This window comes from Pinus tabuliformis, chromosome 4_1 (genome assembly GCF_031772625.1).
Source record: "Pinus tabuliformis cultivar Carrire ecotype Pingquan chromosome 4_1, CPIR1, whole genome shotgun sequence".
Taxonomy (NCBI): domain Eukaryota; kingdom Viridiplantae; phylum Streptophyta; class Pinopsida; order Pinales; family Pinaceae; genus Pinus; species Pinus tabuliformis.
In genome coordinates this window covers 238,842,798-238,914,886 of record NC_142303.1, presented here as the reverse complement: position 1 = coordinate 238,914,886, position 72,089 = coordinate 238,842,798, and the positions used below count along the sequence as shown (strand labels likewise).

The window sequence follows — 72,089 nt, the reverse complement described above, 5'->3', positions numbered from 1 at the left end:
TTGCCTTGTTCAGGAGTAACTTTCCACATGACTTTTAGAAGAGACTTTTTTTGAATGATTTACTGACAATGTTGATGGAGCAGTATACTTTGCAAAAAAATCAAACTCAAGCCATCGGGGCTTGGCACAATCAAGCTCAAATTTCTTGGTCTTCCAAACTTTCTTTTGCATGATGTTTTATATCTCCCACAGCTGAGGAGATGCTTGTTGTCCTTGGTCCACATCCACTAGCAAGGACACTCCATTCATATGTTTGATGGAAATATTGAGGTGAGAAAAGCATTAGATCACTCACTTGTCATGATGGGGATAGAAGAAGAAAGGTTTCTCAAGCTACAAGGTACCTCAGCTCGTGCACAAAAATTCTCATACAATTCTCATTATGATGAAGCTACATTTCCATTAAGTTTATTATGGCATGCTAGATTTGGACACTTGAACTATGGAAACCTCTGCTTGTTGAAGAAAAATGGTGTTACTGGTTTGCCTATAATTCCTAGGAAACCTAAGCAATGTGATGCTTTCATTCTAGGAAAGCATAGCAAACATTGTTTTCATGAGTCACATTCCAGAGCACATAGGAAACTTGAACTCATTGATTCATATTTATGGGGTCCAATGCTTATTCCTTTTGCAAATGGAAACAAATATATGATGAAATTTATTGATGACTACACCAGAATGTGTTGGGTTTATTTATTTAAAAACAAATCCAATGCTTTATAAACATTCAAAAACTTTTATACATGGATTGAAAATGATGAACAATCTCATATTGGCTCTATTTGCACTGATAATGGAAAATAATACACATCAAATGAATTTGAAAACTATCTTCACCAACATGGGATCAAACAGTAAACAATTGTGCCTTATAATCCCTAACAGAATGGAGTAGCTGATAGAATGAATAAGACAATCTTAAATATGGTGCGCTCCATGATGTTTTTCAAGAATGTAAAATTGATTTTTTGGGTTGATGCAATTCTATGTGTTGTATATGTAAAAAATAGATGTCCATATAATTCTGTTAGAAACAAAACTCCTTATGAAATGTGGTATGGGCACATTCCTTCGGTAAAGCATTTGAGGGTCTTTGGTTCCACCTGTTATGCCTTGGTACCAAAGGTACATAGAAACAAACTTGGTGCAAGGAGTTGTAAGTGTATCTTCTTGAGGTATTCAAAGACCTCCAAAGCATACCATCTCTATGATGAATTCAATAAAAAGTTTGTTGTATCTACAGATGTAATCTTTCTTGAATCATCCAAATATGAGAATGTTGTTGAGCGACAACTTGATCACTTGGATAGATTTGCAAATTCAAAATCATTTCAAGAATTTTAATAATCGGATTCCACATATTGAAGGGGGGATTCCTATACTGGATCAACCCGTGGAATCTTCTTCTAAAGCACTCTCTCCCCTGCATGAAAATCTAGCCACTGATGATAATTTGAGTGATGTGATTGACAAAATTAGGAGGCTTAATCTTGATTCAATCCCAACTCAATCAACTGAGCAGCATGGACCATCTCAGAAAGGTCCCCCAAAGTGGTTGACAAAGACACTTGAAAGTGTTCATCCTGATGAAGTTGGAAAGACAGGAACAAGGAATTCAACAAGGAAAAATGGAGGTGATGTAGATGACTCTGATTCACCTGTTGGTATGGATGTTTCTTATGATTTTGAATTGAATTTGTCTACAGATTTTGAACCAAATTCCTTCAAAGAAGCCACTTGGCTGGAACAAAACCAATTGGCTGGAAGTGGGTCTACAAGAACAAGTATAAAGCTGATGGCTCACTTGGCAAGCAAAAAGCTAGGCTTGTGGAAAAAGGCTTTTCACAGAAGGAAGGGGTCGATTATGAGGAGACTTTTTCCCCCACAAAAAATGGGCTACAATCTGGACACTCTGCCCTAGCAGCTCAGAACGGTTGGGTCCTTCAAATGGGTGTAAAAACTGCTTTCTTCAATGGAAATCTAAAAGAAAATGTTTTCATGTCCCAGCTTGAAGGATTTGTTGTGAAAGGAGATGAACATAAAGTATGTAAACTTGTGAAATCCTTGTATGGCCTCAAGCAAGCACCGTGAGCCTCGTATGAAAAATTAACTGAGAATATTCTGAAACTCAATTTCAAACATTATGATCTTAATGATGCAACTTTGTTTGTCAAGAAAGTTGGAAAACTGGTTGTATATCTTATGGTATATGTAGATGATATTTTGATGACATGGAACAATGAGAACTACATTGCATCCATAAAGAAGGAATTCAAGAAAGGTTTTGAAATGACTAATTTGGGCTATGTTCATTACCATCCTGTTATTGAAGTAACTCAATGTCTGAAGTCTATATTCCTTTCTCAAAAGAAGTACATTGGATGTTTGTTGAATAGGTTTGGCATGACTGAATGCAATCCTCTAACTACTCCAATGGAACAAAACTTAAAGCTCACATCCATTGAAGGAAAAGAATTTGAGGATGCAACAAGGTATAGAAAGCTTGTAGGAAGTCTTAACTACCTGACTACTACCACACCAGACATTTCATTTTATGTTGGAATTCTCTCCAGGTTTATGCAAAATCCTTGTGAGGGACATTGGTCCTGCTGGAAAAAGAGTTCTAAAGTACTTGAAGGGAACTCAAGAATTTGGACTCAAGTATACACAAGTGGGCAACTACAACTTTATTGGATACTCTGAGTCAGACTTTGATGGAGAAAAAGAAAATGGGTTATCCACTTCTGGTTATGCTATCAGTCTTGGATCAGGAGCTGTCTCTTGGAGATCAAAGAAACAATCAGTTCCAGCAAATTCCACAATAGAGGAAGAATATGTGGAAGAAGCTGAGGCAACAAAAGAAATTGTGTGGCTCAGGAAAATTCTGGAAGATTTGCAGGAAAAACAAGTACATTCGACTCCACTAATGATTGACAACACCTCTGCAATAAAGTTGGCCAAGAACCTATTATGGTAAAACATAATCCCCCACGCCCCAGTTTTTTTGTATATTTTACGTACTCAAATAATGGGGACCCTTTTTATAAATTTTTGGCTAAGAATCTTTTTTGATTTTCATTTAAGATTGTCTTACAATTTTACCACTTTTTTTTATTTTCATCATATTTATGTTTTGATTATTTCATTGAATCCGACTTTTAGCAAGATATCCAATGATACTTGTTTCACTCCATTTGGTCAATCGATCTGTAAATGACACTCTTTTGAGTTTGGTCATTTGTGTCGCCTCGGTTAGAAAATGCATAAAATGTACTAATATTTTAATTCTCGTAGTTAAAATAGTCGTTCATTGTAAATATTAATGTTTAGTTGAATTTTAATTGATTTTTAATTTTTCTCTAACGATCTTGCCAAATAACCCAGCCAAATCATAGAACGCTTAAAAACATGTTTTTAAGGATTTTAGTAATTCGTTCTAATTTCCTATTTTAAAACGAAATACGAAACTTAAAATTTCATAATGGCAAAGTGGTTGTAGTTCATTTTTTACAAAATATAGTTGTAGTTTAAAAAGAAAAATCTCACTCTAAATAAACCCCACTTAACTTCATTTGATAACTTAACCAAACCTCATTAAACTAGATCCCAAATAAAATAAAATAAAATAAATAATAAAAAATTATAACACGATCGCGTCCATCGCAAATCGCACTTCGCAAAATTCACAAATGAATTAAGTTTTCAAAACTCGACGGAGACCCTTCATGCGATGTGATGTTAGGTTTTTATGTGATGCAATGTTCAATGCCAAACATAACCAAAGTCCTTTCCCCTCACATGTGTTTTGGGATTTAATTCACATTATTCATTCAGATGAGTAAATGGGTAATGTAATATGGGTACTTTGACTTTTAAAATATATGATATTAAAACATTGTAATATAATTAATATATATTAATTTTAAATTAATATATATATATATATATATATATATATATATATATATATATATCTTTTAATTTAATTTAATTAAAATTATTCGTATATTTTAGTTAATTAGATTAATACTAATTATTAATTAGTTTGTAAATAATTAATTTAGTTTATAGTTAAATTAGAATTAATTATTAGATAATTAAAATCTAATTTAGGAATAGAATTTAATAAACAAAATCTGATTTTTTGGCCCACACAACAAAATTTCCAGAATTCTGGCAGTTTTCACTCATCAACTTTGGAGACTCATAGATTAAGTTTTACTTGGCCAAATGAGGCCCAGGATGGCTCATTAGAAAGATAAAATCATGGAGAACATTTCTGAGGAGGTTTCACTAATAGATTTGATCATTTATTGGGTCTAAAAGTAGGAAAAATATCAAGCTCTGAATTTTTAAACAAAATCAATTTTCTAAGTTTAATTCTCTGCATTTTCATTTGCCCAAACCTCTTCTGAATGGATATCCATTCGTCAATAATATTCTTGGCCAATTAAATCATTACGAGAATCAATAGAAAGCTAAAATTTCATTTTCAATTATTTATTTAATTGAAATTAATTAGATTTGTTTCAATTCCATATTTGGCATTTTAATTGTGTTTTGATTTGTTTTTCAGGAAAACAGTTGAGAGAGATGAGGAAAACAAGATCTCAATCAATGGGAATACTGCAACAATTGAAGAATGGAATTTGGAGCAAACAAAATTGATTGAACAAATTTCTTCTTCAACAAACTTTCCTACTTTGTATATATATTATAAATAACAGATTGCAAAATGTAATAGGGGCTTCTCTCCTTTGCAATTATGGAACTCTAAAAGTACTTCTATAATAGGGATTTAGAGTTGTAGGTGGGAGGAGTAAAAATCTCAGATCTGGAGATTATTGAGGTTTTTTTTTTACATTCTGAGTTATGTATAATGAATAGAGTTTGCACTATTGTAGCTCTGGTTTTGAAAGCAGAAGTTCAGGCATTGTAAAGGAATGTTGGAGACTGGAGCTAGAGAATGGATTCAATAAAATTGGTATTTTGAATACTATTATTTTAAATACTCGTTTCATTTTATGATGACAGGGATGTGTCAATTTACTTTCATATTTGTGTACTTTTGTCAGTATGGGTAATTTGTCTCAATTTTATGTTATTATGTATCTCTACTCTTGTGGATGAAAGTCTGATTTTTGAGTAACTATTTACTCAAAAATCTGTCTTATAAAACTTATTTATTGAACAGTGATATGTTGTGAACTTCTTCTGCATATTATTATTTAATCATTCAAGTTACTAATTAAATGATCAATATCATTTTGTGAACTTCTTCTTGAGTGTTGTTAATTGATTATTTCAGGTAAGAGGTCTCAATAGGATTTGTTTGGTATTCATAATGTCAATTAATTGAATTACTCCATTAACTTGATATTGATTATAAGCCAGACATATTTAAATCCCAATTATTCAAAACTATCTTACTCTTAATTGGGTTAGATCTATATCTGCTTAATTGAGATAGGATTAGGATAGTTCCTTTTTCTTGCATCTTAGAATAAGTTTGCATTTAGATTAACTTCTACATTCTTTTAAGTCCTCTTCCCAAAGAGGCAAACTTTAGTAGTGGATTAGCTGAGCCCCAAATCAGCTTAAGGATCACTTTCTTCCTTGATCAACAAGAGGGTTGATCTGATGTATTTTCTCCATTGATGAATGAAAGTCATATTTTAAAGCCATTGGAGATTGAGAGAAGGTAACTGGACCTAGTTGAACCAGCCAAAACCACCATTCCAAATGGAAAAGGAGCTACTTTAAGGTCCGGACCAGGTGGTCATCCCCCATGTTGTGGCAGCGATTTTCGAGGCTTCAACATTTTGGCGCTAGAAGGAGTGCTTGAAACTTGTTGTCTATTGGAGTATTTGGAATTTTAACATTTTATTTAATCACGATGGCTCCTCTTAAAATTCCAGTTTGGAGTTGTATTCATAGACGTGCATCTTCCAATACTCCACCCAAAGTGGTAAGACTCTTGTCTCAGGTAAAGTTTATGTTAGGTAAACTTGACTCGGAATAGAGTCAAAGTTGACCAGGTTAAACAGTGATGGTTATGGGGCACATGGTATTGTGCACCCATGATATTCTACCCATGGTATTATATGTAATGGAGCTTATAAAAGGCTGGAAGGACTTCATTGTAATGTAAGGCCTGGACGTGAGTGGTGAAGGCTCACTTGGCCGGATTGACGAGGGTTTTGGCCAAGGATAATGAAATTTCATTATAGTTGGGTTTTTCCCTTTGGGGTTTTCCCGGATAAACATTTGTGTTTTTGTGTTTATGTTTGTTGCTGGTTATTTTCTTATATTTATTCTTCTCAGTAATTATTTATGTTATGTAGTAAATTTCTGAACAACTGGTATCGGAGCTAGATATTGGCTTCAAAGGGATTCTTTGATGCCAGGGGTTTATAGTGCGTGATGAGATCAATGCAGCGTTTTTACAGATTTGGGTCTAAAAATAATGGTGGAACAATCATACGCGGAAGAACCTTGAGGAGAATTTGCAGAAGATAGTGCCGTAACTGCTAAGGATCGCAGTGCATTTGCGATATTTACCAGTTTGGAACATGCTGACGAATTGTTCAGGATTCATGCGGCTTCATTTTTTGTTTTTCTACCACGTGAGGCCATTGGTGCTGGAATCTACGAGGTTCTCGTCAGGCTCGCAGTTGGAGCGGTTTGATAGAAGTTTTTGAGCAAATCAAATTGAGAGAGGATGGATCATAATCGCAACAACAAAAAATAAAAAATAAAAAAAATTAATGAAGTCAAAATTATTGCATGTAAATGGGCATACCACCGTAAGACCTGGTAAGGCATGTGTACCCCCAGGTGATCACCGGTAAAGTCTGGGTTAGACCTAGGTGATAGGGGGGATGTCGGGTTAACAATACCCCGGGTAAAAACTTGAGGGGGGTAAGAGCTAGAGTGAGCGGGATTATGTCACTTAGCAGGTTTGGCTAGAGTTAGTCAAGGAACTCCAAGTCAAGTTTAAGGGGGAATTGTTAGGTAAACTTGACTCGGGATAGAGTCAAAGTTGACCAGGTTAAACAGTGATGGTTTTGGGGCACATGGTATTGTGCACCCATGGTATTATATGTAATGGAGCTTATAAAAGGCTGGAAGGACTTCATTGTAATGTAAGGCCTGGACGTGAGTGGTGAAGGCTCACTTGGACGGATTGACCAGGGTTTTGGCCAAGGATAATGAAATTTCATTATAGTTGGGTTTTTCCCTTTGGGGTTTTCCCGGATAAACATTTGTGTTTTTGTGTTTATGTTTGTTGCTGGTTATTTTCTTATATTTATTCTTCTCAGTAATTATTTATGTTATGTAGTAAATTTCTGAACAGTTTAATGGTAAGAGAAATTCTTCTGCTTTTAATCATGTCTCTAAATTTATTTAAAAAGTTTCAAATTATGATTTTCAGGGAATTGATGAAGGCATTTTATGCAGAATTTTTACTCTCACATTCGCGGCAAAAGCTAGAAACTAGTGTAGAACTCTTCCAGTTACCTCAATTCACAACTGGGATCAATTTGTTACAATTTTCATTTGTAAATTTGACGGCTATGATTATGAACAGGTATGTGATGAAATTGAATATCTATTAAGGTTTGAAAATGAGTCCGTTATAGATTTTAATATTCGATTTCGTTTGAATTGTTTAAAATTTAAAGTCAAAGATAAACCTCTAGAAGAAGAATCATTAAATTGGTTTGAACATATTTGTTCTCTTCCTCCCACTCATAATCCACATGAAATTAGTTCAAGCTTTGTTCCATCCCCTTCCAAAATAAATGAGAATTCCAATATGGATGTGCAAATAGATTATGATGAAGTGGTCTCACAAAGCTTGGAAAATATTTCTATCCAAATGAAAGAAGACAACAACAACAACTTTGGAGAAAGAGCTACCTTGAAATCTAAAAATTACTCTGCATTGAATTCATAGAATTAGATCGCAAATCGACAAGTACAAGTAGCAATCAATGTAACCAATAACACACAAACTGCTATACAAATTTCTAAATTTTTTTGTGATGAAAAAATGCCAAAATCAGAGCAGCAAAGAAACCTTCTTCAAGAAAGCATGAGTACAGAAAGGAATGATTTAGAATCTAAAATTTATAATGAACTGAATGCACAAGAGTTCTCAAACAGAGAAACTTTTAAGTTCATTAATTATGATTCTCATTTTTCCTTTATCCTGATATTTTTACTGATGGTAATTTTTCCCCTCTTGGTATTAATGATATTTCAGAAAATACAGAGGCTGATTTAAATGAACTGCCAATTAGTTCTTATCAAGATAGAGAAATAATAATTGATCATTCTTTTGGCATTAATAAACATGTACTTTATATTCCTTCTTGTTTTGATACATTGGATGAGATCGGAGGGAATTCTAATAAATATCGTGAAGTCATTTATCATAATCACTCTAGCAATGAAGATGTTGATTTGTATTCTTCTCAAGTCAATCCTCATGAGAAAATTCAAAACACATATGAAGATGAGTAATGCTTTAATTCAGAAATTATTCCAACTAATCCTCATTCTCAAGCAGCAAATTATCTTCATGATTTCGACATCCAAGAAATCATTCCAATTTATGATTCATATCATGATCAAGCTCTCATTCCTGTTCATGGTCATAATTCTCTTTCTAATTCACAAGTTGGAATTGGCAATCATTCAAATCTCATTATTCTGAACAATCCTTGTAAAAAAGAAATTATTTCAAAACAATCCCAATTGTGTTGTAACATTAGTTGTAGCATTAGTGATTTTATTTTATTTTTGTTTCCTCACTTATTTTGTTTAAAATTAGATTTAACTTTTGATTTTATTTTTGATATTTTACGCTGGCATATTGAACATTGCACTATCAAGCACTCAATTGATGCATTGCCCTATTGGGAAATTGAAGTTTCATATTATAATCATAAAAATCAAAAGCTATCAATATTTCAATTTGAATCGATGCTAATTTTTTATCAAAAACTTCTATCTTCTCAAAAGTAGTATCAACAAAAGAGTGTATTTTTACAATCTGACCAGCAATATAATTAAATTAATAATCTTCCATTGTATCTAACAGATTTCCATCCATTTTTCATTAACTCATTTGAAAAGTATTTGGAAAGTTTTCCTTCATAGAAGATTGCTAATAGTTTGACACTTACACATAACACTAACAAATTTTTTCAGGTCTGTGAATCTAAAAGCTCATATTCACAATTTGGCTTGTTATCTTCTCTTTTTAATCTCTTCCAATCATTAATGGAAATCCATTTAGATTTCTATGATCCAATTGAAATCCAGTTGGAAAGGGCATTTCAAAAGAAGGAGATTTTAAATAAGTTGATAATAATAACTGTACATTCTGCTTTCATATTTAGTTTTCTTACTTTAATTAGATTTGTATTTCTATTACTAATGTTTGAACTTTACATATATGCAAGAATTAAAATGAGAGAGTGGTTACATTGGAAATATGACTATACCTAGCCATTTTCATGTATATAGTTAGGATAGGAGTAGAATTAATGTAGTTAGTTTGCTTATATAGTTAATTTATTTTAACAATTCTGCATATAAAAATAAAGCAAGCAATCAACTCTTCTCATATCATATACATGTTGAGAGAAATATTTTCCTCTCATTGGAAACTTTTTTTATTTTTGCTTCCCATCTTTAAATCAAAAAATTTCTTGCAGCAATACCTCTAGCCATGACTACATCTCTGCCTATTTTGAATAACGTCTCGATTAAATTTAATTAAGAATTCACTTGGCATGCATCACCTCAAAGCCACTTTTCGCTGTTTTGACATTTCCTTCTAAGATTTTCTTCTTAGATTGTTATGTTGAAAATTTAGATAATGCAAAAGTTTCCTGATATCATTGTTCTGTAAAATATATCACTGTCTAAGCTCGCAAGCTTAATTCCAATTTGATTATTATTAATCAGTCTTAATTTTTGTTGTAAACACATGGAGTTCATGTTATCTTCCTTAGAATTTGTTAAAATGACCTTAAGGGTGTCCATTTTGCTGTGTGCACACATTTGAATCTGTGTTGATATTCTGTCATAATTAGTGGCTTTATTCTATTCTGATCTTTAGTTTATTATTTTATGCTGTAATATGCACCACATTTATTTACTAAAGACATTATTGAATAGCCACCTTAACAATACAGACTTCGGCTAAGTTAATTTGGAATGAGAAAAGGTAATAATTAATGTTGCAATTCAAAGGGGAGCATATTTTCATTTACATTTTTGGTGAATTCTATGAATTTCAGATTTCATGAACATGAATATCAAATTTTCTTTAAGCTGACTGCACACTCTAGTTTAGAATAAATAATGAGATGATTTTGAACAAAATCTGAACTATGAGAAATCCATGGAAGAAATTGAAGATTCATGAGATAAAATTTATAGACAATTTTCTTCCAAGTACGCATTCATCAGTTCATTTTCATCTATTGTTGGTTTTTCCTTTTTTCCTTAGTTTATTTCTTATTCTTGTTCTGTTTCATTTGCAGGTTTTCATTCATTTTTGAAACTTGAAGTAAGTAGCAAACCCATTTCAAATCCACAAAAGGTTCAGGGAAATTTTGTTTGTTGTTCATTAGAATTTGAGCATTCTTTAATTTTTCTTTCATTCATTAGAAAACCCAATAGGCCTTTAAAAAATTATTGCAAAATTCATATCGGAATATTTAAACTTGACTTTCATATCACTAATACTACGATGAATATACATTTGTGATATTCCCTTCCCACTCATCTTCATCAATTCTTTCCTTTCAATATTACATCATCCATATCACAACTATTTGTATCGCAATATTCCATCGGATGTGACTCTTAGCATTTACTGATAAAAAAATTGTTGATACGAGAGCTTTGATGTTCTTTTACATGCCTCTCTCACAAAATTCCACAATTATCATATCATATATCGCATTTTGCATTTCGCATATTCGATAGTTGACTTTGCCAATATTGCTTGTTCACACAATTCGAGACCCAATATAAAATTTAAATCAAGATCATTAAAAATATTGTGTCCATTCAATAACAATAATGGTAGGGGCATAGGTTTAAAAGTCCCGATGTTCCAGATCCGATATGATATTAAATTCACATAATAAATTTATCGAGTCCGTTCTTCATCGCATATAGGCGTATCAACAATGTTACATTATGTACTTAAATTTGTCGATCGCCGATTTCTTTTGAGATCCAAATCTAGTCCCACCAATTTGCCACATCATCCATTGCATCCCCACAGTCACAGGATAATATCAACATTTCTGACATGACTATTTCCCAATGTACCAATATGCTGATATCATAATTGCTTCATTGTAATTTTTATTATATATACTCATATCACAACTCTGAATCTACGATGTGCGATGTGGCTATTCCCCGATCCCCGATATAAAGATTCTTCGATATTGCCATTGCCTCATCGCATCGCATATTTTCACATAGCATATGTCCATATCACAAATTTTCCACTGCAACAAATATATTGCATTGCAAAACTCAAATGAAACCTTATCTTAAGATTTTCTAATGCAATAGACTCTAATACATGCCCCTTTGCCATTAACATTCAATCGTTATATCCCATATTGGCAAACGTAAAAATTGTAGATTGAAATTTAAGTATGGCAAAGAAACTTGCGATGCGGAACATCCATTGAGGCATTGTGTTATATAAAATATTCTTAGGCAATCTTGGGTAATCACTATGGTATTAAAGCAATTGATAGGAAATTTGCAACAAGGTTAGATCATTTCAATTTCTCTTACATTTTAGTTTTAGACATAGCACTCCATATTTAATATGAAATTTTAGACCTTCTCTTCTATACATATAAATTTCATTATCTTATATTTGGTCTTAATTTTGGACAATTTATGGAAATGGAGTTGATATGAAACTTATAATATTATGAGAACATTCATCGTTGCACTTCATTAAGAAGCATAATTTCATTTCTGATGGATTTGTTTTACTTTCGATTCCCTGAACACAAAACATTATCTCCTTATAGTTTACTGTTTGCTTTGGTTTAAATAAAATAAATAATGATTTTGGGTTATAATATTACGGTTAGTTCAACTTCTTCATGCTTTTGATTTTAATTAAAAGAAGAAGTTAGCTAGCATTACAAAGGATGATACCTCACAGGTAAGATTAAATGCAATTCTCCAATGGTAAGTTTCATATACCCACTTTTATTTATTTTCATTTTTGTTTTTAAATTCTGCAATATAAAAATCTGTCTTGTAGCTCTTCATAAAAGCTTTCAATCCTCCACCATATCAGATTTTGAAGTCCTATACTCTTTTCCTGGTTTGCTTTCAAGAAGCAGCGATAATCTTCATCGAAGTAACTACACTAAGAAGCTTTTGAACATTTAGTTTGTTTCTTTAAGCATTCCTTTTATTAAAAAATGATTAAGATGATGCTTTCAATCAAGAAGATTGACACCAGACAATTTTCTTTTCATTGTGGTTGAATTTTATCATCATTGCTATCTCAAGCCTAAAACGCTTATAACCCTGCAAGGTAAAATTTATCTGAATCTATAAATAAGAAGGAATGGTTACATGATTATTTTCTTTTACTTCATTTTGTTGAGACATTGGTATAAACATTCTTGTTAGAGATTATCTTAAAAAAATAAAATAAAATAAAAATAAAAATAAAAATAAGAATAAAAATACTTGGATTTTCCTTTCTGCTCTTACCATTTTTATTTTTATTTTTGTTTGTTTATTTCTTTTATCAATTCAGATTAGGAATTCTTTTCCTTTTTATTTTTTAGTTTTGATTTTGGTAACTCTGCCATAATTTATACAAAAGGCCTTTTTGTTACCTAACAATGGTCGGCATATGCATAAAAATAATGTTAATAGTCTACTATTGGCTTTTTCTTAAATATGTTAATAAAGTTTGCTTTTCTTATTATAAAGGTAGACATACTTAGGGAAGAGATTACAGGACAAGAGAAGTTGGCAAAGTATCATAAAATCTGAGAAATTTCTTTTTTCATCAAAATTGTAATTATTTTGAAATTTCAATATTTTATTAAGATCTTTCAAAATTCTATTATCAATCAAGAAAAGTTATTTTTAACCAAGTAAAGACATTTTACAGTGAAGCACCCTTAACTCTGAAATTGTCATTCTTAACTCTTAAGGAGTCAATAATTGTTCATGTCCAAAAAAGTCTTGTTTTTCTAGAGTGTAATCCAAAAATATATTTAAACTTAAAAGATAAGAGGTCTCATCATGAGCCTACTTACCATGATCATAGGGGGAAAATAAGTTGACATTACCAACACTGCTAAACAAACTAGGGTGATGACTTAAGATTGCAAACAATTATAAGACACGGAGTCTTATCACGAGCCAACTTGTTCAGTCCAATTATAACCTGTGAATGGCATTGTCAACTATCTGGCTACCAAACCAAGAGAATGGATTTTAAGAACTCAAAAAAAAAACAAATACAAAGAAAATAAACATATATAGATGGATTTATCTCTAGGTCAATAATTCTTAAATAGATGGGATTCTGAATCATTGATGATTAAAAGGTAACCCTGTCAAGACTATAGATGTTTGCTAGCAGCAATGGCTCTACCTGTGACAAATGAGTATATTTTAAAAGCTAAGCTGTAAAGTGACCCCTGCTTTATCTCTACAACTAATTGAAGACTGATATAGAGTTATGAGGTATTTTTATTTATGAGGGATTTAAAAAAAAAATTACAGTTAGATGATTCCTGTTTTTATTCAAACTAATGAACCTAGTCAAACATTTCAAAAATAATTCTCTCTTCTTTAATTATTTTTACTTTAATGTTAGGAAAATTTCATTCATATAAAACAAAGATAACTGTTTCTTCTCCTATGTGTCACCATTGTTGTTGTAAAACACAACCCTCACTGCCTCCCCCCTCCGTCCCCAATTTTTTTGTATATTTTACGTACTCAAATAATGGGGACCTTTTTTATAATTTTTTGGCTAAGAATCTTTTTTTATTTTCATTTAAGATTGTCTTACAATTTTATAATTTTTTTTTAATTGGATTTATGTTTTGATTATTTCATTGAATCTGGCTTTTAGCAAGATTTCCAACGATACTTGTTTCGCTTCATTTGGTCAACCGGTTTGTAAATGACACTCTTTTGAGTTTGATCATTTGTGTCGCTTAGGTTAGAAAATGTATAAAATGTACCAATATTTTAATTCTCGTAGTTAAAATAGTCGTTTATTGTAAATATTAATGTTTAGTTGAATTTTAATTAATTTTTATTTTTTCTCTAATGATCTTGCTAAATAACCCAGCCAAATCATAGAACACTTAAAAACGTGTTTTTCGAGATTTTAGTAATTCATTCTAATTTCCTATTTTAAAACGAAATACGAAACTTAAAATTTCATAATGGCAAAGTGGTTGTAGTTCATTTTTTACAAAAAATAGTTGTTGATTCAAAAGCAAAATCTCACCCTAAATAAGCCCCATTTAACTTCATTTGATAACTTAACCAAACCTCATTAAACTTGGATTCCAAATAAAATAAAATAAAATAAATAATAAAAAATTTATAACACGATCGCATCCATCACAAATCGCACTTCGCAAAATTCACAAACGAATTAAGTTTTCAAAACTCGACGGAGGCCCTTCATGCGATGCGATGTTCAATGCCAAACATAACCAAAGTCCTTTCCCCTCACATGTGTTTTGGGATTTAACTCACATTATTCATTCAGATGAGTAAATGGGTAATGTAATATGGGTACTTTGACTTTTAAAATATATGATATTAAAACAATGTAATATAATTAATATATAATAATTTTAAATTAATTAATATATATACAATTTTTAATTTAATTAAATTAAAACTATTCGTATATTTTAGTTAATTAGATTAATACTAGTTATTAATTAGTTTGTAAATAGTTAGTTTAGTTTATAGTTATATTAGAATTAATTATTAGATAATTAAAATCTAATTTAGGATTAGAATTTAATTAACAAATTTTGATTTTTTGGCCCAGGCAACAGATTTTCCAGAATTCTGGTATTTTTCACTCATCAACATTGGAGACTCATAGATTAAGTTTTACTTGGCCAAATGAGGCCTAGGATGGCTCATTGGAAAGATAAAATCATGGAGAACATTTCTGAGGAGGTTTCACTAACATCTTTTACCATTTATTAGGTCTAAAAATAGGCAAAAGATCAAGCTCCAAATTTTTAAACAAAATCAAATTTCTGAGTTTTATTCTCTGCATTTTCATTTGCCCAAACCTCTTTTCAATACAGATCCATTCGTCAATAATATCATTGGCCAATTAAATCATTACAGGAATCAATAGAAAGCTAAAATTTTGTTTTCAATTATTTATTTAATTGAAATTAATTAGATTTGTTTCAATTCCAGATTTGGCATTTTAATTGTGTTTTGATTTGTTTTTCAGGAAAACAGTTGAGAGAGATGAGGAAAACAAGTTCTCGATCAATGGGAATACTCCAGCAATTGAAGAATGGAATTTGGAGAAAATAAAATTGATTGAACAAATTTCTTCTTCAACAAACTTTCCTACTTTTTAAATATTATAAATAGCACATTGCAAAATGTAATAGGGGCTTCTCTCCTCTGCAATTTTGGAATTCTAAAAGCACTTCTATAATAGGGATTTAGAATTGTAGGTAGGAGGAGTAAAAATCTCAGATCTGGAGATTATTAAGGTTTTTTTTTACATTCTGAGTTATGTATAATGAATAGAGTTTGCCCTATTGTAGCTCTGGTTTTGAAAGCAGAAGCTCAGGCACTGTAAAGGAATGTTGGAGACTGGAGCTAGAGAATGGATTCAATAAAATTGGTATTTTGAATACTATTATTTTAAATACTCGTTTCATTTTATGATGACAAGGATGTGTCAATTTACATTCATATTTGTGCACTTTTGTCGGTAAAGGTAATTTGTCTCAATTTTATGTTATTATGTATCTCTACTCTTATGGATTAAATTCTGATTTCTGAGTAACTATTTACTTAGAAATCTATCTTATAAAACTGATTTGTTGAACAGTAATATGTTATGAACTTCTTCCGCATATTATTATTTAATCATTCAAGTTACTGATTAAATGATCAATATCATTTGGTGAACTTATTCTTGAGTGTTGTTGATTGATTATTTCAGTTAAGAGATCTCAATAGGATGTGTTTGGTATTCATAATGTCAGTTAATTGAACTACTTCGTTAACTTGATATTCATTATAAGCTAGACATATTTAAATCCCAATTATTCAAAATTATCTTGCTCTTGATTGGGTTAGATCTATATCTGCCTAATTGAGATAGGATTGAGATAGTTACTTTTGCTTGCATCTTATAATAAATTTGAATTTAGATTAACTTCCACATTCTTTCAAGTCCTCTTCCCGAAGAGGCAAACTTTAGTAGTGGATTGGCTGAGCCCCAAATCATCTTAAGGATTAGTTTCTTCCCTTATCATCAAGAGGGTTGATCTGATGTCTCTTCTCCATTGATGAATGAAAGTCATATTTTAAAGCCATTGGAGACTGAGAGAAGGTAACTTGACCTAGTTGAACCAGTCAAAACCACCATTCCAAATGGAAAAGGAGCTGCTTTAAGTTCCGGACCAGGTGGTCATGCCCCATGTTGTGGCAGTTATTTTCGAGGCTTCAACAGAACCCAAATTTCCATGATCGAATGAAGCACATGTAGAGTCCAAAAATTGTCTTACTTTGACATCCCTTTTTGCCTATGTCTCCTCTCTTTTCCTATACTGATCACCTAAATAATGCAATAGACACAAGGTTTTGTTAAAGGTAAGTAATAACATGTCTTCTTTTTCATTTTTGTCTATACACCCTATTTTTTTGTTAAAGAATGCATTTGGCTACAGAATTGGTTTGTTTCTACAACTACCTCCATTGTTTACAAGGTTCAGAAGCTTCAGCTTAGCGATGAAGGATACAGATGGATAAGGAATGGTCCCTTAGTGGATTCCTTCCTATTCCCTCAAACCAGTTTATCAATATGATCGTAGGATATCACGATCAAACCCTAAAGTCAACTACAGGATTGTCACTGGAACAGAATCCGAGTTTCATCAAAACCTTATCGATTTGCTTTCAGAATAGCAAATCAAAGGTTTAGCGATATAGTTTAATTGAAATAAATATATTTAGGCTTAAAATGCTCATGCTGTTATGCCAAAGACTTATTATAAAAAGTATGGCCGCATTGTGATTTGGTGCACGCTGGATTATGTAATTTTTGAAACAGTTTGTTAAAATTCATTTTGCAAGTAATAGACTGTGTTTGATGTTTGTATGTGCTACGTTGATTGGAGATTATGGACTGATTCATGGAGGGCCCCTATGACTAGTGACATGTCTTTAACCAATTGCAATTAGATTTCTTTCATTACTTGAATACTCTATTTTTGTGTGCAGAAATGTAGTATGATGAGTTCGCCAGTGAATCGTTGTATGCATGAGCACTTCCCTTTGCTTTATACCTAGTTTAATCTGCTATTTGAATTGCTTTTTATCTAGTACAATATTGTTATTTCATTTGCTTTTTATCTAGTGTAGTCCAACTGTGTTTACTTCATAGCGTAGTTGTTGTTCAGAATATCTTATTTGAATGAAATTGAATAAGTAAAAGAGTGAGAGTCTTCTCCTTAGAAATTGAATTTAGACAATATTCCTTTATAGTTTGATAGAATAGATTTCTCTTGCACTTGGTAAATTAGAGTTATAGCATAAAAATTCAAGACAAAAATCCAAAATAGTCTAACACAAGTAAAATCTAGAATAACTCTCATATCATCCATAAACTGATTCAATCGAGAATAACTCCTAAGAAATTAGTTAATAGCTTTAGGGATTGAGACATTAATATAATTAACGACACTATTTCCATCCTAATCTTAAGTTTAGACCCTAACAGGAACATAACGACATAAGAAATAGCTTCTAGCACATATAGTGCACCTATACTTCGTCAGTATACCTACCTTGGTTGACATTTATGATTGACAATTTAAAGACATTAAATTGGTCAAACATTTTGGTGCCATTGCCGACGAAGTACAAATTGAAGTTAAGAGAAAAAAAACAAAACATGATATGCGTAGGGATAGAGACTCTAGAGGTAGATTTGTAGGGTGAGGAAGAAGTTTAATTTCCACAAATCCACTCACTTAACCTTGATTTCAAGAATGCACATCGCCTACTCAAACCCGAATTCCATTTAGAGGTCAAAAAAGGCTTCCTAAAATCTCAAGATAGGAAATCCAGTCTAGAACTTTACCACTTCCTCTACTGAAGCTGTAATTGAAGAAAATCCTGCATCACCAACTATAGGAGTAATTTTTCTATCCTCCACTGACAAGCAAATTTTGGGAGAACAATTAGAAGTTCCCAGTGAAGAAGAGGAATAGGAAACTTATTTTGAACCACTGATAGAGGAATTAGAAAGATTAGAAGAACACTATATTAGTTCTGAAGAATATGTCATGGTTGAAGAAGGGGAAGGAGAGGTACGCAATGTACATGTTGAGGAAAATAGGATTGGAGGAGGTAGGAGTAGAGGTAGAGGTGGAGATAGGAACAGAGGAGGGGGTAGAGGCAGAGGAAACCAAGATTCTTCTGTATTTCCTATTCTTGATGAAGATACAACCCTCACAATGAAAAATATATCACCCTCAAATCTTCCTAATTTCCACAAAAAAAGAAATGAAGACCCAGAGATATTTCTCTTCGAATTTGAAGTATTATGCAGATCATATGACTATCTGCACAATGCTCAAAAGTTAAAATTGTTCCCTGCTAGATTAAAAGACTCAACATTAAAATGGTTCGTGAGTCTAGGAGTGCATTCTATAACAACATGGGGACAAATGAAAGAGGCTTTCTTAGGCAAATATAGAGATTATTGTATGCCTAGTAACCTTCAAGATGAATTCTTCAAAATGACACAAAAAGGAGATGAAAATCTCAAAGATTTAGTGGAAAGGTTTGTTTACAATGTTAAAAGAGAAAAAATGGATAATTTGGATGAGGAAACCTTAAAAGCCCTCTTACTCAGAGCTATTAAATATGAGTTCATCGATCTCCTTAACCTCACTGGGAAGGGAGATATTTCCCAACTACCATTTGCAGATATTTGTGATTTATGTGTACTTATCTCAAGGGGTAAAACATGAGTTGGAAGGATTCCTAGAGACCCCCTCTTGTCAAGAATTAATAAATCTGCAGTTGGGACAGTCAGCAGGGCAGAATTAGGAAATTGTCTTGATACCTTCAAAACAGATATTTTATGGAGCCTAAGTGAGTAGACAGACACACTTAAAATACAAAACAAGCAAAATTTTGAAAATGCTACATTATCCATCTTCTGTCCTAAATGTCAAAAGAAACATGCTTTAAGAGAGTGTCCCTTAGATTCAAAAGCCATAGAAACTTTTTCCATATGTGCATATAATCATGATACAAAGGAATGCCCATCCTTACCAGGTTTCAAGGTTATTTTTAATGTTGAAGGAATATTAGAACGAGTAGACCCTCTCTACTTTATAGCTAAAAGACCATGGAAAAATCCACAACCAAATCAATCACAAGGATTCAAACCACAACAATTTGGTCAGTCTTCACAAAATAATTGGAATCTAGCCTAGCAACCTTGGGCTCAGCCACAGTCACTGCCTTAGAATCAAGGATGGCAAAATCCTTATGTAGCCTATGCTCAATATCAACAATACTTGCCATCCTACCTTCCACCACAATTTATACCACCATCTAATAAAATTTCACAAGCTAACCAATTACCACAGATTCAAGCTCAGAATCAAAGCCCACAACTCTCCCTACCATTTCCACAAAAACCAAATCAATCACCCACTTAACCACTTCCGAACCCTAATAATAATCTACCACAACAACCCGTGTACAACATGGAGGGGAAAATCCTCAAACTTCTGTAATAAGTCCACTAGATCTAAATAATGTCCAATTAAGATCTAGAAAAGTGTTACCAAGAAAACCCCCTATTGTCATTCAACAAACAGGATCTGATCTTCGAAAACAAAAAAAAAGAATCGGAAGAAGGGGAGACCTCTCTCCCTCAGAAGGAGAATAAACAAATAGAAGATGTTCCGATAAACACTCCCATCATAGAACAACCCTTCGTATCAATTAGACCACCTTTCCTCGAATGGTTGGAAATTGATGAAGGAGCAAAAAAACAAATTATCTTGCCTGATTACAATATGAAGGATGAATTGAGAAATGTTTGTATTAAGATTCCTTTATTACAAGCCATAAAAGAAATACCATTTTTTGTGAAAACAATTAAGGAACTAAGTACACAAAGATCAGGGAGAAAAATAAAAGACCTAAAAAGAATTCAGTAAGTTGGAAAAATTGCATACATTATGATGGGAAAGATGAAAATTCAGAAATAATTAGATCCAGGAAGCCCCATTGTAAAAATTCACATAAATGGAACTGAAATACCAAATGCACTGATTGATCTTGGAGCAGACATAAACATAATGAGTAAACAAGTTATGGACACACTTAGGCTTCCTAACCTTCAATACACACCAACCTTATTGCAATTAGTAGATAGGTCTATGATTAAACCTGATGGTGTGTTGGAAGATGTTTATGTATCCTTAGATTCTTGGGAATATCCTGTTTATTTCATGGTCTTAACACCCAAGAATAATTTAGGAGGACATCCATTAATTCTAGGAAGACCTTAGTTAGTTACAGTTGATGCTTTCATTGATTTTAGATCAGATGACATGTTTATCTCAGATGGAAATTCTACAAATAAATGTACATTATATCCTACTGCAAGAACAACAATAGATACAGAAACTAAAGAATGGATAGAAGATGAAGAAAATATACAACCGATTTTTAGTACTGAACAAGTAAGAGAGGAAGACCAAATTATAAATCTATAAGAAAATAATGAATCTTCCTCACATTATGATCGTAGTCGTAATGAGTATCTCTCATCTAAACAGGTATCGTTTCTCTCAATGGAAAAATTTGGGAATTCCTCGATAGAAATCTTTCCAGGAAAAACCTTGAATGTTAATGAAAACCTGGATGAAGTTCGACATAGTAAATTGATAGAAATTTTACAGAAACATTCTTCTTCTTTTGCATGGGAATACACTGACATGAGAGGAATTGATCCTAAAACTTGCATACATCATATGTACATTGAACAGAATGCAAGACCAGTTAGAAAGCCTCAATGGAGAATGAACCCAAATTTAAAAGAAATTGTTAAGGAGGAGTTGCAGAAATTGTTAAATGTAAATTTCATCTATCTGATATTCGATAGTCAGTGGATTTCACCCCTAGTAATTATTCCTAAGAAAAATGAAAAATGGAGAGTATGCATCGATTACAAGGAACTAAATAAAGCAACATTAAAAGACTACTTTCCACTACCTTTTATAGATCAGGTCTTATACACATTAGTAGGAAAAAATTATTTTTCCTTCTTGGACAGGTTCAGTGGATATAACAAGATTCAGGTACCTCCTGAAGACCAAGATAAAACCACATTCACTTGTCCATGGGGAACTTATTCTTATCGAGTACTTCACTTCAGATTATGCAATGCTCCAGCAACATTCCAAAGAGCAGTCCTTAGAATTTTCTCTGATCTTATTCAAGATTGTGTGGAAGTGTACATGGATGATTTCACAGTTTATGGAGATTCTTTCAATGAAGCACTTGAGAATTTGGAAAAATTATTAATAAGATGTAAAGAAACAAATCTCTCGTTAAGCCATGAAAAATGTTTCATGATGTTTAACGAAGGAATTGGTTTAGGTCATCATATTTCAGGAGATGGAATCAAGGTACACTCATCTAAATTTGAATTCATTTCTAAGTTATCTGTGCCAAGCTATCAAGAATATGTACGATTTTTTCTCGGTTTTAATGGATATTACAGAATATTCATAGAAAACTTCACAAAAATTGCATCCCCACTTTTTAAATTGCTCACCAAGGATTGTGAATTCAATTGGGATTATGAATGTCAATCTGCCTTTGAAACTTTGAAAAAGAGAATTTCTGAAGGACCTATCTTAAAAGGACCTAATTGGAAATTTCCTTTCCATATCTTAACAGATGCTTCAGATTCAACCTTAGGAGCTGTGTTGGGACAGAAATATCTTACTCCTTATGCATTCTATTATACTAGTAAAAATTTAACTTCTGTAGAGTTAAATTATACTATAATTGAAAAGGAGTTTTTAGTTGTAGTTCATTCCATTAACAAATTTAAACATTACATAATTGGCTATGAAACCTTTTTTCACACAGACCATTCTGCCATTAGATACCTAATGAATAAACCATTCACTAATGGAAGAATAACTAGATGGTTATTACTATTACAATAATTCAACATAACCATTCTAGATAGACCAGGAAAGCAAAATACAATTGCCGAATTTTTATCTAGAATACAAAATGAAAATAATGATCAACCCGTAGAGGATAAATTTCTTGATTAATATCTTTTTGCAGTATCTACTAAATCACATTGGTGTGTAGATATTGCTAACTATTTAGCTACATGAAAAATTCCATTTCATCTATCTCCTAGAGAAAAGAGAAGAAGAGTCTACAATAAAACATATTATTCATGGATAAATGAAGAGTTATACAAGACATGACCCGATCTCATCATCAGAAGATGTGTTCGAGAGGACGAAAATACTAGAAATACTTAAAGCTTGCCACGATGAGCCATGTGGGGGACATTTTTTCTGATAGAAGGACTGCTTACAAAGTCTTGCTTTTAGGATATTATTGGCCTTCCATTTTCAGGAACACCAAAGAATATGTTAAAATATCTGACAATTGTCAAAGAATGGGGAAACCCACTATTTCAAATGAAATTCCACTACAACCATAGGTACTCACCGAACCATTTGAGAAGTGGGAACTAGATTTTGTTGGACCAATCAGCCCACCTTCAAAGTAAAACAAGTATATTCTGGTATGCATTGATTATGTCACTAAATGGGTAGAAGCTAAAGCACTTCCTTTTGCTACTGAAAATGTTGTAGTTTCATTTCTTTTTGAGGATATTTTTACTCATTTTGGTGTTCCAAGAGAAATTGTAACAGATCAAGGAACACAGTTCACATCCAGATTAGTGCAAAAGCTTATGGATCAATACAAAATCAAACATTGGAAGTCCACTCCATACCATCCATAAGCTAATGGACAAGTTGAGTCCACAAATAAGGTGATTGAAGCAATCCTTACAAAGATTGTACATCTACACAGAAAGGACTGGGTGGAAAAGCTTCTAGAATCTTTACGGGCCTATAGAACTACATGGAGAAATACTACAGGACATACTCCCTATGAACTTGTTTATGGGAAGCAAGTCTTACTTCCGATAGAGTTCCAGATCCAAAACTATAAGACAATGGTCCAGCTAGATCTTGACTTGTCAGAAGCACAGAAGCAAAGGATGAGACAACTAAATGAACTTAATGAAATATGACAAGAAGCCTTCCGGAGAAATAGCCTAGTTCAACAACAGGGATTTAGATGGCATGATAAGTACATTAAAGAAAGGAAATTTCATCCAGGAGATTGGGCATTACTCTTTGATTCAAATTTAAAGAATTTTCAAGGGAAATTGCAAACCCACTGGTTTGGACCTTATGAAGTTGAAAGTGTTTTTGAAAATGGTGCAGTTAGAATCAGGACTATTGATGAAGAGAAAATTCCTCTATTAGTAAATGGACATTGACTTAGATTGTACCAGAAGCCATTAACAAAAGAGGAATTTCCAAAAATGTTCCAAGATAATTTAGTACTGAAAATGATCAAGAAGAATTCTTCTTGTTTTCCACCTTAGAAATTTTTACTCAGTTTACTCTTGAAAAAAAAAAAGAGTAAATTATATGTATATATATACATATAATAATAATAATAATAATAATAAGAGGAAACAAAAGAATAAAAAAAGGTATAAACATGAAAAGCAACATGCTGTTGGCAGGTTTATACAGAAAATTTAGAGTGAAAAGCAATTTTTGTTCGCACTTCAAATTTTCCTTTCAAAAAAGAAAATAATAAAGTACCTTTACAGAAACGTTTTTTTCTTAGCTGCAGAATCATCAACTTTCCACAGCTCGAACAAGTTTTTGTAGCTACAACAATTTTTTACAACCTAATAATTTTCTAGCCTACAAGGACACTTGGTGATTTGAATTGAAAGACAATTGACAGAGAAAAGTACCCATAGGAGATCTCAGAACAACAAACAAGGTTAGCAAAGTGGATCACAGGTATGTGCTACTTTAATTTAGCAATAGGGATTGATATATTGCATATGTGACTTAGAATACATAGTACTGCCAAAAATTGAAATGGAATCATTACAATTTAAGGGTGATGGTCACCTAACAAAACATCATAATCCACCATTTAAAAGTCATGTCATGCCCTCATTCCAAATCCGCCCAAGTAATTATCGAATCATCATTTTAAATGCGCCCAACAGTCCAATTCATTCCTATAACCCTTATTATAATCCACCTGTTCTTACACTCCTTCGAAATTTCATAGCCACTCCGTCCTTCCGCCACTTAGCAAAACCCTACCAACACCATTCTCTTCTCAAGGTAACTAGTCTTTGAGGCAAAGCATCCTCCATAATGGGGATCCTTGTTCGAACCAAGCCAGTAGGGAAGAAATTCTTGGAGGGATACCCTCAAACCAAGGATCTATTGCAAAAGAAACAATGGTTGCAGTTCATTGAAAAATTCAACAGTTTTCACAGGGAAGTGACAAAGACATTTTCACACTCATTTGATGGAACTGAAGCTGAAATAGGAGACACTAAGATCACCATAATGGAGTCCATGATCACAGAAGCTACTGAATTACCAAGGAGTGAGGAAAAATGGTTCAAGAACAGGGGAATTAAAGGAGAAGATTGGAAGGTCTTCCTGAAAAATCCAAATATGGACACCACTGTCTTCAAGAAAGGTATTCCCAGCACAACCCTTAAGAGTAAATGGAGAAATTTATTGCTTATACTTCAAAAATTTGTCACCTGTGAGGGTCGGTTTGGTTATATGTATTTTTACCATGTTAGGATGATGATGCATTTTCTTGAAGATCACCAGATGAATCTTCCTTGTTTTCTCTTACATAGTCTCCAGAAAATGTCCACAAATGTTCAAAAGAGAATTCAGTTTATAGAAAATACCATGTATCATCATGGCCTGATAATGATATTGGTTGAGTTCCATCTTCGGAGTATAGGGGATAACTGGGAAAGTTTCTTAGTGAGGAACCATTTTGAAGAAAGATCCCCAAAACAAGCCAGCAATAGTAGGACCCCTAGAGGAAGGAAGAGAATGATAGAAGTAGTAAAAGATCAGGAAACCCATACTCACCCAGAATTATCAGAAGAAGAGCTGCCCAGAGTGCATATCTTGCAGAGAATGAAAAAGGGAAATCTTAGAAGAAGAAAGTTAGCAAAAGAGCAAAGGAAATACCACAAACTAGGACCCTTTCGCAAGAAGAAAAATCAGAGACTAAAAGAAGGAAAGTACACTTGGAGGACTAAGGAGGAGTACAAGGTTGAGAATAGTCCAATAGACAATCTCAAAAGCTAAAGACTACATTGATCTCGAGGAAAACGAGCCAACTGAAAACCCTAAAAGTTCTCCAAAAGGGTCACCAAAATAATCACCGAGAGTATCACCACCACCTTGCAGCACACGTCTAGGAAGCCCAATGCATAGTCCGGGTATTGACCCTATTCAACAGGAGATATATGACTATATAGATCCATTGGAAAGAAAAGAGGTAGCAACTAAAGAAATAATTCAAAGTCCTGGAGAAGGGAGTAATCAATTAAATGAACCATAGGAACACTCGGCCTCAAATATTTTAAGGCAAGAGGTTATTGAGTTAGAAACATTGAACATGTATCTCAAGAATTAGAATCAAGCATTAAAGGCACAAAGTGAGATCTAGATTGCAAAAAGTGACAATCTCATCCTTCATTTGAGTTTGTGGTATAAAAAGAAAAAAGATTTGAAGAAGGAAAACAAGACAATGTAAAGAGAGATTATCAACTTAAACTAAAAAATTCTCATGAGAAAACCTAGGATGCCAGTAGCTACTAGAAAGAAGAAGAAAGTGAAACTGGAAGGTGATGATCAGAAGGAAAAAATTACTAACAATGATGAAGTGTATGAGGACATGAAAAACCTCCAGCCTGGGGGAGTGTAGAGTCCAAAGATTGTCTTACCTTGACATCCCTTTTTGCCTATCTCTCCTCTCTTTTCCTATACTTATCACCTAAATAATGCAATAGACACAAGGTTTTGTTAAAGGTAAGAAATAACATGTCTTCTTATTCATGTTTTTCTATATACCCTATTGTTTGGTTAAAGAATGCATTTGGCTACAGAATTGGTTTGTTTCTGCAACTAGTTTAGATTTCTGCAGCTACCTCCATTGTTTACAAGGTTCAGAAGCTCTAGCTCAGTGACAAAGGATACAGATGGATAAGAAATGGTCCCCTCATGGATTCCTTCCTATTCCCTTGAACCAATTTATCAAGATGATCGCAGGATATCACGCTCAAACACCAAAGTCAACTACAAGATTGTCGCCGGAACGGAATCCGAGTTTCATTGAAACCTTATTGATTTGCTTTCGGAATAGAAAATTGAAGTTTTAGCGATATAGTTTAATTGAAACAAAGATATTTAGGCTTAAAATTATCATGCCGTTATGCCAAATACTTATTATAAAAACTATGGCCGCATTGTGATTTGGTGCACACCGGATGATTTAATTTTTGAGACAGTTTGTTAAACTTCTTTTTGCAAGTATTAGACTTTGTTTTATGTTTGTATGCACTATGTTGATTGGAAATTATGGACAGATTTGTGGAAGGCCCCTACGACTAGTGACAAGTCTTTAACCAATTTCAATTAGATTTCTATATTACTTGAATACTCTATTTTTGTGTGAAGAAATGCAGTATGATGAGTTTGTCAGTGAATTTTTGTATGCATGAGCACTTCCCTTTGCTTTATACCTAGTTTAATCTTCTATTTGAATTGCTTTTTATCTGGTACAATATGGTTATTTCATTTGATTTTTATCTAGTGTAGTCTAACTATGTTTACTTCATATCGTAGTTGTTGTTGAGAATATCTTTTTTAAATGAAATTGAATAAGTAAAAGAGTGAGAGCCTTCTCCTTAGCAATTGAATTCAGACAGAGTTCCTTTACATTTTGATAGAATAAATTTCTCTTGCACTTGGTAAATTAGAGTTGCAGCAAAAGAATTCAAGACAAAAATCCAAAACAGTCTAACACAAGTAAAATCTAGAATCACTCTCATATCATCCATAAAATGATTCAATCGAGAATAACCCCTATGAAATTAGCTAATAACTTTAGGGATTGAGACATTAATATAATTAACGACACTATCTCCATACTAATCTTAAGTTTAGACCCTAACAAGAACATAACAACATAAGAAATAACTTCTAGCACATATAGTGCACGTGTACTTCGTCGGTATACCTACCCTGGTTGACAATTTATGATTGAAAATTTAAAGACATTAAATTGGTCAAACAACACATCCATACAAAATATCATCTGATTCGACATCATGTTGAGACCAAAACAATCCATCTTCGCCATTGCTCCACTAATGAGCAGATTACAGACATCTTCACTAAAGCGCTTGGAAGAGAAAAGCTTGAAACAATCAAAAGGATGCTTGGACTCACCAACATCCCTTCAGATTAAGGGGGGGAATGTTGACACCTAATCATATGGATTGAGTGAACATTTGTAAATGGTGTAAATAATAAATAAGTGAAAATGAAAAGTCATCGGGAGATGAAAATCAAGAGTCACTCCGTCATGTATATAACTATGAACAACCCAAATGAATAAAGAGATTCTCATTTAAGGAGTTACCTACTAGCCTGACACTAGCCATTCCTGATGAGATTCATTGAACCAATTTTATATAAGGAAGGATAAGGAAAAAATGGATTCTTCCTCATATTTCCTTGACAAAGCATCAACCATTGTATTTATTTACGTTTTTATCCATGATCCCATAATCATATTGAAACATCCTCATGGCCTGCTTATGCTACTCTAAGGACAATAAACTCTATTCTAGAAAAAAATCAAGCTACAATGGTTGGTTTTGATTTGGAAGTTCCTTCCTATGAGATATGGGTGACAAGTTTAATTGCATGAATGATGGCATCATATATTTCTCATAGGTAGATTCTATAAAATTACAATCACTCAACTACTTACTAGTGAATGCAAATGGATGTCATTTGTGCATCAACATCATGCTAAGACCTTTTACCAAGGCATCACATTCCAAGACAAAAGTCTTGGTGAAGTTACACACTACTTAAACTAGAGAAGTGTATATGTTATACTCTAAAGTTGACAATGCCTACATAGTGGCTTCACTACATTCAAAGGAATAAATTTATAGTGGGGTTATTAAGGAGGTAACACATTTTCCATAACTTATGACATACTTATTAAGTAATAACTAATAATTATTGAGAAACCATAAAGCTCCTTAAGATATTGAAGCATGATATTAAGCTCTAAACAAATCCCCTTCAATCAAGCTACCTTGGAATTTTCACTACAACTAATTTTTTGGAAAGCTTCAAATATATTTTTTTGGTGGGAAATGAAGATAAATATCTAGGTACATGTGGTAAAATTTCAGGTCATGATCCATTATACTTTTTGAGATATAGTTTGTAAAAGTTGAGTTTTGTGACTAGTTTTGAAATCAATGTCAATAGTCATCTTGAAATTTTTGTTGTAAATATTTTTTGGAGAATTTTCAAACTGTCATATTTCATTATCTTGAGTAGAAATAGAAAATCACATGTGATAGAAAATTAGGTTTTGTTTCAGTGTAGCTTCTAAAATATAATTTATGGAAGTTCACTCTCTTGACTAGTCCTAAAATTAGTATGAAATGAGTTGTTTGTAAATTTATGTTATAGCATTCTTTTAATGCAAATATATAGACTTTGAAATTTCAAAATTTTAATAAAACATATCTAAGGACATATGGTGGAAATGTATTTTTTTAAGATGCTATAATTTCTTAAATATAAATTGTGGAAATTAGGGTCTTAGTAACTAGTCCAAAAACTAGTCTCAAATAGATGTTCTTGGTAAAACTATTGTGTATCAAGAAATTAGAAAGTGAAACTTGAACTCCATTGGTTAATTTGTATAAAATATGTAGTATAATATTTTACGTCAAAAATACATAACTACATTTGAAATACTGAGCAAGTGGCAATCCATATCGGTTCATTATTTGGAAAGGGCCATGAACCAACAATCCTTGAGAACTTACCATAAATTTCAATTGGAACATAAATGTTTGTCTAGACCTATGGTATTGTAGAGAGGACATATGTAATTACCTTAGGAAAAAATTATAGACCTAGAAAGGTATAAATTTTAGAGATACATCAAGAGAAATTTTAGCTTCATAAGAATCTCGAAATCATGTTTTTAAACATATGTCATTTACCATCAACATAATTTTTTATTAGAAGATCGATTTTTGCTCCTTAAAAATGTGATAAAGAGTAAAAAGAGAATTATTATTATTATGCTTATTTCACATGGTAAAGGGTGCTAAAAAAACTTATACTCTTGATAAGCATTTACAAATCTCAACCATGACTCAAGAAGAAAGAAACTATATTTTTTCATTAGCTATCCAAATCGAAGAGGCAATTTAATGAATTAATTGTTAGGTCAATAAAAATTAACGATTTGAATGATAATAAGGAACAAATGGATAAAAATATTGATTATATGCACAAAAAATATGAAAGAATTGAAAATTTTAATGTCCCTCACGTTCTTGTGTACTATAAATGACATATTCCATAAAGGAGATATAAGAATGTAACGAAATTATGAATATTTGTAGGACATAAATAGTGAATCTCATAACCATGGTTATTCATCACCTTAGGCCCACATCATTAGAAGTTCCATGCAGGAGCAAGGAACTACTTAAATCCCATGATTAATATGAGGAAACTTGATGGTAAAGATCCTATGGCATGGATATTCTATATGGAACAATTATTTGATCCACATGAGGTGCCAAATTTACAAAACGTACCTATTGTAGCCTTGTATTTGGAACCTAATCAATTTGTTTTGTACCAATGGCTTTTTATATAGAAAAAAAATGTCTCGGCCTCTCATGATCCATTTTTATGGATGAACTAAGAGAACATTATGTGGATATTAAGTACAACACATTATTTAGTACATGATAAATCCTTGAAAAAAATCCAATTACAAGGAACATTCAACAAGTAAAAATATTATTCTTAGGGTTAATGATATTCTAAGGGATAATTGGTTAGATCTCTTTTGGGAACATTAGTGGAGAACATGCATCATTAGGTGGATCTCTTGAAGCCTACATTCCTACAAAATACTTTTAGTATGGAAAGGAAACAAAAAATTAAAAATATGTCTAGTATAAGGCCTGGGTGATTCACTCAATGAACCTCTAACACATCAAATGCACTCATGGAATACTAAAACATACCTTTAATTTGATTACATATTGTAAAATACCTCTAAAATACAAACTGTTTAACCCCCTACCAATACGAACCCAATACAACTTCCCGATTTAAAAAACCCCTACTTTCTCTTGACTGTGCTACATGAAGGAATTTGGAAGGCTAGATTTGCATTCACTAGTTTTGTGACCAAATTTGTTGCATATGAAACACTCGATCTCATTCATTAGTGGAGAAAAAAAAATAATGTACGATACCATACCTTTTGTTGCCATGATGGAGGTGTGAAATTTTGGGATCTTGCTTGCTTCACTTGTTGATTATATGATTTGACTTCAGCTTCATTATTTTTCTCATTCTTTCTAGCTGCAACAATTTTTGTTTGAATTTCTTTTCCTTTCAAATCATAATCATAGCTGGTACTTGGCCGATCTTTGACATTTTGTAGAGGGGGTTTAAACCCCTAAACAATTTTGTCCTCTGATGACCTTTCCATGTTGAGGATATTTTGTAAGGTTTCATATCCCTTGATGAATTTATGATTTAGGCATGCTTTAGTTTTTTTTTCTTGATAGATTGGCCCTTAATGCAACAATTTCTTCCTCAAGTTTGTGACAATTCCCTTTAGATTATTCTAGCTGATTGGTGAGAATATTCTCCTTCCTTTTTACTTCTTCCAATTCTCTCTTTAAACATATGATGTCTTCTTCATGGGTGCATGCAATGGGAGCTCCTCCAATATATTACCTCAAATATTCATCTTCTTTCTCCAACTCAGCTAGATTATTTTGTTTAACCATAATTTTTTGCGGCAAATTTTCCTTGAATTTCTTAAGCTCATCCAACTAGGTCTTCAAAGAATTATCAACCACAGAAGGTTTATTCTATTTTATCTTGCGTATTTCTTATTTTAGCAGCTTGTTTTTGTTTCTAGATTTTCTTATCTCATCAAGTGCATTAATGATATCACCTTCATAATCAATCTCTCCATCCTCAAAATCTGATTCATCTTTGGACTCAAAGGCCATAAGAACACATTCAATGTGCTCTTCTTCTTTTGATGAATATTTCTCACTAATTTCATTTGAAGTAGCACTTTATTCTTTGGAGTAGTAACCACTTCTCTTTTGAGCTTCAGCTTTTCAAAATTTCTGAGTTTTATCTTTGCTCTTAATATCCTTCTTCTTTTCCTCCTTTTTGATTTTCGTGTGTGGACATTTTGCAGAAAAATGCACAACTCCTCCACATTCAGAACTCTTGAGAGAAATCATGCCTTTATATTTTCTGGAACCTCTCTTTAAATTATTGGAAAACTTAGAAAATTATTCATTAGATTCACTACTAGAGTACTCTTCTTCTTCCTTGAATTTCTTTGAAAGTTTCTTGATATTTTTGGTAATACCCTTAACCTTCTTAGAGGCCTTGAATATAGCTTCACTAGATTCAAATTCCTCTTCTACAATACACATCACATAAGCAGTAAGAATTACAAGCAATTGCTCCATAGTGAGAGTACTCAAATCAAATATTTCCTCAATACAAGAGACCTTGGGGTTAAATCTTTCTAGTTAATACCTCAATATTTTTTAATAATGACTTTGTCTTCAAATTTTGTGTCAATGCTCTTGATTAGATTGTTCACTGTTTCAACTCTTCAAAAATACTTTGCAATAATTTCATCTTCTTTCATTTTGAAGCTCTTAAACCTCATCCTATAGGTTTGGAGCTTCACTTTATTCACTTTCTTATCACCTTCATAGCTATTTTCAAGTTTGTACCAAACTCCTCTAGTTGATTTGCAAGGCATGACTTTTATCAGCTCATTGTCACTAAGTGTTGTAGTGATGTCATTTCTGGCTTTGGCATTGTTTTGAAAATTCTTATTTTCATCAGTGTCTAAAGAAAGTACATCAGGAACACCATATCTAGATACCACAATAGAGAAGACATCAAAACCTAAAATCATGTGATGCCCCTACATTATCATCTTCCATAGGTTATAGTTTTCAACATAAAAAATTGGATCCATAAAAATTGAGAGATGTCTTATCCTCTTAACACCATTCTAATTCAAGAGTTCATAAATTGTTTAGATAAGTTGTGGAAAGGGCTAAAATTACAAGACTAAGTATCTCCTGTTGAACTCTAGGTCACAAAAATGGGTCCAATGGATGATATGAGCTAGATGATTTCAAGGTATTACAGGAATATTGTTAGGTCCCTATACTACTAGTGTAACCCCTTATTGTTATTAGTACAACCCACTTATTATATTGATGTACCCATGTAGTGCCCATATCGTTACTAATGTGCCCCATAGAAGCCCACTATTGTTATTATTGTGCCCTTACATTATTATTGTTATGTTGGCTCTGGTTATGTTATGACCCCTTAGACTCCTATATATAGAAAGGAGGTCTTTTCATTTGTATCATCCAATAATTGTTCATTTATGTAATGTAAAGGAGGTTGCCCCCTCGAACAGACTGAATTATAAGGCGTTGATCTATCTTTCCTATCTTTTCTTGAGCTGGTTCCATAACATTTGGTATCAGAGCTTTGGATTCTAGGGTTTCGCTGCTCCAAACAGGTCATCGTGGAATGTTTGCTATAACTTTTTTTCTGTGACGTTTCAGAAGTCACAAAAAAACCCATTTGAGAAGAAATCGCACTGAACCTTGGGTCCAAATTTCAGAGCTTTTCGTGCGATATTTGCAGAGATATGATTTGAGGAAGTTGGTCTTTTTGCAGACTCCTGAATTACATTCAAAACAGGTGACCTGGGGAAAATAGTCATAACTTTCCCTCTGAGCATTGGATTGAAATTTCGTCAGAAGGTACACAAAGAGGACAGACTTTAGTTTCTTGTATGCATTTTTCAGATCCATAGGTTGAAAAATTGACACGTGGCACTTCATACAAGTTCGCTCTTCTGGAAAGGTCTATAATCAGGTCATCTTGGGAGATTGTGCATAACTATTTTTTGGGGAATCCAATTTGGGTTAGACTGGTGGCATTGGAAAAAGGACACAGGGGGCTACTACAGGTAGCAATTTTAGAACTTAAATATCCGCAAGTACAGAGTTACAGTCGTTTCAAGTTTGAGGTCCTAAAATCAAGAAAAATCAAGATGAGGAAGTTTGATGGCAAGGATCCGGTAAATTGGGTACTTCAGATGGAGCAATATTTTGATCTACATGGTGTACCACTGTTACAAAAGGTATGTATTGCATCTTCATATTTAGAACCGGATCAATTTTTATGGTATAAAGGGCTTTGTTCTCATAAAAAACTTGTTACGTGGTCAATTCTCATGGAGGAAATGATAGCACATTATGAGGATACAAAGAGCAACACCTTCTTTAGAGCAAAACCACAACAATTGGAAAGAGTAAGAGGGATTTGTGACATATTTGAAAGTAAAATTATGGCAACAAGGAAGTCTGCCCCTCACAACTATAAAGATGGACGTGTTGTTCCTCCTAACCTTCCACAACCTACAAGGGTTACACCACAACAATTGGAAGAAAAAAGAGAAAAAGGGCTTTGTTACAATTGTGATAGCAAATGCACTAAAGGTCATAAGTGTGCTGAGAAGAAATTATTTTACATAGAGTATGAAGAGGAGGAAGAAAAGGATCAACAAACATCAAAAGAAGAGGATATATGTCAGGACCCAACCCCAGAGAAAGAAGAAATGAATCAGAACATATCTTGTAAACTATTGGCAAGAATGACCACTCCTCAAACTCTCAAGATAGAAGGAAATATCAAGAAGAAAAAGGTGCAAGAAGTGAAAGATCACATCAAGAAAGAAGAAATGAATCCAACCATATCTTGTAATTCACTGGTTGGAATTACCACTCCTCAAGCTAGCGAGACAGAAGGACATATCAGAAGAAAAATGTTCAAGAAGTGAAAGATCACATCGAGCGTCAAGAAATGAATCCGACCATATCTTGTAAAGGATTGGAAGAAATTACCACTCCTCAAAATCTAAAGATAGAAGGACATATCAAGAAGAAAAAGGTTCAAGCCGTGAAAGATCACATCGAGCATCAACAACAAGTTCTCCAACTTTTAAAGGATAGCGCCACTTCGGTGCAAAATCAAATGAAACAACAGGTAGATCAACATCATAGTGAAAAATGTTTTGATGTAGGCGATTGGGCATTTTTACTGCTACATCTAAAGCAAGCTATTTATGAGAAGGAAATGTTGGCAATACTACATGCACTTAAAAATTGGCGACCTTACTGAATGGGAAGACTCTTCAAGGATGAGGATGTGGAAGCGTTGTTTTGTGCTATTTCTATTATCCAACCAGATTGGATAAACGAAGCAAGGGATGAATGGAAGAAGGACAAAGAAGTATGACCACTTATTCAAAACTTTCAAAAGATCCTAATTCAAACAATATTGCCAGATATTGAAAAGGAAGGAAAAATCATATTGGAACCTGGAGCAATCATAGAAACAAGAACCCGACAGCTACGAAATCGATCAATTTCAGAGTATCTCATCAAGTGGAAGAACTTACCCGCTGAAGATTCCACATGGGAGGACAAGAATTCTGTAGAGAAGCATCAAGAACTACTCAAGCGTTGAGGACAACGCTTTTTGAAGGAGAGGGGCATGTTAGGCCCCTATACTACTAGTGTAACCCCTTATTGTTATTAGTACAACCCACTTATTATATTGATGTACCCATGTAGTGCCCATATTGTTACTAATGTGCCCCATAGAAGCCCACTATTGTTACTATTGTGCCCTTACATTATTATTGTTATGTCGGCTCTGGTTATGTTATGACCCCTTAGACTCCTATATATAGAAAGGAGGTCTTTTCATTTGTATCATCCAATAATTGTTCATTTATGTAATGTAAAGGAGGTTTCCCCTCGAAGAGGCTGAATTCTAAGGCGTTGATCTATCTTTTCTATCTTTTCTTGAGCTGGTTTCATAACAAATATCCAAAGAGAGGCTAAATATTTAAGAATATAGGATGCTTTCCATTTTTCCATAAATTCATAGGTGGTAATGATAGAGTCATGCTAGAATTCACAATTTCTTTAATGGAATTGGGGCACAAGTTGGTTATTTAAGGTTACAAGTGACAAAAATATGTATAGTTGGAGCTACATAATTTTAAAAAATAGGGGGAAAGTGGTTTGATAACCAAATAATAAAAGAATACTATTGGAAGCAATTGTTAAAAAACCAAGATCAAGCAATGAGCTATATAAATGGAATTCTAAGGAAATTTTTGAAGAGGAAATGGTGAGTCATCATTTTCATCTTCCAAAAGCATAACTTGTTAAAGAAGGAATCGCTTTATTTTCTTTTACCATATGAGGTTATTGATGCATTTTTAAGCAAACAAGAAGATCCATTTTCTAATTTATTTGTTGAGTAATCTATAGAAAATTTTCAAAGGAATTCAAAGAAACCTTAGGTATTGAAAAGTAATTTAATATCATTTTGGCTTAGTAAAAGTCATAATTGAAGATGATTTACATAGAAAAAGTGGTACATGGGAGGATTTTCTTTTGTAAGAATTCAATTTAAAAAAACTCTTGTTGAAACATAGCGACAAGATGGGAACCTTGGTTTTAATATATTTGATGTTTATAAACCAAAAAACAAAACAATGAAGAGTCAAAAAAGGAAAAGTTAAAAAATTGAACCAAAAAATGAGAACAATGATTTGAAACCTAAGGAGGAGATAAAGGTTTCAAATATTTGAAAAACTATAAGTCCAAAAGGAAAAGGCGAAGGATTTGAAATCAATAGTGGAAGAAGAAAATAAGTGTTTTAAACCCCATCCTATAAACAAAGAAGTGATTAAAATGAAAAATAGGAAATACCCCTTTGATGTCATTCCTTCTATTGACAGAAGAGCCACAAGAAGCATTACGAGAAATAGGGGAAAACAAAGGAATGATGAAAGCTATGTTTAAGATAACTAGGGTAATGATATTGAAGGTTTTTTAGAGTAATTGAGCATAAAAGCATAAAAGAGTGATAAATTTACTAAAATATTGGTGAATAAATTCAGGACAAAGTCTACTTCAAACACTTCATGAGGATTTGTTAAATATATGACAATAGATATAGATGAAAATAGAGTAATATAACCTAAATATTTCACAGTAGTAGACCTTGTAGAAAACTTTACAAATGAAGAACCCATTGGAGATTTTCCAGTTGAAGAACCTATTTAGGAAGAAGACGTTTTATCCACGGCATCAGAGGTACATAAAACAAGTAAAATTAAATGATTGAAAATATAGACTCGGGAGTTAGAATTACCATACATGTACTTAAAGAATTAAAACGCAATGCTCAAAAGTAATGTTGAAATGTTATAAAGAGAGAAGGAACAACCAAAATCATAAATGAAATCGTTATCTAAATAAGCCAATAAATGGTACAATAAAATCCAAAAAATAAAGATAGGAAACAAGAAAATTAAGATTAATATGAATACACAAAAACATAAGAAGAAAGTTGAAACATCTCGCTTGGAAATTATAGTTAATGCTTCAGAACATGTTTTAAGTCTTGATATAATGAATTTTTGAAAGTTTTGTAGAGAAAGACAAAGTATTTTTGGGACAAAATAAGAAATTTTGTTGTGTGAGGAAATTTAACACCTTCCATCTGGTGGAGATGTTGGGTCCTCATTTTCAACACTTTCATCACTCTCTTTTCCACAATTTTGTCTTCTAAACCTATAATATTTAATGTTTCATGACACATTTTCACTCCATTTTGTCATCATGCCTTCCATTTACAAGATAAGATACCAAGAAATAATAACAAGGTGAATTGTCTATTTTCATACATTTTTCATCTTTTAATGTATAATTTAGGTTATAAAATGTACTAGTAAGTCACTACAAGAATATGTGATTCTCTAGTGGTCATCTATTTTATAGCATAGTCTGTGACAGATTCATTATCTTCTATGGTTGCGGGTATCCGAAGGAGAAAAAATAACTTTGAGGAGATCACAAATGATATGGAGATGGACATGTGTTCTTCAGCTAGGCTCTAGAGTAAATAGATAAGTAGAAGATATCAGGTAAAGCCTATGTCAACAAGAATTTTAGGAAATACAATGTACCACATATGCATAGATCTTATTATAGAATCACCTCAAATATTTATCTATGGATTTTAATCAACCAATCATAAATATCATAGTAGAGGTAATGATTTTGTGCAATTATGAAGGAAATTGAAGAAATATTTTTCTCTATTTTTAGAAATACTTTGTTCTATAGTTGTGTTTAGTTTGTAAATTTGTAGGCTTTGGGATGACAATGATATTGATACTTTGTTTCATGAATACTTTAGTACAAACACAATGATTCATGTTTTTCATATGTTTCAATTCTAAAGAAGTGTGCTAAGTTAAGTTGGGTCTATAATGTTTCTTACAATGAAACCTGAATGGGTAGGGACCTCTATGTAATGATACTCATTTCTTAATTGAATTTTACTTAATTATTGATTTATGTTGTAGTTTGTGTTCATGTTGTAGCTTTGATGTATTTGTTGTTGACAAATTGATTCGATGAATCTTTACAAATTTTTTATTTCAATATTGTTTTATGTTTTTACGAGAGCTACAAGAAAGCTGATATATGGTTGCAAATGAAAAAATTACTTTTTTGTTATTGTGACATAAATCATCATTTGTATTATATGATTAAAAGTTGTTGTGGGATGTTAAACTAAGTAATTATGTACATGACAAATTTGATTAACTCTTTTAGCATGTTATACTATTCTTTTAAAAGTAAGCACAAAATGGAAGCAATGTTAGATAAATCACTTTACAGATATAGGAGGATCTAAGTGTGTTAGATAAATTCATGTGGAGGAAGTATTTGTTTTCATATCATGACCACATATAATTATGCAAGAATTCCAACTTAAATAGAAGGTCCTTTTGGAATTGTACATTTTTACAAAAGAGGACATTCGTGGTTCTTCAAAACTTATCATTGTATTAAGAAGGTCTTCTTCTAAAAAGGTATTAAATGTTATGTTCAAAAGTTTGTAGTTGAATATGTCATTTCCCAAAGGAGAGATGATCAATACCCTAGCACTCCCACAACTACAAACCATACCAACCCTACGTTAGCTTTTGGCAGAGAATGATACCTATGTCATGTTTGATCTGAAACCTTCTTCTACACTCCTCTATTTCTATCATCTCATAGAAAAACCATGGTTTAGGATTCTTTGTTGTTTACAACCCTATCCATCGAATTCCACTTTCTGCTGGAACATTGCTGCCTAGCATTCGATTTGTTACAACCCTATGCATCTATTTCCCTCTTTCCTCTCCTTCTCTTCACCATTACTACAACTTCAGTTTTAAGTTGTATCATTTCCATGTGTTGACCACCAGAGGAAGAGGCCACTTCTCTTAGAGATCACCCCAATATACACTGAGCATTTGGATCCATCAGTGGGCTTGAATATACCTTAATGAAGGCTTATTGAACCAAGTCCCTCCTATTACATTTTTAGGTGACAATTGGAATGCTGATATCCCCTCACATATAACCTTACAAGCACTCCTCTATTTAAGATGTCCTAGGCACTCATCTACAATCAATCAAGAGGTTGTCTCTAGGGAGTTTTCTTTGTCTCTTACTGCAAGTGCAATATTTATCTACAACAAGATCGATGAAGCAAACAAGATTTATTTTACTTTGTTAGATTGAAACTACCTCACAGTGTTATTGGTTTACCTATGATATGGGATGAAATTACAATCCTCGGATCTTGTAATCCAAGTGTTAGTTAAAGAATTGATTAAAATGATAACATCACATAGCATATCTAATTTTAAATTATATCTTAGCATGTATGTGTATGGGATATATATAACAGGTTTAGCATACAACCTAGAAGTGTAAGCACATAAATAATTCTACTACTGTGAAATAGATTTTCTTCCCTTCTTCTCACATTCCTTTTTTTATTTGTATATTATCTAAACGTTTTATTATGAACACATACATATTAATTCATATGAATTTCACTTTCATGTGCCACATGCACATGATTTGTGAAAAACACATTAATGAGCATTAACAATATACTTATTAGCATTAGAAGACTACTATACTTTTTTCCAAATTGATTTAGAAGTTTTTTATTTGTATATTGTATAAATGTTTTATTATGAGTAAATACACATAATAATACATGTTAATTCACATGAATATATAGATATCACATTGAACGAATTGGTAAAAGGCGTTGGTAACCTTTGATCTCTCAAAAAGACATTTTGGGAAACCACAATTTTTGGAATACAGGGTAATTTCGTAAAATGTAATTTTCAGTGTCACTTTTGTGGTAGAGAATATTGTTTTCCATAGGTTGATTAAGTAATCTTGTTAAAATGCTTTCACGTCATAATGAGATTCTCATTAGCACAAAGTTCTCATGGGTTCTATCATTTCTTTTTCAATGTTTTACATTGCAGGCTTCGAGAAAATGATAGGCAATATATATTTTTCCTTCTTGTCCCTTTATATCTTTTATTATATAATGCATGTCTTTCAATACATATTCAGTAACCATTGTTTTAGTTATATATTTATTTGTATTCTTTTAATTATACTATTTCGCCCCTATGCATACTTGTACTGTGCTAAAGTTTCAATAGAAGTATAGTTTGGCGGCTATTTATACAGCTACCCTTACTCTGTATTTTCAAGTGTGGTTTTGGCAAATGTGTTAGGCACGAAATCTCTATTGGCGGTGCCGTGTTAAAACGTCAAACTGATGAGTGTACGAGCTCAACTGAAGTAGAATAGGTAGACTGTACCATCCATATTTGTTTGAGGTAAAAGAAGACAACTGGATGAGGTGGAAGATAATTCCCACAGGCTGCAAGTTACCTCCATCCACGTGCGTCTGGGGCGTGGAGGGACCTGTGTGGAGGCCATGGACTTGGTCACAATCTTCTACTTTGAGAGCTAATATTCTCTGGCGTGGAGGGCCCACAATTGCTGTGGAGGCCAGGGATGTGGCGGTGGAAGACGCCCAAGGCGGTGCCAGATACGGGCCGCCTCAGTTGATGTGGCATCGGTAATCGATCCGTGCAGTGATCCGGAGTTAGTGAAAATCGTATAGGTTATTTGTTCCAACATCACCTCCTGCTTATATATATATATATACATGTTTTGTGAGAGAGAGAGTGAGACAACAGTTTGTTGATACATTACATTGCAATCGAAAGAAAAGTAATGCATTCTGCAATGGCTTTTAGATTTACGTTTAAGGCTTTGGTTTTCTTTATCATATGTCTCAGGTTTGTCCAGATTGAATGCGATGAACTGCCTCATCGCGGTTCTCTCAAATCTGCTTGCGACGTGACATTGGATCCGAAATTCTGTGTTTCGACAATGTCGAGCCTGTTTACTGGATCACTGCAAGCAAATTCCATAGATCTCGGCAGGATGGCTATCAGGCTGGGCATTACCGAAGGACAAAAAGTGTTACAAATAATTTCTCGTGTGCCACGATTGGCATTCAAAGGCAAGCAACTGGATGCTATTGAAGATTGCATGCAGTTGTATGATCTAACGTTGGACGACCTGAGCAAATCCTTGTCGAATGTTACTGCTAATTCTTTGAAATGGAGGCAGGCAGTTGACATTCAGACTTGGCTTAGTGCAGCTCTTACTAATCAGGCTACCTGCCTCCAAAGTCTTGAGGAGGCTAGCGGAAGCCTGCAAAATATTTTGACTAAGTGGGTGCTTAATATGTCGCGAGTTGTGAGCAATGCTTTGGCTCTTGTCAAAAACATTTCTGTCGTTGGTAAGGATTCCAAGAGTCCTCCAGCGCACAGCCGACGCCTGTTATCCAATCGAAGGAGTCATGATCAAGTTGATGTAGTCGATGATGATGAATTTCTTTCACATTATGGAGTCAGCAATGATGGATTCCCTTCATGGTTGTCTACTTCAGACCGAAGGAGCCTTCTTCAAACCTCTGAAGAAGATGACGGTGCTTTAGACGAGAATGTCGTCACCGTGGCTCAGGACGGCAGTGGTAATTATACCACAATTACTGACGCACTGAATGCTGCTCCAAACAAAAGTTCAGATAGATATGTGATACATGTTACAGAGGGAGTCTACCAGGAATACATTGAGGTGCCCAAATACAAAACAAATATTATGTTGGTGGGAGATGGCATAAACTCCACTGTGATCACTGGAAATAGGAGCGTTGTGGACGGATGGACAACATTTCGCTCTGCAACAGTCGGTAAGCTGTTTCTCTCGTTATGTTTTCAGTTCTTCCTTTGTCGCGATGAGGACCTCTTGTGAGCTTGAGGTATTGCTAATTTTGAGAAATCTGTTATCTATATATTGCATGAATCCAACAAATCCCTCCTTACATTTCCTTGTTTTCTGTTCTGACTATTTTTTATTAATCACTCTGAGAATTACCTGGCTTATGCTCAATAACATCATGGACATCCTTGCAGATTCCCAGAATAATTCAGAATCTGACTGTCCATAGAGGTCAATTGTGGATTTCAGATTCTGGGATATTTTTAGAATTTGGGATATTCTTAGAATCTGATAGTCTGGAAAGGTCAAACAATTGACCTCTCTCAGATTCCAGAATATTTTCCTGAGGTCATAATTGTTTAACGAGGTCTTTTCCTAAAAATTGTCTAAACACTTAAAGCTAGATAAGTTGGGTATTTATGTGTAGATTGCAGATTCGATGAATATCCCAGAATTTGATAGTCACGCTAGGGGTCAAACAGCTAACCTATCCTCAACTTCAAATTCTAAAATATTCCCATAATCCCTTCAAAGTTAAGGATTTTTGAATTTGGGTATCATGGAATTTAAGAAGGATATGCCACTTTTGTAAACATTCTTAGTGTAGCGTCTTCTTTATTTATTACAACTTCGCTGTCTTCATCAGTTACTATACAGTCCCTTTGGCTGGAGTTTTCTTTTATGGTCGCGCTCATTCGTGAAATATTTGTGAACGCAGCTGTCGTGGGTCAAGGCTTCATCGCTCGGGATATCACTTTCGAGAACACTGCGGGACCAGAGAAGCATCAGGCTGTCGCCCTCCGAGTTGGGTCGGATCTATCAGCATTCTACCGCTGCAGCTTTAAAGGCTACCAAGATACTCTCTACGTACACTCTCTTCGACAGTTCTACAGGGAATGCGACATTTATGGCACAGTTGATTTTATCTTCGGCAACGCTGCAGCTGTGTTTCAAAACTGCAATCTATTGGCTAGAAAACCGATGGATAATCAAAAGAATTGTTTTACGGCTCAAGGAAGAGATGATCCAAATCAAAACACTGGAATCTCTATTCAAAACTGCAACGTCTCTGCTGCGCCTGATCTAGCTCCGGTGAATAGCTCTTTCCAAACATTCTTGGGAAGGCCATGGAAAAATTACTCTCGTACGGTTTATATCGAATCATATATAGATGATGTCGTCGATCCTGCGGGTTGGCTGGAATGGTCGGGGGACTTTGCTTTGACGACGCTCTATTATGGCGAATATATGAATTCGGGACCCGGAGCAGGAACTGCAGAGCGAGTTCAATGGCCTGGATATCACACCATGAATATTTCTGATGCTCAAAATTTCACAGTGGTTAATTTCATTTCTGGTAATGCATGGATAGAAGACGTGCCCTTCGATGCAGCCTTAGATTAACAAGAATGACAATATCCTGTTGTATTCGTCACTAAGAGCTGATTCCTGAGCATTCGAATTATCTCAGTTCATTGTTTCTTAACTTCAAGTGTAGCATTCTTTAGAATTATTTATTGATTTCAATGTAGCATTCGAGTGCGATGCAACCGTAAATAATCCAGAGAACCAATAACAGTTAAAAATAAGTTTCCTCGTAATGTTATGCATTTGTTTGATAAGTATTATTATTGGTAAGCGATGAGTTTCGTACCAATTTATTGAAATAAGCGGTGACTTTCATTTTTTATTTTAATTGACGGTCCAGATAAATACTAGAAAGAATATGTCGATATCGAAGGAAGGTATATCTTTCGTAAGTAGATATCGACGGCTGACGCGTTAAGGCACCCTGAAACAATCGCTTGGCTTTGTTTCCACGGATAACTAATTAGGCTTTATCGTGCGTGCACCAATCACGTTACTACTCTGTTTGGCTAGCCCTTGTGTTTTCATAACACGTTACTATTTTGTTTGGCTAGCCATTGTGTTTTCATAACATGCTTGGGGTTAGTATTATGTGTTTTATTTTGTTTTTCCATGAGGGAAATTCAAGTTAAAAATAATTAATATTATTTTGTATTAATGGAGAAATGGTTACATAGTTGTAACGTATTTCTTTAATTTAGGATTTAATCCTAGAGTTTAGGAGTGTGGTTGCAATTTTCTGATTTCTAGAGTTGTATTTTAATGATGTAATCCTTTCATTCATGGAAATAGAGTGTACGAAAGTGATCTATCTGTTTTGTGAGTGTAGTCTAGGTGCAGGCCACACCTGTGAGCTACATCTCATTCTCTTCAATTCTGTTCACATTTTATCTTGGTATCAGAGCTCAGATTGGGTGAGCCTGATCTTTTATCACCTTTGTGGCTGAAGTGCCTTTGTAGCTAGCTTCCCTGTGTGGTAGAATTCCCTGTGTAGCTTGAAGTGCCTCTGTGGCCGCGTGTACACAAGAGCTCTGTGTTCAATTGAGCAGGTGGACTGCAGAACACTTGGCTCGGACTTGGATTTTTTTTTTTTCCTGAGTAGAAGGGGGTTGGCGCGGGTTTTTGGCTCGGGAGCGCACCAGAATTCTAGATTGGCACGTTTGTTCGATTATTAAACGCACCATCGTGCCAGAACACTGGATTGCCATGGAATTTAAGGGGGAAATCGCGCCAGACATTTTAACTCGCACCGATTTTATCTTGGCGCAGGATTTTCGCTTGGGAGAGCGCCAACTCACCTTCAAGGGGATCTGCGGGAAGCCTCATCTTCGTTTGGCGATTTGCGAGGGGTGCAGATCGGCGAAGTTGCAGATCTATCCAGGTGAGGCAGATCAGATCAATTTTGATCATATCAGTTCTTCGGCTGTATTGAAAACATCGAATTTTCTCATTCGAGCAGGATTACCAGAAACTGTAGATCGGTGGCAGAGGTGACAAATCGATCTGACAGGTATTGTTTTTCGTTGTTGGGTAGATTCATTTTGTAGATCTGATCAGAATGAGTAATACGATGAAATCTTGCCTTCACGACTCTGGTAAACTTGATGGATCTAACTTCACGAATTGAAAGTTTAAGATCCAGACCTTGCTTGAGGGTGCAAATGCTTGGTCCATAGTTATAGGTGATGAGCAGAATCCGAACATAGGGCCACAGGAACAAGATTGGGAAAAACGAGAGAACAAGGCCAAAGTCTTGTTGAAGATGTCCGTGAAGGACAGTGTTATCCCCCACATGAGAGACTGTAAAACGTCCGCGGAGATCTGGACGACCATCAAAAGCCTGTATCAGACCCAGAACACCAGTTGAATTATGGCGCTTAAAAGAAAGCTATTTTCAATAAGGATGGACGAAAGGGAGACTACTACTGCATTTGTTGCGCGAATTAAAGATGTGAAAGACGGATTGAGGGCCATCAGAGAGACAGTTTCTGACTCTGATCTCGTCTCAATCACACTGAGCGAGATGCGTGATGAATTTCAAATGTTTGTTACTGGATTGGCGGCAAGGGAGAAAGCGCCCACATTTGAAGATCTAACAGGGAACTTGCTGCAAGAGGAGCGGCGGCGGCAGAACCTGAACCCCCAGAATGATGATCTTGTGCTGATGCGAAATGACGATCATTCAGAGGAAAGCAGTCACAGCAGCAATCAAAGAAGAAAGGAGGAACATCACATAAGAATTCACATTCACATAAAGGTATGCTTGCAAATCATTCTGAAAAGAAATGTTATTATTGTGGAAAGAAGGGTCATATACAGAGTGAATGTTATAAGAAGCAGGCTGATGATGCAAAGAGGAAGCAGGCAGATGTAAAGCACAGAGGATACTTTGTTGAAGAAGAAGATAAAGACTTCAGTCATGAATTTCGACTGTTCACAGTCGACTGTGCCCTTTCAGCATCTAATGAGGACGATATTTGGTATGTCGATTCCGAATTGTCCTCTCACATGACAGGTAAAAAGGAATTTTTTGATAGTCTTGAAAAAAGTATAAATGGATCAAAAATCTACCTAGGAGATGATAGTGGATACGAGATTAAAGGTTATGGGGTGATCTCAGTCAAGTTACTAAATGGAAAAATTAGTCACCTTAAAAATGTTTTATATGTACCTGGAATTAAGAAAAATCTGATATCTGTATCCATGATGTATGATCAAGATATGCAAGTCGAGTTCTTCAAGACTCATTGTGTGATAAAGGATTGCAGGAATGAAATAGTTGCAACAGGCATGCGAGTTGGAAGCCTATACAGATTGGATGCAAAAAGTATACCAAAGCAAGCCATGGTTGCAGGAGGATTGACAATCGAACAACTTTGGCATCAGAGGTTCGGTCACTTGAATTTGCAGGACCTCATGTTATTGCAGAAGAAAGGTATGGTTGAGGGGCTCCCTATCCTTCCTAATATTCAGCTAAATTGTGATGGTTGTGCCTTAGGAAAAATGCATAGAGAACAGTTTCCTGTGCATGATAGGAGGAAGGAAACAGATATTTTAAAACTAGTGCACACTGATGTATGCAAACCTATGCAGACAAGGTCGCTAGGAGGAGCATATTATTTTATGTTATTTACTGATGACTGCACTAGATATTCATGGGTTTTTTTTTTGAATAAGAAAAGTCAGACTTTCCAGTGCTTTATAGAATTTAAAACCTTGGTGGAAAAACAGTTTGGTAAGAGTATAAAAATTCTCCGATTTGATCAAGGGGGAGAATACAAGCTAAGGGAGTTCATGAAATTCTGCAAATCTCACGGGATTATTCAGCAGTATACAGTGCCACACACACCACAGCAGAATGGAGTTGCAGAGCGCAAAAACAGAACCTTGGTGGAGTGCGCAAGGAGCATGTTACAAGGTAAGGGTCTGTCTAATAGTTTTTGGGCAGAGGCTATTAACACTATTGTATATTTAAAGAACAGAAGTCCTACCAGGTATCTTGGCTTCAAAACCCCTTTCAAAGCTCTATATGGATTTAAACTAGCAGTAAACCATCTAAGAGTATTTGGGTCAAAAGCATTTTCCCATATATCGAAAGCTGATAGGAAGAAATTAGACCTTAAAGCAGTTAGATGCATCTTTGTTGGTTATGGCACAGAATTTAAAGCATATAAAGTATTCAATCCTGAGTCTCGTAAGACATTTTCAAGCAGGGATGTAGTGTCTCATGAACAGGTACAGGAAGGGAAAGATGACGTTGGTGATGATTGGCACATTCCATTGTTGTTGGAGGAAAGCAGCAAGGATGAAAGAGAGCAGGAGCAGAAAGAAGAGAAAAAAGAAGAACAACAAGAAGGTGATAATGAAAGCCCAGTTATAGCAGAAGAAAACAAATTTGAGGTAAGTCCCCTACCAAGGAGATCAGGTAGGAAGACTCAAAAGCCATTAAAATTGAGAGACTATGCTTTGATGTCAAAGGTTTTGAACATTGTAGAGCCCACTAATTACAAAGAAGCTAGTCAATTTAAGGAGTGGAGGGCTAAAATGAATGAAGAGATGGAATCAATTCTTAGAAATGATACTTGGGATTTAGTTGAGTTGCCTAAGAATAAAACACCCATAGGATGTAAATGGCTGTTTAAACCAAAAATGAATGCAGACGGAAGTATAGAGAAATTAAAAGCTAGGCTGGTTGCAAAAGGATATTCACAGTAGGAAGGTATAGCTTTTGATGATACTTTTGCACCTATAGCAAAGTTAAATACAATCAGAATGCTTATTGCTTTAGCTACTAAATGTAATTGGGAATTGCACCAGTTTGATGTTAAATCTGCGTTTTTAAATGGTGATTTAAAAGAGGAAATTTACTTAGTACAGTCAGAAGGATTTGTCAAGCAGGGGCAAGAACATCTTGTTTGCAGATTGAAAAGGGCTTTATATGGTTTAAAGCAAGCACCCAGGTCTTGGTACGAAAAGGTTGATTCTTTCTTTTTAGAGAATGGATTTCATAGAAGTTTAAATGACCCAAATTTGTATACCAAGTACAATAATCAGGGGCAGATTATTTTGATTTCTTTGTATGTGGATGACATGATTATAACAGGAGATGCAGATGTTTTAATCAGAGGAATCAAAAGGCTTATGGCACAAGTTTTTGAAATGAAAGATCTCAAAAATCTTCATTACTATCTAGGATTAGAAGTATGCAGAGAAACTGGGCAAACTTTTCTTACCTAAGGGAAGTAGGCGAGAAATGTGTTGGAAAAGTTTGGTATGGATTAGTGTAGATCAACAACGACACCTTTGCAGCAGAATCTAAAGTTGACCAGTGACAATGGCACTAAAGAGGTTGATGCTACAATGTACAGATAGCTGGTTGGCAGCTTGATATATCTTACAACAACCAGAGCTGACTTGGCATACTCTGTTAGTGTGTTGAACCAATTCATGTCGAAACCTCTTGAAAGTCACTGGGTAGTAGCAAAAAGCATGTTGAGGTATCTTTGTGGTACTGTTAATTATGGTATGTTATACACTAACGCATATGATGTTACTCTAGCAGGGTTTTTGGACTCAGACTGGGCAAGTAACTTGGATGATCGGAGGTCCATCACAGGTTACGCATTCAACATAGGATCAGGAGTCATAGCATGGAGTAGTAAGAAGCAAAGTATTGTAGCCTTGTCATCGTGTGAGGCTGAGTATCAAACATTGTGTGCAGCGACGTGTGAAGCGATCTGGTTGAGAAGGCTTCTTAATGATGCAGGAAAAGAACAAAAGAATTCTACTTCCATCAAAAGCGACAACCAGAGCACCATTAAATTGGCACACAATCCAGTGTTCCATAAAAACACCAAACATATAGACACTCAGCTCCATTTTATTAGAGAGAAAGTACAGTCAAAAGAAATTGTTATTGAATATTGTAAAACTTGTGACAATGTGGCTGATATTTTTACAAAGCCTCTTGCACGAGTGAAATTTGAATTGTTTAGAGGGATGTTAGGAGTTCAGGAGAACCCTTTCTCCATTAAGGGGGGGAGTTAAAAATAATTAATATTATTTTGTATTAATGGAGAAATGGTTACATAGTTGTAACGTATCTCCTTAGTTTAGGATTTGATCCTAGAGTTTAGGAGTGTGGTTGCAACTTCCAGATTTCCAGAGTTGTATTTAATGATGTAATCTTTTCATTGATGGAAATAGAGTGTACGAGAGTGATCTCTCTGTTTTGTGAGTGTAGTCTCCAGGTGCAGGCCACACCTGTGAGCTACATCTCCTTCTCTTCAATTCTGTTCACATTTTATCTATTCAACTCCTCTACTGGAGTATGTGAAGATGAATGGCAGATTGAAGAGCATAAGGAGGTGTTGGTGCGGATGACAAAAGATAAGTAGCACATCCGCTCAATAGGGTTTACAATTTTTGAGTGATTCTAAATTAGAGCACATTTATTTACTCCCACTCACATACAATGCCCTAAATAAACTAAAGTTTAACACATTTACTAGTGTTGCACATGAAAATTTACAAATTTAGAGCATTTCATTACTTTCATAAATGTGTAATTTTTACATTCAACGCTATATCTAGGGCATTCAACGCTGTGCTACAGGGTGAATAAATTTACATTAACATAGCCTAAGGTCAAGTGTTTGTCCGATGCCCAAGATAAGTGAAAGTTCTGCAAGACACATTCGTTGAAGTGAATGTATTCATATTTTGATGGTGTTTTTAGAAATTTGCTATTGTTGTCTAATAAAAAAAGCTACAAAAATCATTTAAATTTTCATGTACGAAGTCATTCTTTTTCAGTATGACAATGAGAATCTAATTTAAATTGGTTAGAATTTAATTTAAATTCAACCCTTTTTAATTTTAGAATGAAAAATTAGGCAGAACACTCATAGGGTCTTCCACGCATGGCAATTTTGAAAGAAGTGCCTGGCACAGTAGGCTTCTTTTCTCCTATTTTAGAATGAAAAATTGCACACATCGGACACTCATAGGGTCTTCAATGCATGGCAATTACGAAAGAAGTGCCTCGCATAGTAGGCTTCTTTTCTCCTCCATTGTTATTATGATTGTGCATGGAGATTTTTTTCTTATCTTGTGCAGATATGACGGTTCAAATATTTTTTTTTTTAACTTAAAGTCCTTCCAAAGTTGATATATTAACTTGTTTTTATCAATGATGTATAATGCAAGCCTACTTATTCCATTGCCAATTCCTTGGATCTGAATGCCCATAACGAATTACAGCATACATTCTCTAGCACTAATTTAAGTGTTCATATTGTTGGTGTATAATATTATTCATAGGGTTTATTATATTAATACCAGGGTTTAATCTCTTGGGTTTTTAATATTCATCCATTAGGTTTTCAATATTAATCCCTTTGATTTAATATTAATCTTATGGTTTATTATTATCCTCTTGAGTTTATAATCCCTTAGGATTATAATATTTATCCCTTAGGTTTATAAAATTAATCCTAGGGTTTAATGTATATTTTAGCATTTATAATATTTACCTTATGGTTTATATCCATTGGGTTTATAATATTAATCGATTAGGTTTAATATTATTCCCTTGGGTTTATAATCCCTTTGGTTTTTAGTATTAATCCTTTGGGTTCATTAGTCCTTTTGGTTTATAATATCAATCCCTTGGCTCTATTAATCTAAGAGTTCATATTCCTAGGGTGTAATATTATTCATAAGGTTTATAATGTTAATCTTAGGGTTTATTTGTCAATGGGTTTATAATATTAATCCTACGGTTTATAAGATTAATATAAGAGTTTATAGCATTAATCCTAGGGTTTATTACTCCCTTAATTTTATTAGCCCTTTCGGTCTATAGTATTAACCGTAGGGTTTAATCTTTGGGTTTATTAATCCATTTGGTTTATAATATTAATCCTAAGGTATATCAAATTAATGTTAGAATTTAATATTTATTTTAGGGATTATAATATTTATCTTAGGGTTTATATTGTTTGGGTTTATAATATTGATCCCTTGGGTTTGTGACAAATATTGTCTCAATATGAAAATTAACCATTGTCAACCATGTTCAATCATGCTCAACCATGGTCCAATGTCACATTGTGACAATGATTTTCTCAATATTAAAATCAACAATGATCAATCATGGTCAATCGTAGTCATTTTTGGTGAGTCATGGTCAATAATTAGGGTTTAATGTTAATTTTAGGGTTTATGATATTTTTCTTAAGGTTTAAATCATTTGGGTTTATAGTATAAATCCCTTGGGTTTGTGACAAAGATGATATCAATATGAAAATCAACCATCGCCAACCATGGTCAATCAAGGCCAACCATGGTCATTCATGGTCCAATGTGACATTGTGACATATATTGTCTCTATATGAAAATCAACCATGGTCATGGATGCTCAACCATGGCCAATCATGATGAACCATGGTCAATCATGATGAACCATGTTTGACCATGGTCAGCCATGGTCAACCATGGTTAACCATGGTCTAACGTCTCATTGTGACAAACATTGTCTCGATATGAAAATCAACCATGGTTAGCCATGGTTAACCATGGACAAGCACGGTCCAACTTCGCATTGTGACAAATATTGTCTCAATATGAAAATCAAGCATGGTCAATAATCATGATCACATTGTGAAAAAGATTGTTTCCTGGTCCAACGTCACATTGTGGCAACGATGGTCATCCACGGTCAAGCATGGTCCGATGTCACACTGTGGCAAAGATTGTCTGAATATGAAAATAAGCCATGGTCAACCATGGCCGACCATAGTCCAACATCACTTTGTGAGAAATATTTTCTAAATATGAAAATCAATCATGGTCCACCATGGTCAATCATGGTTAACCATGGTCACATTGTGAGAAAGATTGTATCAAGTTCTAATGTAGCATTGTGACAACCATGGTTAACCATGGTCCACCGTCGCATTATGAAAAAGATTGTCTCAATATGAAAATCAACCATGCTCAACCATGGTCCAATGTCTCATTGTGAAAAATATTGTCTTCGTATGAAAATCAATCATGGTCAACCATGGTCCAATGCCGCATTATGACAAAGATCGTCTCAATATGAAAATCAACCATGGTCAGCCATGTTTATTTTAAGGTTTATAATATTTATCTTAGAGTTTATATACCTTGGGTTTATTATATTAATCCCTTGGGTTTAATATTATTCCCCTGGGTTTATTATTCCCTTTGGTTTATAATATCAATATGTTGGGTTTATTATCTTAAGGGTTCATATTCTTAGGATGTAATATTATTCATAGGTTTATAATACAAATCCTTGGATTTAATATAAATACCTTGGGTTTATAATCGTGGTCAAATATGGTCCAATGTGACATTGTGACATATTTTCTAATATGAAAATCAACCATGGACTGACACATCAATGTCACAAAGATTTTCTCTATATGAAAATCAATCATGCTCAACCATGACCAACCATGGTCCAACATTGCTTTAAGACAAAGACTGTCTCAATATGAAAATGAACCATGATCAACCATATTTATTTTATGGTTTATAATATTTATTTTAGGGTTTATATACCTATCGCTGTCAAATTACAACAGCACAAGACAAAAATATTCTTTTTTTGCTAAAGCAAGAGTCGTACCTTCTATTTCATTAAATTGGGAAACGAATTACATAAAATACAACAGTACCAAAGGAACTGTGGGACAAAGAAATATCTAAACACTTAAAGCCTGGTTCACTGAGATAAAGGCTAAAAAGCCAAGCCAAGGGCCCATAAACAAAACTACAAAACCCTCGAAAAACATACCAAACCTGAGACCATTCGATCCCCCCGTAGAGATTTGACGGATGAGGCTCAAATCGGGGCGAGAACATGCAACCACTTTAAAATTAGACTCAGACCTGATGAGGAAATAGGGACCACTCTAAAATGATTTCGTGTCCAAATGGGGGGATAACTCTCGAGCATGTAATTCGCCCAAAATCCACCAATTCCCACCATGAAGAAAAACAAGCACGAAAGATAACCCTCACCCGGACCTGCATACTTTTCATTAATCATCGATTCTCCTCGCCAGATCCAACGGTAGAGGATAATATCAGAAGACCTAAAAGCATAGAGAATTATCGCGCGATAAACAACCTGGACCCACCAACATGCTCGCTTATTCTTGACCGTCGATTTGTCGTGCTTGATCCAATGGCTGTGGAACATATCATACGGGCCAAAAGCACCAAGAATTACCTTGCGATGAGGGTGGTATTCCTACCCATCCCTTGGCCATGTGTTGCTTGGTGATTGGAATCACTCTCAACTCCGAAAAACTACTTCGAGCTTGAAGGGCGTGCGAAAAACCTAAAACCACCCTGCGGGCGGTATTGCCACCACAAAAAGAAATATGGTGGTTTTGAGTCTACTGAGAAAGCCTGGACTCTAGCCCCTTGCAACAACCCATCTCCTCGGGTGAATGAACCAAAGGAAGATGAAAATCCATCCTTCCAATCGTCCATCGGAGACACAGCGTTTGCCAAGAAACATCCACCTGAGACTTCTGTATTTGTACTTACCAGGGTTGATGAGGCTGACAGTGACCTGCATCCCAAAAATGACCTCACTTCAGAAATAACACTTCATAATGAAACCAAATCAACTAGACCCCGTCTCTGTGGCTCTATTTTGAAACACCATTCTATCCTCATCCGCCTGATCTTGACAATATGCCTTTAATCTATTCTAAGGCATCTCTTGCCAACTTAGCTTGACCCTGCTTTTGGTGCAGAGAACCCCTTGATTGACCAGGATGTCTGCCAATTTATTTGATGTCCTTCTCACATGGGTAAAACTCATGGTACACAGGCTCAAGAGGTGAAGTTGAACCCGTTGAAAGACCTGAAGCAACCTTCAGTGTTTTGAGACTTTTTCTGGCTCTGTGCCATAGCTGATTCTCTTGACCGAGTTAATGATTAACTCAGAATTAGCTTCAACTATTATATTCTGGAGGTTATCTTACTTCAGCAATTCTAAACATTGCTCAAGTTCCATTAATTCTGCCATATTGTTAGTGGCTCTTCCCAAATGGCAATGGAAAATAAAAAAGATGCAGCCATTTTCATCCCTTAACACCCCTCCAAAGCCAGCAATACCCGGGTTGCCTTTTGAGGCCCCATCAATGTTGTATTTCAAAAAACCCTGGGGGGGGGGGATGCCAGTAATCCTGCTTAGTGTCTAGTTTCATTACCTTCCTATCCAAGCCCTGTGGTATAAGCCCTTGCATACCCAACTGAATAAGTATCTGCATTTCAGCTTCTGAAGGTGGATTATTTGGGGAAGTTCTCACTATAGTACCTACTGTTTCCTTAAGATGTCTTAAGATCTGCTAAAAAATGCGTTGGGAGGAACTTTTTTCATTTTTGAAGATTATGTTGTTCCTTTCTTTCCAGACATTCCATATTATGAAGCTTGGCATTAAATCCCAAGCTGAGCAAAGAAATTCATAATCAGAGAAGTTTCGTCTCCAATTATTTAGGGTGTTGATAATGCTTCCTTTGTCCCTATATGTCTGTTGGAAAATAGTGGCAAAAGTATCCCACAAACTAGAGGTGAAAATGCAATTGTTGAGAAAGTGCTCCATTGTCTCCTCTTGGGCTTCACAGAGTTGGCATCTGGAAAGACCCAGAACACCCTTGTTCCGAATGTTTTCCCAAGTTAGAATTTTCTTATGATGAACCAACCACATGAAGAATTTGATCTTCATCCATCCTTGATGCCTCCATAGGTTCTACCAAACCCTATCTGGTACATTGTAGTCCAGCTCAAGGAGTATGCGTTTTTCCTCCTTAAGATTGAAGGTACCTTCATTATTGTTGCCCCATATTAGTTGGTCATTCGCCCCTGTCACTAAAATTTTCCTTTGGTCCAACATTTTCAGAAGTGCCTTAGCTTTTTCTTTCAAGGGGCTATCATCCCTGTAATCTATATTCTTCCAGGTTCTCCATTTTCCTTCACTATTGGTTTGATCCAAAAAATATTTTACCCTAAGTAACCCTTTGTTATCAATTTCTGTCTTGAGGTCCAGAAAGTCATCTCTTAACAGTGTAGGTTCTTGTTGCCATTTATCCTCCCAAAACAAAGCAAGATCACTCTCTCTAATTTCCCAGAAGTTGTTTTTATGTACTAAGCCTCTATTCTCCCAGGACTTATCCCAGATGTGTGAGCCTTTTATGATGCTAGTCATCCTTATATGATCATTATCTTGCCAAGTGCTGGCATACTTTTCTTTCCAGATACTAGCCCACTGAGCCTTTAGATCTTTCACCCAATGCCACCATAATTTTGCCCCTAAAACTTTGCTTAGTACTTCCGGATCATCCAATCCAAGAGCCCCATGACTTTTAGGTTTGCAAATCTTATCCGAGGCTACCAAGGCCCATTTATTTCTCTCCTCCCCCTTGCCGCAAAGAAAGTCTCTTTGAATGGTTCTAAATTTTTGCAAAACTCCTTTGGAGCTAGAAGGGATGATAGCATGAAGACGGGAATTGATTGAAGTACAACTTTTGTAAGCACTAACCGACAAGTCAAGTTTAAAGATCTAATAGTCCATTTCCTGATTTTATCCCACATCTTATTAATCACCAGTTCCCAAATTCTCTTGTGCAAAGGTTTATCAGTTAGAGGAACTCCCAAGTATTTGGAAGGAAGTACATCCCTTTGAAAGCCCAGAATTTTGGAGATATTTCTCTGAATAACAATATTGGTATTAAAGAAAAAAATCTTAGATTTGGAGAGATTAACTTCCATACTTGTAGCCATGGCAAAGTCACAAAGGAATTTTTTATAAGCTAGTGCTTCTTTTACCGTGGGAATTCCCTGCAGCATAGTATCATCAACAAATTGTTGATGGGTCAAAGCCTGTCCAGTCTCAGAAAGTTGGAGACCCTTGATGTTACCAACTTCTTTCGCATGCTTGATTGGTCGACCAATTCCTTCCATCATGAGTGTCGCACGGAATGAGTCGACCTTGCAGACAAGATAGACCTTCCTAGAATCTAAAGAAGACCTAACGACAAGCAAACCAACCAGACACTATCTTTCTCTAAATATGCTTCAATAAACAATAGCAAACAAGGGTTTTTAGGGCCTACCTTTGATCCAACGCAAGCTTGTGGATGCCCTCACTCTTTTGATCCAAATGAGCTCCTCTTCGAGAATCTGCAAACACAAACAAGGCAAACAAATTAAATAGCACCTGAAAAACCAATTGCATAAAACATATTTAACATGAAAGTCAAGGAGTCCATGAAACAAATAACATAAGATACTTGTTGAGAAAAATGAGTTTGATTGTATTAATTCAAAAGAAGAAGAACCTTACAACCTTTGCCTTGACATTGTACAAGCTCCTCCCAGGCTCCAACAAGATGTCTCCTCTACTTTGACAAGCTTCACTCACTCTCCAATGGAACCAAGAGGTGTGTGATCTTTCCTCTCAAGCTCAACCAAAGAGTCTTAATTTCACCAGCATTTACCCTCAAAATGTTCAGCTTCCAACCTCCCTAGTCCTCACCCCAATGCCTGTATTTATAGTGCAATGGAGGGAAGTTACTAGGTCTTCCTTCAAAGGGATAAAGCCCTCCTTCAAAGGGATAGCTCCTTTAGTCAAGGGATTAGCTCCTTCTCTTTTGGGATGCATGAACCACCTCAGAGCGAACAATCCACGTCAAAATTCCTTCTAGAAAACTCTAGAATTAACCCAAAGTGAGTTTTTTAAGATAAAAATTGTGCCTTTTGACTTTCACAGGGGTCCGCACCTGCACCGTTAGGAACAGAGTGGGTAGGTATGCAGCTTTTGCACACAGAAGGTGCGGGACCGCAGGTGACCGTGAGAGAAAGTGTGGAACTAGAGTTACGTTGATTTTTAATGTCTTTCTCCCACTTCCAAAGCTTGATTTGAAGAGCTGAGGTCCTAGACTTGCTTAGGAGGACAGTACAAGTGATGATAGGCCCATACTGACTGCAAATAATCATGGTGACGATATTTTTGCGTAATAGATTGCCCCCTAAAGTGCGAAGTCTGTAGTAGATGAGGATTTCATTTATCATATAGGAAGAGTGAAGTAATTTATCATTTCGAGGATTATCTTGTGGAGAGCCCAGTCGGAACCTGTAAAAACATTCAATGCAAGATATATATATGAGATCATATCATCACTGAGGTAGGCATTCCCATACTCAGATCAAAACTAACTAGAAACCGATCTACTGCTATGATATAGGAATGATCTTGTAAAACATCATAAGTATAGACTCGTGTGAACACAGTATGGACGTAGCCATCTGTTTATGAATAGTCCACAACATAATGAATACAAAATTCCTCGCAGCCTGGATGGTGGAAACTAGATCCAGGGTCTTCATTTCTACTTCCTAAAATAGTACGATTCTATCCATGCGAATAAATGTGTTGATGTCGAACATGGTAGAAACCACTTGATTACCAGTCAATGATGTAAACTGTTAACAAGTGTGAGAGAAACCACTAGTGATGTCAATGGCTCTCAAAGTACCCAGTACAATCCATGAGATGTGAGTAAATGTGTTGATGTCGAACATATCACGGAATCCTTCGATCGAAAGTCAACGATGTAAACTGTCGTCAAAGGGGAGAAACCTGCCATTGAGGCATGCAGATCTCAAGGTACTGAAGATTTCTAGATCATCTTTCTAGATAATGAGCTGATGTCGATAGAAATTGATCCGTCGTAGGCAAGCCCACAACATGAAATCATAGATCAAGTTGAAGAAATTTAGCTGCAAGGACTGACTCAGGGATGGTCAAGATGGATGACAGATATTTTACAGATGAATGGCTCATTGGCAGTGACCTCTTGAACACATAACGACACGACAGATGGCTTGGTGACAATTGACCCAAAGTTAATACCCAGAAACCGGCTGAAGACTTTCAATGTGATTTGATCAATTGTTAGGCAAAGGATTTCCCAACCCAGGTGAATAAAAGTGTCGTGTTCAAGAGCGGTTACAAAGTATGACAAACAGACTCATTTTTTCCCCCACCATTTCTGGCAAGTACCTCTTTATTTTTGACAAGCTTGAGGAGGATAACATTTGCTTGATTATAAGCTCATCCTTCGGATGAGTCCAACTTAGTTTAAATTCGAACCCTAAGAAGGAGTGGTTCGTTCCTGTTTGTAATTGAACAGGTCCTTTACTGTGAAATTTTAACGAGTCCAGTATAGGAGAAACTCGGCTTTTTTCAATTTTATAGAGTCTGAAAAGACTTAAGAAGACTCCAGGGTTGACCTTTTTCGTAAATTTGTGTCTCCCAAGCCCGAAAAAGTATAAAATAATACTTGAGAGAACCGCTTGATCTTTTACGACCAAGGAGTACTTTTCGTTATTAGTGTCACTGACCCGAAAAAGTAAAAAAGCGATCAACGACACGTCGTTTTATAACCAATATCGAATTTGAAACGACAAAAATCCGGCAATCTTTTCATGTTTTTACGGTCGGAAAAGAGCTGTAAGTGGACCGTCTTTTAATTCCGTTTTAACGAGTGTAAAAGAAACGCTCGGCAATCTTTTCATGTTTTAGGAGTCAGAAAAGGGCTTAAAGATGACTCTACTTGTTTTTTGTTGAAAATGATAGATTTCGCCTGAATAATCCTTTATTCTGCACAAAAACACAAACATTACTCATACCTGTTTGAAATGGATAAAAGCGTTGCAAAATACCTTTTCAAAGTGAAACATAAACAAATTTGCGATTTATTTACTCAAAAAACTTATAAAAAGGGCCTTTGTCAATTCATTTTTACCATTTGAGTTTGGGTGAGAAAATAGTGCTTTTGCTTAGAAAACTTCCCGTGAAGATTGTGGAAAATCCAACCGTCGGAATCGAGCGCCGCTTCTCCAGGGAATCCACATCATCCTACTCTTCATTTTCAACCATTTAGTTTTTTGATTTAGCCCCTCATTTTATTTTTTGGGAGGGTTTTTAGGTGAAAAACCCGCGTGCGGGGGTCCGCAGGTTTACCATTGCGGACCTGCGGACCCCGACTTTTTCTCCATTGGGAAAAAGCTCGGGGTCCGCATCTTCCATGTAGACAAAGTGCGGACCCACGCACTGTGTCTAACGTGGAGGGTGCGTACCCCACAGCAAGGGTTTTGAACCTAAATTTTCTCAAAAATGGACCAATCAAAATGTTTTCTAGCAATCTAATTAATCTTTATACTTGATGCAGAGAATATATCATGCTAGATTGGCGCAAACGGGAGCATGAGGACGTGGATACAGTTGCATGGAATCATCAGCCTTCACTTGATTCTTTGAGGGCATGCGGCCTGTACAAATTCTGGACCATTCCTGGCATGAGGGCTCAGGTAGATTTCTTACAGTGGCTGGTGGACAGATGGAGCGTACAGGACCAGTACTTTTTCATTGGCAGACACCGGCTCGAAATTGAGCCGGAGGACATTTATTTCTTGACTGGTTTGCCTAAGAGAGACGAGGACTTGACTCTATTCAGGACTAAGCCAGGTGGCCAGTCTGTCGATAGCCTCCGGCTAGAGTACTGCAACAGCCAGGCTAAAGACAAAGGGATAGACATAAAGACCGTATCCCATCCTGAGCTCATGGTGATTGCGTTTACTGTCACCAGACTTTGTGGAGCTGCTGCATTACATGTTGCCACCGGATCCCAGATGCGTATGGCAGTTGATTGCTTTCAGGGCACCATCTTCAACTGGTGCAATGCTGTGATGGCCAATGTGAAAGGCCAACTGACCAGGGCCAAGAGCGGACGACTAAAGACCTTTGGTTATGGGGCTTTGGTCGTGAGTTTTGGCCTGGAGAGGGTTCCTATGCTGATCCCACAGCACCTTACAGTTGGAGCTGGGCTTCCTCGAGAGCCCAAACTGATGCGATGGGTCGCAGTCATGGCCTGTCACCCGGACGAGAGGACAGAGGTTGCTCGGTTCAAACCTGAGTATTTCCAATGGTTGGAAAACCAGGTCTTTTACATTCAAGATTTCCCTTACGCTGGGATAGATTTCCGTAGTGACCCATACATGGCTCTTCCACCAGGAGAGCAGTGGGACGAGTTAGGTAAAATCCTTTTCAACTTTTCCTATTAAATTTTTTTTTTTTATATTTTTTATCGTCTCAAAACTGATAGTAAAAATTTCAAATGCAGATGTGGGTCCAAAGCGACCAGTCGCTCTCCGGCCTTTTGAGAGGAGGCAACCAGTTGCACCCATGCCAGCCCCACAGGACGAATCAGCAGAGGTTTTGGTCGAGTTGGAGAGTCATCTTGAGCGCTTGACAAGAGATATTCCTGAGACCACTATCGACGACATTCCTCGTCGACTCCAGCGCTATGTGATTGGAGTCCCGAGACCTTTTAGGAGGTTCCTTTGTAAGGTGGCTCGGGCAGTGGTTTCTTATAGAGATCATCACCAGTGATAGGATGATCGCCTTTTGTGGGCACATGTGACATTTTTGTTTTTTGTACTTATCATTTTTGCCGATCATAAGGTGTTTTTCAACCTATGATCGAAGATGATGTATTTTTTGACACACTCCTATATATATATATATATATCACTATTACCGGCTTATCTTGTAAATAATGTTATGGAATGGTTTTAAATTTACATGTATGATTATCGTAAATGTCTATTTAACATTCGAGAAGCAATTGCATCTGCTAATGTATTTAAAGATCTTGGAATATGCTGATATTCAATGTAATCAAACTCACATTCCAAGAGACGCACTCTCAAAAATAATCTTAATAACACTGGATTTCTAATGGCGTACACTCTATTAAGCTGTAATACAACGAGTTCAGAATCCAACCTCACTATCAAACTCTGAATGCCAAATGAAATAGATTCAGATAATAACTCAATTACTGCACTATACTCTGCAATGTTGTTTGTTGTTTGACCGAGACTTACCCCATGCATAGAAACTAACTCGTCAGAGGGCGAATAGATAACCCAAGCTGCGGAAGAGATGTTTCGTGTACTACGACAAGCACCATCAACAGATCCAATGTATGTTTGGAGAGGCATCGACATCTGCAATATCAAGAGTAAAACCAAGATAAGCAGGAATAATGACGAAAAAACACTCTCTAAGCTAAGCACACTTTTGTTTTTAAACTAAAACACATCAGCTAGAAAGAAAAAACTATCCTAACTAAAAATCTCCATACCCCATTCTTTTAAGCATAGTACCTCTTCAAGTAAAGGCCATTTCTGGGTTTACCCAAAGAGTCCCCTTCAAATTCTACCAATTCATAGGCCCCTTTTGCTAGCTTTCTCTTAACAATATAGGGACCATGCCACATAGGAACGAATTTCCCAGCACCTAATTTATCATTAGCTTGATCATACAATAACACTAGGTCTCCTTCCGAAAAATTTCGAGGGGTCACATTCCGATCATATTGAGCTTTCATACGTTTTGCGTGAGTCTCGATCGCCAATGCAGCATCACGTCGATTCTCATCTAATTGAGCTAAGTATAACAAACGCTTTTCCTCTTCGGAAGTAGCTGGAAGTAACTCGATGGCCATTTGCAGTGACGGGATTTCGCACTCAATGGGTAACACAACTTCCAAACCATAGACTAGTTGGAAAGGAGTGAACCCTGTTGATGTTTTTACTGAAGTTCGGTATGCCCAAAGCGCTGAAAATAGCATGTTGTGCCAATTCGACCGATGAATCCCAATGATTCGTCGGATCATGATAACTAAAACTTTGTTGATGGATTCAACCAGACCATTTTCTTGTGGATAATAAGGGGTTGAACTATCGTGACGTAAACCAAGCTGGCCTGTAAGTTCGGTCATCATAACGTTTCAAAATTATGCCCATGATCAGTGATTATCGCTTGTGGGACACCAAACCTAGCAATTATATGATTGAACATGAAAATTGCAGCTGTCTTGCCGTCTGCCTCAAATGTAGGCATCGCCTCGGCCCACTTAGTAAAATAATCTACCGCAAGGATGATATACGCATGCCCCCCGGCCGAGTGAGGGTTACATGTAATAAAATTGATACCCCATTTGGCAAAAGGACCAACGTAAATTATAGGGTGGAGAGGAGCAGGTGGAGCGCGCATCTTACGATCAAAAATCTGGCAGTTGTGGCATTTTCGGACCGCTGTAATACAATCTTTAAACAAGGACGGCCAGAAATAGCCAGCGCGCAATATCTTTTGCGTTGTGGCATACCCAGACATATGACCGCCACATGCTCCAGAGTGACAGTCATTTAGAACTCTCTCAACCTCTTCATGAGTTAAGCAACGTCGAAAAATAGAGTCCGCCCCACGACGATAAAGACTATCCCCAATAATTTTGAATTGTTGGGACTGGAAGCGAATTTTCTGACGTTCCGACCTTGAAATTTCTGGCCGAAAGGATTGGGTCTGGAGATAGACGATGATATCCCCATACCACAGATCTAAAGTGCTGATTAGAAACAAATATTCGTCCGCAATGGGCTCCTCTGCCACAGTTTCTGTGTCAGCACGCGGGAAGTCACACATTAACTTTGCAAAAACCAAAGATTTCTTAGACTTAGATTTCTCAAACTCCAAGTCGAACTCTTGCAGGATAACGATCCATTTAGAGTACTTGCCCCCTAGCAATTGTTTGGTCAAAATGTAGATCATAGGGTTGCAATCTGAAATGACCGTAGTTTTACGTAGTAAAATGTAGTGATGAAAACGTTGGACATCTTGAACGGCTGCCAATGCCAATTTCTCCACATGTGAGTATTTTAGCTCAGTTGGATTTAACGTGCGACTAAGGTAATATATCACATGTTCCGTTCCGAATTCATCTTCCTGAACTAAGACCATTCCAATGGTGGAATGGGAGGCGGCGAGATACAAAAAGTAATCCTGGTTGTAGTTGGGAGGATGCAACAACGATGCATGGTTTAACACGTGTTTGAGTGCATCAAAAGATTTCTGAGCTATCTCATCCCAAGAAAATTGAGTATTTTGTTTCAACAACCGTGTAAAACCCTTTGTAACTTCGGCGTAGTTAGGAATGAATCGTCGTAAAAAGTTTTCTTTCCCCTGCAAACTTTGGAGTTGGCGAAGACTCGAAGGAGGAGGCAAATTGATAATAGCTTCGACCTTCGAGGGATCAACGCGAATGCCGGTTTTCGAAACTAAAAATCCCAGAAATCGACTCGTTTCTATACAGAAGACACATTTGTGTGGGTTCAACCGAATACGATAATGCCTACACCTCATAAAGATTGCTCGTAAGTGGACGAGGTGATCAGCTCGATGTAGTGAATGAGCAGGCAAGTCATCAAGATAGGGTTGCACAATGTGCTTGATGTCATGAAACGCATAAGACATCGCCCTCTGAAAAGTTTCTCCGGCATTCTTAAGCCCAAAAGGTAATTGCAATAAGCAAATGTCCCCCATGGACAAATAAAAGCCAGTTTTGGTTGATCGGCAGGTAGAATGTTGATTTGATTGTATCCGGAAAAACCGCCCATAAAGGAAAATATTTCGCTGCCGGCACAATCATCAATGATTTGATCAATATAGGGAGTTGGGTAATTGTCCTTTGGACAGGCTCGATTAATGTCCCTATAATCGATGCATATTCTTATTGTCCCCTATTTTTTGTTAACTGGAACAATATTCGATACCCAATCCGTTAGCGGGATCGGATAAATGAAACCTGCTTTCAACAGTTTTTCAACTTCTGCTTTAATTGCAATAGCTTTTCGTGGGTGAATCTGACGCAAACGTTGCCGTACAGGTTTAGCGTCCGGGTAAGTCTTGATCTCATGAGCAACAATTGTGGGATCAATTCCTGGCATTTCCTCATAGGACCAGGCAAACACGTCGCGGAATTCTTGAAATAGGGCCTTATATAATTGAATTTCGTCATCTGTACACGAGGCACCTATATGAATGTTCTCAACAATTCCGGGCTTAACCCAAATGTCAATGGGAATAGTTCAAGAGATGTTTCCCAAATTTAACTCTGAATCGGGATGTTTCATTGGATTCTGAGGTTCCTTGAAATATTCGGTCGTAAAGATTGATGAGAAATTATTTTCAAAACGATCATCCTCAGGTAAAAACGAAAATCTGTGATGGAGATCTTCCCATGGTAAATCATCTACACATAGGACTTCACGAATTTGCTCATCAGAGTGAACAAGTTCAGAAAATGTAGTTAAATCCGAGGTTGATGTGAAAAGTGATTCCTCACAGACCACATTCATTAAGCCTTTTTCGGTTGAACATGGGTCGGCAAAAGACTGCACAGCTTCATAGGCAATTTCATATGGACTCAAAGGCATGGAATTACCAAATGAGTCTATTTCAGATTCAGAAGGAATGATCCAAGGATCGTCATAAAAAATAGTGTCTGATGTAATCATATGAATAGTTGCAAATGAAGATGATGCGTTGATTGGAGGAAAAGGAAAAATTCCCAGTAAACCGGCGTCTTTAACTAATCCTACTCCAACATCCTTATATGGGATAGTCGTTTTACCGATGTGCTGAATACTCTCCGAAGAGGCTGGGTCGGATGAAAAGTAAGCCAGCTGGTCTATTGTTACGATCTTTCCATTATGTGGAAACTTTATGAGTCTAAAGACCAATGAAACGACCACTGTCATAGCATAAGACCAACTTCGACCCAAGAGAAGGTTGTAGTCTAGAGGAGCATCAACCACTTCCACATCTAGACTAACGGTTTTTCCTTCAACCCCTATAGGCAAATCCTGTAGAATGCCAAAAGGATGAAACCCACGGCCATCAAAGGCCTTAAGAATTGTCGGGGATTGATTTAGTGAAGGAGAACTAAGCGATCTCCAACACTGTATCGACATAATACACGTTGAGGCTCCCTCATCAATTACAGTCCGATGAATAAGCCTGTTTTTGACTATCACTGGAATCTGGAAAGCCATTTGATGAGGCAAAAACGGTGTACTATTTTCTAGATCAAAGATTATTAGGTTCAGGTCCTTAACATCAACAGCTCCTATATCCGACAAGAGTAATTTACATTGTGCTGGGCATGATTGCAGCACTTCCAAAGCCGACATTGCTGAGGGTGAAACAGCTAAATCCTCAACAATGTTATAATTCTGGGCCGCTCTCGTATGTGGATTGAAAGCTGACCTTCGAAGTATACCCTTGGTGCGCGGTTTGATTACTAAGTCTGGATTAGGTTTCTCGATCTGTAGTGGATCGGAACCGGGAGCTGAGTTTGATGGATTGGAATGAAAAGATTCTGCTTCTTTGCCATCAACAAGACTTTTACTGCCATAATCTTGCGATCGAGTCGCAATCATTACATGGGACATCATCAATATGGGTTCTTCATTGGCACTCGAGGAAGAACCTATCATCTTGCTATCTTGATTTGGAAATGGATCCTTCAAAACAACAGGAGTTTTGGAACCTTTGACGATTTTCGGAACCTCTGCTCGATGAGGGCAGTCTCTTGTGAAATGTTCTTCGTCACAAATGAGACACAGATAACGAGGTTTGCACTTTTCATCATTAGATTCCGCCTTTTCAGGTTTCTCCTTTGAACTTTTGTCCGTTTTATTCTTCTTCTTTCCTTTGTTCTTCCCACCGGATTTTGATTTAGCTGTAGATGATTCTACAATGTGAACATCGGCGGAAACCTCTGCAGAAGAATCTCCTGTCGGGGAATCAGGCAAGGTTATGATAGGAGAAGAATTCTTGGAAGACTTCTTCTTACTTTTAGTGTTAACCGTACCAATCATACCGTCAGCGGCATGAGATCCTGAAGGAGCTGCAGTGATTTGATTTGACTTCGGAAGATCGGGGATCTTTTTGTGTAATGTACCTGACTGAGTATAGACCAAGTCAAGGTACTGTGTGTTGAGTCTCAGACCTGCACTTCTTTTCACATCCTCTCAGCCTCCTTTTCCATTCATTTCCTTCCTTTATCACTCATTTCCTCCATCAAATTGCTTAAATCATTGTATTTTAGGACTTTTACATGGTTTATTAATTATGCTAATGACTGTGTTGTTGGATTAGAATTTTGGTTCAAGACCTGCACTTTCCGCAGCTCTCACAGGGTTTCTGCAGCTGATCCCAGTTTCCACAGCTGATCCCAGTTTCCGCAGCTGTTTTATTAAACGGCATGATCCAGGTGTCCTCCGGTCAAAAGAGCCACATGGGCAAGTGCGTGGAACCAAGGACATGGTGTGTGTCCTTCCAGCTCAGCCATAACAGTCATAAACACCCATGTCAACGAGGGGGCAACTTCGGTCAACAAAGGTCATTGGCGGTGGCACGGCTCTGCGTGTTCGGTTTTAGAGCACGAGAAGCACAGCTGGCCTCTTCCTCAGCCACGAAGATGATGGGGAACATGAATCCAACAGGAGATTTAATGCCCACCACGACCGTTGCCTAAATCCATGGACTGTGCTAGATTACGTGTTTTTCACACAGCTGATAGAATAGCATAGTTTATGTTAAGTTAGTTTCGTTTTCTCTGCTATAAATAAAGCGTATCTGAACGCTGATTAGTTAGTTGCTGATATGTAATTTTAAATCCCATTGTACTTTCCATTTTGTTACGTAATATATGAGAAGGCTGTTCTTCATTTGAGCGTGTAATTGATCTTTGAGCTGGCTGCGGTAGGCAGAGGGCCCCTGTTTACTTAAGGCCTGTACAGTGCTTTTCATTTCTTTCATTTCTTCTTATCAGTTTATGTATAATAGTTGTACAGAATGCTTTTGATTGCCATGTTTTGATCATGTACAATAGCTGTATATAACTTTGAATTCTACTCATTTATATTTCTGCACTTTTCCATGACTGATCAGTGTGTTTTTGCAGATTTCTTAGGTGCCCGGGACAGTTTCTTTTCTTTCTTTTTTTACAGCTAGTGGCATTTGTGATCATCTTATCTAAACTGCTAATCTTTGTTTTTGATTTCCATTAGCATCACTGCTTTAGTTTGCACTTTATTTTCTGCTCATAGCTTATCAAGTTGTTTATCTTTTGATGGCTCTTTTTATCATAATCAACTAACTTTTCGTGGAGCCAGAACATCACTTAAGTGCAGCTTGGTTATTTTGTTTAAGACTCACATTGCTAACTTGCTCATAACTCTTTCTTATATGATCAATCCAGTTGAAGGCAGAAAGGTTGAAGGAAAATTAAGTAGTGTGATTTGTCACTTAGATTGTACATTGCTTGAGATTTCATTGAAGAGTTAAAGTAGTTGCTCTTGTTTTTGAGTTAATGTAGATGTCATTTTCAATCTCATTTTTATCAGCAGTATAGGTACTGGGCCAATGCCATTGGTCTTTTATTTGATGCCTTCATTTTTCCTTTAAAAGTTAATTTCATTTCAGTTGTTGTTCAAAGCTTTCTTGTAGACTACTTTTAAGTTTTAAGAAATCATCTAGAACTCATCACAATTACACACACCTCACTCACTTTACTTCATTTCCATCACATCACTATAGGCGAAATAGATTTGAAAACAAACTTAAAAAGTTAAAAACGACAAAAACTTAAGAAATAGTTGCCTAAGTACATACGGTACACATCACTTCATCAGCTTACGAGCCCCGAGTTGACATTTAAAAGTTGCAATTTAGACAACACTAAATTGACCAAACATTTTGGCGCCGTTGCCGGGGAAGTGAAATTAGGTAGCCAATTTCTAAAAAAAAACAAGAAAATTTCAAGGAAGGAAAATTAATAACCTCTCAAAGTATGCTTTCCTCTTGCACCTAGAATGATCTGGAGGATCAGAAAAGAGAAAGTTATTGGTTTAATAGTTTCTTGAGTATGCTCTCTTCTTGCACCTAGAGTGACCTGGAAGATCAGAAAAATAATTATTACCCTGACTTGAAGGAAAATAAAAAATGACATGCATAGAGCTAGAGATTCTAGGGGAAGGTTTTTAGCTAGAGCCAAGAGTTCAATTTTTACAAGTCCATCTACTTCAAGGAATAGACAAGAGACACCTCCCTCATCTCCAACTGACACTCCTAGCCCTAGGATTCCTGGAATTCAAGAAGCAGGAGTCGACTCTCCCATACCTTCCATCGAGTCTGAATTAGAGAGAGATCCTTTCCTTCTTTCTCCAGAGAGACAAATTATAATTGAAGAAGTAGAATCACCTGAAGAAGAAGGGGAAAATCCTTCTCATACACCCTTAGTAGAAGAACCAGAAGACTCTGAAGTCTCCAGGGAAACTACCATGACAGAGGAAGGAGCACCTGGCTTTGGTAGAGGTAGAGGTAGAGGAGGAGGAGGAGGAAACAATGGAGGAGGTAGAGGTAATATTGGAGGAAATAGGGATGGGGATAACTCATTTGGGTTTCCTATAGTCGATGAGGACTCCCGGGCCACCATGAAAAACATCTCACCATCTGTCCTCCCAAACTTCCATGGGTTAAGGAATGAGGACCCTGAAACATTTCTATTTGAGTTTGAAGTCGTATGTCAAACTTATGATTATCTGGATGACTCTCAAAAACTCAAACTGTTTCCTTCAACATTGAAAGGACAAGCTTTGAAATGGTTCATGGGATTAATCACTCAATCCATTAGGTCTTGGAATGATATGAAACAAACATTTTTGGATAGGTACCTGGACTATTGTATGCCCACCAATCATAAGGATGAGGTATTCAAAATGGTACAAAAGGGAGATGAAAACTTGGAGGAATTGATTGAAATATTTCAATATAATCTGAAAAGAGCAAAAATGAGTAACTTGGATGAGGAGACCTTGAAAGCCCTTTTACTAAAAGCCATTAGAGATGAATGGATAGATCTTTTGAATATGATGGGGAAGGGAGATATATCTCAGCTTCCACTTTCTGATATAGCAGAATTATTTGTCCATCTCTCAAGGGGGAAATCCAAAACTCAAAAAGGGCCTAGAGATCCTTCTCTCCTCAGAGCAAACAAATCTGCAACTGGATCAGTAAGTAGGGCTGAGATCGGCAATATGCTTGATGAATTCAAAACTGACATCTTAGGGAGTATTAGCGAACAATTAGACACCCTTAAGATTCACAATAACCAGAAAGTAGAAGCTGAAGCTTTGGCCATCTTTTGCCCAAAATGTAGGAAGAAACATGCTCTAAGGGAATGTCCCTTGGATGCAAAAGTTGTAGAGACATGTGTAATTTGCTCAGAAAATCATGAGACCAAGGATTGTCCTTCAATTCCTGGGCTCAAAGTTGTTTTTCAAGAAGACCCAAGTACACTTGAATCTCTCTGTTTTGTTGCAAGGAGACCTTGGCAGGGGCAACAAAATCAAGGGTTTAACAACTCTATGAATTTTCAACCCCCACCAAATTGGAATCCTTGGCAACAACCTTGGTCCCAACCTCAAAATCCTTTTCAATCATGGATACAAGGTATGCAAAATCCTTATGGGAGATTTGCTCAATTCTATCAATATCCTCCATCTTTTCAAAACCAACAAGCTCCACAACTTCCAAATCAAAGTCCACAACTATCATTGCCATTTCCTCAACAACAACAACCTTCTCAACAGAATCAAAATTCTCAACTCTTGCTTCCATTCCAACAGAAGTCAAATCAACTTCCTTCTCAGCCATTGCCAAACCCCAATAATAAAAACCCTCAAAATGCTTACATGATGGAAGGTCAACCATTCCCTACCTATATGATTGTCCCTCTCAATGAAGTACAACTCAGATCAGGTAGAGTTCTAGATAAACCTTCTATAAATACTCAACAGCCAAGCATTTCTGAGGAAGAGTCTCTTGAAGCCAATAAGGGTTCTAAAGCATCTCTTCAAAACCCAAACACTCAAGAGGAAAAAGAAAAAGAATCAACCCCCACAACTCCCATAGTTGAGCAACCTACATCGTTATCCACACCTCCTTTTCCTGAAAGATTACAAATTGACAAAGGAGTGGAAAAACAAATTTGGTTGCCTGACTATAATTTTCTAGATGAATTGAAGAATGTCTGTATCAAGATTCCCTTGTTACAAGCCATTAAGGAAATTCCTATTCTAGCAAAAACAATAAAGGAGTTGAACCTTAAAAGACCAGGAAGGAAACCAAGAGATACCAGAAGGATCCACCTGGTAGGGAAAATTGCAGACATCATGATGGGAAAGATTACTATGCAGAAATATGTAGATCCCAGTAGTCCAATTGTCAAAACACATATCAATGGGGTAGAAATACCAAATACTTTGATTGATTTAGGGGCTGCTATCAACATTATGAGTAGACAGACTATGGAACAGCTAAAACTTCCTAATCTTCTTTTTACACCCACCTTGTTGCAACTTGCAGATCGATCCATTATCAAACCAGATGGTGTATTAGAATACATTCCAGTCTCCTTAGATTCTTGGGAATATCCAGTGGATTTCATGATTTTAACTCCCAAGAGTAATCTAGGAGGACATCCTCTTATTTTAGGAAGACCTTGGCTAGCCACAACTGATGCTTTCATAAGTTGTAGGTCTGGGGATATGTACATTTCTGATGGTAATTCGACAAAGAAGTTCAATCTGTATCCTCCAGCAAAAGCAACCACAGAAATAGGAGATAATGAGTGGGTTGATGATGAAGATACTATACAACCTGTCTTTACCATTTTTGAGATTAGTGAAGATAGTCAAATTCTGAACACATTAGAAAATTTTGAACCATCTTCAGAATATGACTCCACACAATTTCAGTTGGATTCTGACATAGAGTGTCTATCATCTAGACAGATGTCTCTTTTCTCTATGGAAGAGTTTGGTAGTTCTGCCATTGAGATTTTTCTAGGAAAAACACTGAATATCAACAAAAACTTGGAAAAATCACAACAGGAAGAGCTAACCAAAGTCTTGCAAAAGCATTCTACTGCATTTGCATGGGAATATACAGATATGAAAGGTATTGACCCGAAGACTTGCATTCATCACATCTATATTGAGGAAAACAGTAGACCAATCAGACAACCTCAAAGAAGGATGAATCCAAATCTTAGGGAGATAGTGAAAGAAGAGCTCCAAAAGTTACTCAATGTAAACTTCATTTACCCCATTTCAGATAGCCGGTGGGTTTCTCCTTTGGTTATAGTACCTAAAAAGAATGGTAAATGGAGGGTTTGCATTGATTATAGGGAATTGAACAAAGCAACCTTGAAGGATCACTTTCCTTTGCCCTTTATTGATCAAGTATTAGATACTTTAGCAAGCAAAAAGTATTTCTCATTTCTGGATGGTTTTAGTGGTTACAATCAGATTCAGGTAGCACCTGAAGATCAGGACAAAACCACATTTACCTGTCCAAGGGGGACTTTTGCTTACCGAGTACTTCCTTTTGGATTATGTAATGCACCCGCAACATTTCAAAGGGCAGTATTAGGAATCTTTTCCGATCTAATTCATGATTGTGTAGAGGTCTATATGGATGATTTTACAGTTTATGGTAACTCATTTGAAGAAGCATTAGAAAATTTGGAAAAAGTCCTTATAAGATGTAAAGAAACAAATCTTTCATTAAGTCATGAAAAATGTTTTATGATGTTTACTGAAGGGATTGTTTTAGGACATCATATTTCAGGAGATGGAATTAAGGTTGATATATCAAAAGTGGAAGTCATCTCCAAATTACCTATTCCAAATTGTCAGAAAGATGTTAGAAGTTTTCTTGGGTTTACTGGGTATTATAGAAGATTTATTGAAAACTTCACCAAGATAGCATCTCCACTCTTCAAATTACTTACCAAAGACTGTGAATTCAAGTGGGATCCTGACTGTCAATCTGCATTTGAAACTTTAAAGACTAGAATATCTGAAGCACCCATTTTGAGAGGGCCAAATTGGAACCTCCCTTTCCACATTTCTACAGATGCTTCAGATACAGCTCTAGGAGCTGTCTTGGGACAAAAAGATTTGGTCCCTTATGCCATTTACTACACCAGTAAAAATTTGACTCCCACTGAGTTAAATTATACTGTGACTGAAAAAGAGTTCTTAGCTGTTGTTCATGCAATCAACAAGTTTAGACATTATATAACC

At 35.6% G+C, this 72,089-nt stretch overlaps 1 protein-coding gene across 1 annotated transcript; it reads left to right on the top strand.

Moving 5' to 3' along the window:
* Nucleotides 1–40,991: 40,991 nt before the first annotated feature.
* On the top strand, nt 40,992–43,699 carry LOC149175147 (pectinesterase-like). The gene is made up of 2 exons (XM_089419531.1): nt 40,992–42,077; nt 42,825–43,699. The coding sequence occupies exons 1-2, from the start codon at nt 41,051–41,053 to the stop codon at nt 43,508–43,510; spliced, it is 1,713 nt and encodes a 570-aa protein (XP_089275657.1). The 5' UTR covers nt 40,992–41,050; the 3' UTR covers nt 43,511–43,699.
* Nucleotides 43,700–72,089: the final 28,390 nt, after the last annotated feature.

Coding starts and splice junctions, on each gene's coding strand:
- LOC149175147 (XM_089419531.1), top strand. CDS start 41,051: ATGCATTCTGCAATGGCTTTTAGATTTACGTTTAAGGCTTTGGTTTTC. Junction 42,078..42,824: donor ATTTCGCTCTGCAACAGTCG/GTAAGCTGTTTC, acceptor TTGTGAACGCAG/CTGTCGTGGGTCAAGGCTTC.